This window comes from Columba livia, chromosome 3, assembly GCF_036013475.1.
Source record: "Columba livia isolate bColLiv1 breed racing homer chromosome 3, bColLiv1.pat.W.v2, whole genome shotgun sequence".
Classification (NCBI taxonomy): domain Eukaryota; kingdom Metazoa; phylum Chordata; class Aves; order Columbiformes; family Columbidae; genus Columba; species Columba livia.
In genome coordinates, this window is record NC_088604.1 from 53,834,269 (window position 1) to 53,906,357 (window position 72,089).

The window sequence follows — 72,089 nt, forward strand, 5'->3', positions numbered from 1 at the left end:
GTCTGGATTTATTAGATGGGGGAAAGGCTCTTTTAAGTTTTCTCTGTTTTATTGCATCTTTCTTGACATTAAACTCCAGTACTCAGTAAAGCCTATGCCAGATGTAAAGTCTTTCTCTAAAATACTATGCCAATTACTGACACATAATGTCGTATAAATTATTGTAAACTATTAGATAAAATGCATTGATAAAACAGGCCCATTAAATACTTGCTCCTCAATTTGAGTTCTCTTTTTAAACAAGCACATTAAAATTATGAAAGGTAACGTATTTATTACAAATAGCATATGTTTGCATAGTAAAATAACAAAATATAAACTTAACTCTCTTTATTACTGGTTGTCAAATAAATTTTCTGATAAAGACAGACTTCTAGCAACTCCTGCAGGTTTTATTACAAGATTACACGCTTTCTCTCTCATATGATTGCAAGATAAAAGACAAATGTCACAGATCTCTTCCCAAAACAACAATTTATTCTTTTCCTAAAAGTCTTATTTATATCTGTAAGCTGCAAAACTCCAACACAAACTTGTAAACCACAGCCCTGGCTTCAGTGCTTCATGATATACATCGTATATCTCCTTCTGTTAGGTAACATTAACTCGCATTATATTATCCCCTGACATAGTGTTGGTAGAGATTTCTTTTGCACACGTTGGAGAACATAGCATTATTTTCTGTCTTCTGTTCTTACTGTTAAAATGTCCACATTACTTAGTTTACAAACATTTAGACTAAATGTTCAAATATAGCATGAGATGTTATGCTTATTCACCAGCCATAGCAATCATAAAACCTTATATTCAAGTAAACCTCTATATACTTATCTCATTTGTGTCTTCAAGGTCAAAATATTTTTACACCCATTAGACAAACAAAACAAAACAGTAGGCGTCTCCAAAGCACACTTTGTTCTATTTGTAAATCCACTATTTAAAGAATCCTTAGTATAAGCAACAAATATCTTCATATAGTTAATATCAGCCAAAAGATCACTTGGGATCTCAGATGTTAGAGACAGAAACATATTTCAGCCAGTCAAAGTAGGTATAGAAACTTTTCGCTTAAATACAGAAGATTTGAAGGGTTTTTTTTAGATTTCTGACACAATCTTTCTGCATGAGCATGCACAAAATATGAATATACTGTTGGTTAAATACTTGTAGGTTCTTTTAACCTCTCAGCATTTCTACACAGCCAGGAGTTAGATCAAGGTGAATGTTAGACAAATAAAAAAAAAAAAGCAGGTAATTTCTTCGAAATTTGGGGTTTTTTTTTAATCATTAGCAAGCCATACAGCTCAGTTTCTCCACCATGCATGATTACATGGGCAGATCTGATTTTGAACAATATGTCTTATTCATGGCACTGTAATCTCTGATGTTCAGTCGAGCCAACAGTTAAGAGAATAACTTTTTAGTTTAACTGTGCTCAAAGAGTTTGCTTTAGAGCTCTATGAAAAGTGTGGAGAGAGTTAGTTGTTCTGGTGATTTTTTTGCTGTTGTTTAGGCAGTAAATTTAAGCACATATAATAGATATCATTCCTACAGCTACTGGAGTGGAAGGCATTGCAAGTAAGTAGAGGACAATGAAGCCTGATAAAAGGTGTTATAACCTTTACTCTAATCAGATTAGGAATACGTGGGAACATCTGTATGAATCACTGTTTCACATTGGTTTCCCAAATTCTTACACAATACCAAATAAGACATTAGCACATAAGAAAACTTAGGAGGAAAACATTCTTAGTGTACTATAAGCTTGAAAAACTGTAAATCCTAGGGTTTCTTACAAAAGATTTTTACAATACATGTAATGAAGGAATTTGTAGTTCAGGATAAATAAGGAAAGAGTAAAGTTGTAGGAAAAAGAAGTTGGCTCATGTAATGTAGTAAAACAAAGGGTAAAAATGGACATGACTCTTCCTCATAAAATATGAACAGCTCAGTAGTAAACAGGGAAAGACAATGCTGGCAAAGGAACAAATAGGAGAATACTGGCCATTAATAAATTAAAGTTTAAAACTGGAAATCTGTTTCCTGCTTTCTCTGTAAAAGCCCAGAGAAATGTACAAGTATGAGTTAAAAAAAATGTAACTGGCTTTAAGAAAAAAAAATAATTTACATGAAAGATTTACATTTTTGTGCTGAGGGAGACTGACTCAAGATACCAAGTATTGTGAAAAAATAGGGGACTTCATTCAGGAAAGTATATTTTTATACCCTTTGCATTTGAAATTATATTACTCTATACAAAAGTCATTGTTTCATGTTCAAATGTTTCATAGACAGAGTAGATAATTGCATTTAGTTTCACACTAGACAGATTGCTTCATCTGGTTAGAATAAAATTATGTTACTGCAAAAATTTCCTGCCTAAAATGGTCATAAAAACTCCACTTGACCATTGGGCTTACAGACGCTGAGCGATTTTTACCAGGAGAGAAGAGGGTTTGGAGCTGGGTTTTTTGTTTAAGTGCTTGTATTTGCCTGGAGCTACATAAACATCTGTGACACACACACTCAGGTGATACCTGGATTTAATTAGGACAGACAATCAGTTCCCATATCTTTTGGATTTCTGTGTCATGGCTTCTCTTTCTTCTCTAACATTTGAACTGAACATGTATCCAGGGTAATAAGACTAAAAGTGAAATCCTTTTCATTTTTGTTTTGTTATTTTGGGGGGTTTTTGAAGTTCTGCACATGACTAATTGAAAATTGTCACTGGCAGTGAAAATTAAAAAAAAAGACAGAACCACCAGACAGCAAGAAGGGAGGGAACTTCTATTGATTCTCCAAAGTTTCTGTTGTCTTCTTGAGAAAAACATGGGAAGCAGCTTGGTAAAAAGAAGCCATAAGCCTCATCCTAACTACCCAGCTTTTGCTTTGATTGCCTGCTGCATAGCAGTGATGCTGCAGGATATTACATTTGCTTAGCTGAGATTCCTGAAAATCTTTTTGGAATTCCAGGCTTACGGAACACAGTATATTTTGGGCTTTGCCCTTTCTCCTCCTTCACCTTTCAGAAGTGAAAAAGTTCCACTTGTGGAAACATATTCACTCTTACCTTTTTTCTGGAAACTATCTAAGAGTGAAAAGGAATCTTCAGTCACCAGAGAAGTAACAAAAGCATATTTGAAGTACTGGCTTGTTAAGAAGTTTACAAATCCAATCTTTTCAAAAGAAGCATTCCTTTGGGAAACAGAAAGAAACTTTCTTTAAAACGCATTCCCTTAAAGCACAATTATTTGTCACCCTCTTAAATGTGGTTAAAACATTTTCCAAAACTGTGTTTGTTGTACACTGTTTTTTTCTTAAGCATCAATAGTATGTACCACTAACATATTCTCTGAAGCCAATAAATACCAGCTGATCAGCCTTGAATCCATTGAGGAAGTTTAAAACAGCTGTGCTGCACAATGAAGTGAGAAAAGCAGCAAGAATTGGCAAGGCTAGATTTGTTCATAATGAAATGAAGTAAAGGTTCTGATTTATTTCTGTACTGGTAACCTGCAAGCTGCAACTCCAGCTATTCACTTTTATGAGTTAATAGCATACAAGAATAGTACAGCAGCCAAATTATCTCCAATTAGGACACACACACACAAACAAGTGATGTCTTTATCAAAGTTATTTGTAAAATAAGGGTTCAAATACCTTGCAAACTTAAAATATGTTAGTTAGATCCTCCTGAACGACTTGCAAACTCAGAAAACTGGAAGGAAATTAATCCCTGACAGAAATTAAAGTGTGGTTATTTCATTTAGCCTGAGAGAGAAAAGATATTAATAGCAATTGAAGACATTGCACAACAAGAATCATTTCATTCTAAGTACTGTTTTTTGAATCAACACTACTCATGGGATGTGATGTTTCAACAAACAGGTTGTAACCACCCAGTGTGCTGTTGGGTTTGCCTTCACAGGCAGACAATCTTGCCTTCAATGTCCTCAGTCAGCTGCTATGCATATTCAGTAGCCAATCTTATTTAATGGTTTATTTCTTTCGACAGTGACAATTGATAACTGTTTCTCATTTAACAACAGCTTACAGATTCAGTAAAATGTTATACTGCTGACTTGAATATTAGCTGTACATTTGGTACCTTCTTTTTCCCTGGGTTGATTTCTGTCAGGTTACATGAACAGCCTTATTTCAGAAAAGTAATGTAGAGTGAATGGCTTTTTCTTTGTTAAATTCCAGTTTCGGATCTAACTTCTGCAATTACTCTTTGAGAAGAAAGGAGTACATAACCTTATTTGATGTTCAGAGGAATAAAAGCCTACCAGATTCTTACAATTGTGGAAAGAAACAGACAAATGTTTGTCACAATTCCAGCTCGTTTCTTTGATCTTATTGAGTAAAGTTCAAGAGTCATTTCTCACACAGCTAGTGTGTATAAGAAATATAGTTCCAAGCATCGGCCAAAATGGCAAATCACCAAATTATTCTTTAATCTTCTGTGTTAACTGATTTTCTTACCAAATGTGGATTGCATAGTCTTTCCACCAAAGTAAATTATAATTAGCCTATTCGTTATTTTATGCAAACCTGAAAGTGATCTGTCTCCTAAAATGCGAATTACGTCTCATTGTTCATTTCAAGAAAGCAGCCAGGTGAAAAATGTTACTGGCTAGCACTTAACATTACTGGTTTAATATACACTATGTCCAGTTTCTCCAGGTCATGTATTGCACCACCTATTCTCCAAGTGCAAATGTATTCTTCTGTTCAGGTTGTTCTCCTGACTTTGAAATTTTTTTTATTCTCTCTTTTTACAAAAATAATGTTCCAGAAAGTATCAAGTGAAATTATGCCAAGTGTATATTATTATTCGAGCAACCCTGGACAGATATTCATGGATATGTTTCTTGGCACTTTGTGATCTCCTCCCAAAAACATTCCTATTGAGGGTCTTGGTGAAATGCCCTTAGAAAACAATGGGATGCAGGACAATACCTCAACCTTTGCCCAGAACTATTCCTGTAGAAACATCATCATAAAGAAACTTGGCTTCTGAAAGCTTTATCTCCGCCCTTCTCTGTTCACACTTGCTGTTGTTAGCTACTTTAGGCAGAATGAGTTTTCTGGAGACCAGAAATTCTTAAATATTGTTTCCTTTTACTCCCTCACATACATCCTGTAAGAATTAGGGACTCAGGCTGGCTCCCTGTGGATCGGTTCAGGAGGGCACATGTTTAGAAGCCACTGGGAAAGGAATCAGGGGAAGCAGGGCAGAACACATGAAGGTAGAAGTGATCCTATAGATGAAGCAGGGTGAGAAACACTCACCAGACAGCAATGAGGTGAAGAGCAGAGAAATCTTATGGTTATTGAGAGCCTTTTAAGATCTCAGTGCATTGGGACTTGATCACAACAACGTATCTGAACAGGATAGTTTCCTCATAGCCAGAAACAGCTTATTTGCTCCAGAACTGGAGCCACCTAGCCATAATTTTGTGCTTTATCTCTGAGCCAGACACCTCTTTCAGCTATTATTCCTCACTTCACACCCATGACCCCTGCAGCAACACTTCTTCCGAAGCTACATATCTCACTTCTCCTTTCAGAGGGAGATGACTCCCCATGTACTTACCCCTATGTAAGAATGACGACTGTCATGGGTTTAGTTTCTCAACAAAAAAAGTGAATTAAAAAATTTCCTATTAAAATTAAGAAATTTGTCTTAGCACAGTTACTGGTTTCTATTTGGAAGAAAAAAAATGGGTAAAATTCCTAACTGCTCAAAGACAATATGGGCTGCCAACATATTTTCTACTTAATCAAATATATATACACCTGATTTTTATTCTTGAGGAGGTAAACTATATATGATCCCAGATATGTATTTATCTGTCAATTATTTTTTAATTAGAAAATAGTCAGCACCTATAGGCATTACCTGGACGAGAACACTTCTTGAAAGGGTAATACCTCAGCACGCACAGGATCCAGAATCTGGCACTGTATTTCTAGTACACAGCCCAGGGAACCCAGACGGCTAGCTACAGACATAAATGACTTGCAGCTAGCAGATCCAGATTATATTAAATTCCTCACAATCTCTGGTCTAGGAAACATGGCATTGTAGGTAGAAGCAGGGGACAGGAATTTGCCAAAATACATTTTATGCATTTCCGAACTGGTGCCTGTTGCCAAGGAGATGCTCTCACATGCTGTTAAGGTTATGTAGAGATTTTGGCAGCTGTAAAAGATTGTAGCACTGAAGTTTGTTGCAAAAATCTTCAGGAACGAACTGGAGGTAAGAAAGACCTCAGGCCATTGAGCCCTTAAATCAATATCAGTGACAGTAGTAAAGAGTAATAGAAATATGCAAGTAGATTACAAAAAAAATCTCCAAAGTAAAAACATACTAAAAATTCCACTCTGGTTAGGATGGTAATGTCATTGCCAATTTTAGCCCAATGAAAATAAAAACTAATAAAGTTAAGAGCTTTCTGATTTTCTTGATGTTTTTTTAGTATATATGGTCAATAATTTCCAATGGATTAAGCTTCTAGGACAATTTGATGGTTTCTGAAGATCTCAGCACATTTCTTTGCATTCTGTTTTTGCAAATCACTAGCAGAGTAGCTAATGTAGTTCACAATGGCCTGACCTACAATAGACACTCACAGAAAATAATCAGTGAAATGCATGCTCAATTAGCTATATTTCTGCCTCTTAAGGAGTTCTTTTCGTTATTAAAGTTCTCTAATGTGACTGGTTCAAGCTGTAAACAATTCAGAATGTGTATTTCTTATTTCCAGATGGTTTACTGCAGCAAAATTGCCAGCAATCACTCTTCAAGTGATCTCCATCAACTGTTCTGGGAAAAAAAAATCGGAATTGTTAATCATTCCATACTATCATCTTGAAAAGAAAGGAAGTTCAAGCTTATGGTCTTAATAACTGTAAGTGATAGATAGCTTATCTGTTACATACCTAGACACTTGTGACATGAAGTGTTAGATCCAATAATATTTTACAGCATTTTAAGTTGCATCACATCTTATCTTTGTTATATGTTTGGGTGTATTTCCTATCTTTTTTCTTTGTCCTTCTGTTGAATTTACTATATTCAATATAGTTTACAATGGATAATTAGTAGTGCCTAAATGTTAGCAATGAGGTTAATACTAGGAGAAACAAAAGGAGAATGTATTGTATTATCTCCCTCCACTCCCATCATACATAGAAATTGGACAGCTGAGTCCTGGTGATGTTTACTGGCCTGTGTTTTTCCTTTGCAAAGTCAGTATGCAATGCAGTGTGTAAAGCTTCATTTTGGGGAACACAAAATTCATTAATATTGCCCACACAGGCAGAGCCATGGTGGGCCCTCGGCAGAGAGAGCAGGAGGTCAACTTGGGAGTTCTTCAGCTCAGAAGTAGGACCAAGCAGAGCCATCTTCCTTCTTCCTCCTCTGCTCTACTCCACACATGGGTTCCTCCTGATTTCTAGTTGAGGAGATCAGCAGGAGTCCTCTGAGCAGCAGTAGCAGGAAGAACCAGGACATGCCACAGCATCGCTTCATTGCTACTTGTTTCTGACGTGTTCGGCCTAGAGTCAGACAGGGCACAGCCAGACCATGCTGTTGCCATCAGTGCTTTCTGACACCTGGGCCTCCTGGCCCCATACGGGTGATGCCCTCAGTTGGTCCTTTCATGCACTTTCACCACGGGGCTGAGTTAGACCTTGGAATTACTGAAACAGGCAAAACCCAGTCAGCTTCAGAGGGGGTGCCCCAGTTTTACTGAGAATGTGAAAACGAGTACACGTCAAATTAACCATCTAAGAACCAGGTATCTTCCAAGTTAGCTGTTAGTGTAAGAGATAGAGATCACGAGAAGGTGATTCACTGCATATTAGGAGCATATCTACAGTGTATGGAATGAGTCACCCTCTGAAGATGGTCTTTTGCCTGTTTGACTCTCTCCTTGGACTGCAAAAAGAGCTTAGCCTAACACTAGAGGGTAGGTGCAATATTCATTCATTAAACAAATCTACCTTTGAGCAAGCAGGGTTTGCTATTGAGCAGTTCCTTTTGTGCTCCATTTAATTTTGTAGGAAATCAGTTTAAGTGAATATCTTTTTGCACTATTTCTGCTTTCATTCCCTATAGTAAAGACATGTCTAAATTGTAAAGAATTGTACATGCAGTTAACTTATTCTAATTTCCTGAGAACAAGAAATTAATTTTTTAGGAATTAAATGTTATTTTCTGTAGACTCACTTATTTTGGCCATTCATTATGCACGCCTGGGGTTTTTTTGCTGCCTCGTGACCTTTGTGACATCAGAAGACACTCTTGTGTTGTTCAGCCACATTAGCAATTCTAAAACTCATGTCTCAACTGCAGGTTCCTATTGTTCATCAGGACTTTGTATTATACATTTCTCAGTAGGAAAAAATCCACAGTCAACTCTCTTGTAGGAACAAAATGTGTGTCTTAATTTTAACTGAGACAATGCATAGCCAACTGTTCTTCAAACTGTAATTATTAGGCCTAAACAAGCATCCATTGAAGACATCTACATTGTTGATACCCTGGTGAGATCACTTGGAAAGCCAGTGGTTAGTGGTGTACAACAATATGCTAAAATACCCAGAGGAATTAGGACACTTCCTTAGTGTTGCATGTAAACTTTTCTTATTGGCTTGCCTTTTCTATGTCACTCATAATTAACTACAGCAAAAGAGGGCCCAGCAAGGAAAAGTAATTTATCTGAAAGCCTCTATTCTTTCATCAAAGTCTATGAGGGCTTATTTTGTGCTTCCAGCTGGCTAGCATTTCCTTTTTGTTTGCAGAATGATGATATGACTGTCTCAAATAATAGAAGAATTTCTAGGGAAGCTCAAAGATACTATAAATTTGCACTCATCTTTGCTGCAGCAGCTTCCAAACTGGTAAGGAGTCACTGCCCTTCCTGCCTACAAGTCAGAAGCGTGTATGATCATGGAAGTAATAACTGGATATTTCAGCAGGTTTCTCCTGTGATGAAAAAAAAAACTTAATTAGAAGCTTTGGATCTTTTTGGCAGCAATATAGTTAGCAAGTGGTATCACCCATATAATGCCACCTACACTAGTATCCTGCATTCCTTTTCCTATAGGAAAATAATTTCTTCCTTCATCTGTTGGAGACTTGTTATTTCCAGTTTTCTTGAGGACAGTTCTTAGTCTTGGGGAAGTTTCTGAACTTGTCCAGCTTCTGCACCAGGCAGAGTGATTGGCATGGTAGATATTGTCTACAAGGATCATGTATGCAATGAGTAAAATATATTAAAAGAAGCAAAAGATCTTGTAAGTGACAAGTACACATATCAAAAGCTCTTCCACAGAAATGAGCCCTGAGAGCAAGGCACTTGCCTGATTTTCCTTCAGAAGCTGGTCAAACACAGATGCCTTGCACTGGCCTGAGGAATCCACTCTCCATAAACAAATGTTACACCTATGACTGAGTCTTGGGCTTGCAGGAATCTTTATTTTACCAGTTATGTTTTGCTTTTTAAATGTTAATGTCAAGTTGCCTTTAAAAAGAGGACAAGCCCTCCCATAGGCACAAACATAAAAAGACTACATCACTTTCCTCTTAACCACACCTTCACTGGAGTGTCTACGTGTTTGGTCTGGATCTTTTCATCAGAGCCTTGTCTTCAGTGCCAAATGCCAAAGACACGTCAAGACTGAACAAAAGTCCACTGATGTCAGTAGAAATCCCTCCAGTAACTTTAGTGAGCACTGGATCCAGCTGTTACTTGGTCATCGCCAAGACGAACTGAAGACAAGCCTGCTGCCAGTAATATATTGACTTCCTAAAGGCTTGTATATTTATTAAGTAAAAAAAAAAAAAAAAAGCACACTGTATTAATCATTCTGTTTCCTAATGGTAAACAAAGAAACAAAGTTAATTTTTCAGACTGAAAGGAAAAACCCTGGAAAATAATCATTATTGCACAGCAGAGATTTTTGTTTAGAGCACAGCATTTCTGTGATTAGATTAATGCTTTGCTTTCCTCTCCTTCCAGAATGTGTGTGTTTGCCAAATGTGCAAAATACATATCCAGAGCTATTTTGAAGTTAAACAAAAAAAAGGTGTTTGTAAATCTGCAAGCAGTTCCACCTCCTGTGCCCCAAAGTCAGCCTAACCAAGGTTATTCAAACTGAATTTCAAGTGACTGTTTCTGGGATAAGACCTCCTTCTGCTAATTTTTAGCAGTTCAGTGTAATTATTTTGGCAGAAGTTATAAAACAATAAAAACAGATTTTGCATAGTGGGAAGATGACAAACACTTCTGAACTCTCACAGGACAGTGAGCACTGCTTAAGTGCTGTCTGTTCCAGAGATGAAAAATCCTCTTCTTATCTTTGGGTTTACAAAATGACGGTGTTATCTTGATTTTCTCCTCAATGAATCATTCCAGTGTTTTACAATAGGTCATTAAAGGTAAGGGGAAACTGCTTAGTGAATTGTTAGCATGTACAAAATGTTTGTTTTGCTTAAGTAACATTCCCACATAAAGGATGTTTGGAGTCACTGTTTAGCAGAAGTAAAACAACATTGGACTTTAAAAATGCCAAGACCCATAGCACAGATAAGTTAAAGCTGCAGTGCTCAGCTGTCTGTTGAATGCAGTAGCTATATTGGGCAAAGACAGGGGTCCCAACATCTGAATAATGTTCAAGAGCAATAAAATTTTTTTCCAAGTCAAAGATTTTTTTTTTTTTTTTTTAATTGTATTTGCCAACTATTTCTCATTGGGCCACCAACCAGCTATCATATCATCTTGGTTCCTCTGCTGATACAAACTGCCAGGTAATAATTCCTTTCAATTAAACCTCTTGGAGAAATGAAGAGAATGGGTGAATTATTTTAAACAAGTTTCCAGCCTGCTATTATCCAGCCTACACCACAGTACCAGTCCTCATTATTGATCCCACTTCTCATCCCAAAGCAGGCAAAAATCCTGTGTTGCAGTCTAATATCTCAAAGTGCTATTGTCTTCTCTTGAGAGATCAATATAGTAGCTTAACGTTGGCTTTAAATACACGCTTCTACCATTTCTCCACATAGGCAGAAGGTGTTGTCTTCCTAGTCCTCCCAAATAAATCATGTAAGGGATGGTTACAAGTCAGAATGCTAAATCTAAGGATGCAATGTAATGGACATCTACCTTCCACCCCTTTTATCTGCATTAGTGATACCATAGGAAAAGACACTGACAGAAGGAAGTTTCCCTCCTATCCATCACTGCAGGTTTATTTCATGCCTGCACATGTTGCCTTAGCTGTCTGCTAGACTCTGCTGTTGCCCTGAATTATATTCAGTTCTTAAACTGCCAACCCTTCCTGTCTGCTTTACTTGTACATTTCCCCTCCAAGCATTGTTTAGACTTTTTTTTCTGCTGTTTGAGACCTCAAAGCTTTTTTGACTAGTAGTTATTCAGCATTTCCAAGACTTTCTCACCTTCCCAGACTCATGCTGGGATCAGGACACTCTTTAGACATAATGTCTTGGCACCAGAATTGCATATTCACCACTCAGAGAAACACTACAAAGCAGCATATCAAGAGGCACTCTGAAGGTGGCAAAAAGTTGCCTGGATAGCCAGTAAGAATATGATAGTGCTGTCACACAGAGCAGGTGAGACCCTATGTATATGCTCTGTATTTAAGGTGAAATTGCTGGCATTTGGCAGTGCTCCCACTTAGCCTTGCAGATGCATGGTCCATCAGCCATAACATTTAGTGGTGCAGCACCACGGTAAATGCAGCTGTGAGTGTAGATGTATGTGTTTCTGCACCTCTGTGAATAGTGTGCAAATTCCTTTCCACCTTATCATCAGTGCCCCAGCTTAAAAACAGTGCGGTGCCTTCTTGTGAAAGCCTTCAGTGCCTACTTCTGATTCTGAGATCATACAAACATTCCACAATTGTGTACAAAGTTGTATTGCAGCAATTTTTGCAGAATTTGCTGTGTCTGGGCAAAGTTTTTCATAATTTCTTCTGCAGCCAGTGGTGATGTTAAGGGAATCAACCTCCTGTGTTATATCAATAACATTTCTGCCTATGGCAGTCCTCGAAAGACAGGTGGGATCTTCTGTCCGGGCATTCTGGGAACTCTAACACTCAGTTGATTCGTTCTTCATTATTAACTTCTCACTTTTTATCAGTCTATCTCTATAAGCCAGATTGCATTGGAATGAAGTCAGTCTTAAATAATAAAAACTACAGAAAATAGTACATAATTATGCACTTTGGAAAAGGTATGAAAAGAGATATTAGATATACTAATTTTTTTTACATTGTTCCTAAATTTAGAATAATATATTAATTGGATCTTAAATGTATTCAAGTGCACCAGGAAATTTAAATAGGGATCTACTCACCAGTGAGGCCACTGCCATTGTTCGTTCCTCTGAACTGCTTTATCCTTCAATAAGAGTGTTTGATCTGCATTTGCATGAGGCTTCCAGTTTATGCGCCCATCACCAGGTATGAAAATCAGAGTACTGTAAAAATATCTTGCTGGCCTTAACACTGCAGAGATGTTTTTTGAAATATTACTTGCTATTGAGTTAGAGTAAGCTGCAACATACAAATCCTAATAGCACACATCTCAGCCAAAACACTGAGTAACTCAGAGCTGATATATCATAAGTATCTTCTAAACTCAGTCAAACCTCTGATCAGCTGCTGGTGCCTTCAGAGGTCTGTTGCTCTGATCAGGACTATGGGGAACTTAAAGTGAAGGGTCACCACAGGAACCCTTTTTATTCACTTTTGCATCTAACATCAGAGTCTGGAAGCTGAATTGCACTTTCATCCTCTATCTCATAGTCATGCACCTCCCTTAGGCTTAGGTGACAGTGTTCACAAGTGCCTGGACCCATTCTTCCTTGCCTTTGTGGCTGTGAACATTCGCAGTTCCAAAAAGCTAGGCGGGGACCATATGGATATTCTAGTCTGAGCTCTTGCATAATACAGGTTGTAGAATAATTTACCTTGGTAGTTTACATCAGGTAGAGTAAGCTGTGGCAGAACTACAGCGTATTTTAGACATCTATCTCAATTTAAAGGTGTCAAATGGCTAAATGATTCACTCTGTCTTTAAGTAAGCAATTCCAAAAGTTAATTTTATTCACCTTTCAAAAACTCTGCCTTATTTCTAGCTTAAATTACTTTAGCTTCAGCTCCTAGCCACAGACCTTCCTACATTCTTACCTGATAAGGAGCCCTTCACTATCATAGACTTGTTTGGCAGGCAGGCATTTCTAGATCTCATTCAATTGAAGTCACAACTTTCTATACTCTGTTCTTCAAGCACCAACTGCAATTATTTAAAAATAGACTGATTAACGTAATATTCACATAACTGATTAAGACACAAACAATTTATTTATGTTTGTTAGCTAGCAGAACTCCAAGTATATAGAGGGGAATGAGGGAGCTCCAGAGCTATTTTAGAAATGTCCTTTCTTGCTGTCTATATCCTGATCCTGAAACAGCACTGGAGTTGTTCTGCAAACTGCTGTCTCTAAAGATTTCTGGTTATGTCCCATTCAGGATCCACAGCCATGCACAACTTGGCTTTATTTTTATTCACTCTCTTCTTAGAGATAATCCATTTTTATCCAGTGCATTTGCTTTGCTAGAATATTTAATTTATCTTTTATGAAACTGAGAGGGTCAAAAGATGAGCCCGGGTAAGAGAGCACAGATCTACTATTAAGAGCTTGGTTGCTCTAGATGTAAATCTGGACTAAACTGGCTCTCATCTTGACAACTGTTTAATGCAGTCGATCCATGAAAGAACAGCCTTCCTGATTTTCAGCTATTTATCTGTGACATGGAAAAGACAGCTGACAAGCTGAGCGTGAGGGTGTTGACTGCAGGATAAACAAATCATATCTGTCTCTAAAGCTGTGGATCTGTTTCTCATTGCAAACCATTTATCAACAAATTCTACCACAAACAAGCACTAGTTTTCAGCCAAAATCCACATCTACCTGAGTATATCTTGTCACTTATCCTGAGATATAGCACAGAGTGCTGATCAAATGTATCCACACAGGAATACATTATTCCAGCCTTACCCTATTAAACTGATTTTCTTTCCTATACTATCCATGGGTTTAGACACAACTGCGAATTTCATTAATAAAGGAAGATTTCCTGTGAGGAAGACAGAGGACTGTATTTCTGCATGTCTGGATCACTTCCTCCTGTGAACAGGCACATGTTCATTATTATAAATAATAATAAATATATATATGTATATCAGCTGTAGATAACTCTGTACTGTTATGCAAAAGACAATAAGGCATAAGACCCTCACTTCTTCTAGAAAACACCTCCCATTCTGAACATGGTTAGTCATGAACCAGGGCAGAGCGTTAATGTGTATTTCCCTCCCTGACTGCTTTGAGGCACTGTTTGGAAAAAATTATGATAAACCAGATTAAAACTGTGAAATCACATTGCCACTTTTATGTGCTGTCATTGCTTTGGTGGATGAATGGCTATGAAGATAAGTGCAGCTATAACACGTATCTCCGTTCCCTCCTCCACCCTACCACCCACACTCAAGCTCTGATTCAAATGCAGCCCGATTCCTCCGGGGCTGTCCAGGAAATTGCCACCCAGAGATTTCCTTAGTGCTCGCAGTCAACACCACTGAAGGAAGAGATAAAGATTTGTTCGGAGGGAGTGCCTTGAACTGCTCTTTTATTCAGACAGTAACAGATGCCTGAAGCCTACTTGTGACCTGTCGTCTCATCATTGTCAAACTATTCTGGCATTATACACACTCCTTCTTTGCTCAAATAGAGCAAACATGTGTCTACATATGCACATAGCATTTCTTACAGTGGAAAAAAAAAAAAAAACTGCAAAAGTCAAGGTTCATTTTAAAAGAAACTGACAAAAGCAGTACCATGTTAACACCCTTGTTAGAATTTCTGCAACTGCCTCATGAGGTCTGCAGCACGTGTCAGAGGAACCTCTCCACACTGCCTGTTACTGTAGGAGCCACTGAAGCCCTTACTTGTGATTCACTTCTCAATATATGTATAAAACTCATTAAGAAATGGCTGTTTGAAAGGCAAGCAGTTTGCCTAGGACTAGGATTGACCCTAGAATGTAGTTCTGTAATTAGTTGTTACTGTTTCTATGATTACTACAAGAAAACCTATACAAGAAAAGCTTACTTTTCCAGAGACTGTACCACAGTGTGTCCAAACACCGTAAACACAGCACAGTCATAACACTTTTAAATTATCTTCCTTTAGCAAGATATAGTTATCAGGTTGCTCAGTCATTGGCTGTATTGTACGAACAGTTAGGAAACTTGGCTAGAGACAGAAGTGATCACTTTCAAATGCAAGAAGAAAAAAGTAAGCAGAAGAACAAACCTGCAAAAACCACAAACACCAGCCTGAGGAGGAAGAGAGGAATCAAGGGTGTCGACAAGGAGACACCATGCAGGAGCCAAGGCAAAGCATACATACTTTTGAGACCTGACCTTAATTTATCATATTCCTTAGGCTGGTTCAGAGGTGAAGTTTTAGGTAGAAGACTTTGGAAAGTTGCCATGAGGCACAGAAGCTATATGCACTGGCTGTGGAGATTGTGCCAGCTATAGGGGGGAAGATGCCTCAGGGAACCTTAGCAATACCATAGCTGTGACCTCTCTGCTGAGCAACTTCTGAGCAGATAGATTTATGCTCCTGCTTCCAAAGTTAAATGAGAAACTTGGTACCTCTTAAGCTCCTCAGAGAACCAGAAACATGTTCACTTAAGAAGAGACTTTGCATCTTTTCATTCTAAAGGCAAACTAGTACACCAGGGCTCCCAGGAAAGGTAGGGAACAAGCATCACCTTCCCCTCTCCCTGCCCTTGAAGGACAGAGGTGAAATCAATAAGAATGAAGACCAAAATGTGTCTCATAGAGTAAGCTAGTATTAAGCAGTTTATTCTGCTGTTCAGATGATTATTTCCTAGTTCAGATTTTTTTTAAAAGTGGTGTTTCCCTCATTTAACTTGGATTCATTGAACATCACTCTTTGACAGCAGCTAGGACTGGATATTCAGAGATATATATTAAGGAATTCTTCTGAACTGCTGCTGAATAGTAGGGGTAACCTAATATTATAAGTGTCAGAAGGCACAAATAAGGGAACAGAAGTAGTTCAACTCCTCGACATTACTGAGAACTCATGTGCTGCTGGAGAGCCGTGAGAGGCTGCAGCAGAAGGAAGAGCAGGAGCAACAGCAGACAATGCCTTTAATCCAAGAACTCACGTCCTTGCCAGGAAGCTTTTGCAAGTCTCAGACACTGAGTGCTCTGTGCTTGCATGAGAGTCAATGCTTTTCTGTCCTACATGTGGCATCACTGAGGCAATAATCTCTTGAGCATTTGCTACTGGATTTTTGCCCTCATGTTAGGAGGGATGACCAGAACAGATGCAATGGTGATGGCTGAGGAGCACTGTCAAAGCCAATGGCTTTGAAATTCCATCCTAGCATTCACCAAAATTCAGAGTGTGGGCCTTCTGGTCCTCTGAGGATTCCCACACCTTCAAGTGTTTGCTGCATTATTATTATTTTAAAATCCTTGTCATATGTTGCTTTCTTTGTAATATGATGGGGAACTGGGTTGGAGAAGTTGTGGCAGTGAAAGTTTCTAGTATTTATCTTTTACTTTGAATCCAACTAGATTTTCTTTTCTCTCCATATTTCAATTTGAAAAAAAAAAAAAAAAAAAAGAAGGAAAACCAAACAATCAAATTAGCATCTGGCTCCTGCTACTACTGGAGAAAAGGAAGTCATGTACTTCTGGTCTTTGACTCTGGAAAGGCCCAGGAAGAAAGTGGCCCTGGATTCCTATCATGACAGTACTTACAGTAAGTCTTTTGGCTCCTGTCACAGCTGGAAAAAAAGAAAGAAAATTACATTTGTAACTGCCAAAACATTTTTAAATAAATTATTTGTCAGATCTGGAGTATGAATAATTCAACCTCTTATGACAGCGAAATTACATAGTATAAGACAGGCATTTCTTACTAATCCAGAACTCCTTAATGCATGTATTTTAATGTCTTTATTGCCAACAATTATCTATAAAAAACATCACTTCTCTTTCTTTGTGGTGCTCACATCATATACAAACTGCTCCAACTGTTCATGGTTTATAGTTTTGCTAAAAACACTTAATACAAGTTATGCAGAGATCCGATACACCAGCAAATGTACTCTGTTCTCCATGCTTAAGTATATAAAAACCACAATTATGCTTGCTAAGTGCCTAAACGTTTCAATCCTGCATAGCTGTTTTTCTGTTACTTCATACCATTCTTGAGTGGAAGGAAAATGAAACAATCTGCAAGTGTATCTGCCTAAAATAACCAAGAGATGGCAGCACTCCATTCAACCCAAAATTGACTTGTCATATAATCTATATAACTACAGTACAGCAGTTAGTACAAGTAGGAAATGCAAGTGAAACAGAGTAATCAGCTGTAGAGTAAGCCAGAGCATGCATAATTTCATTAGTTATTCTCTCTGCTTTTGGGGTGGGGGGGCTGAGAAACACAGCAGTGATGGGAAGTTCTTGATCAAATGGGGAGAACGAGGAGGTTTGTGACAACTGCCTTTCTTCCTGCTCCATTGTCTATCGGTGTCAGTAACATTCACTGAGGTCCTGACGTTGTTCCTTTGCATTTGAAATCATTAGGAAAAATATTGTCACCATGGGGAAAGGTATTAAGATAAGGCACATTGTGAACACATTCCAAAATGGATTAATCATCATTAGAAGAAAAAAAATTACCACAGAAAGTTTCACACAATCTATAGTCGGCCAAATTGCCTACAGTATTCTTTCCTTCCTCTCTTAAATGCTTGAGTAAAAGTTAACTCTCTGTAGTTCTCCTCAATCTTCATGCACTACTCCCTGTCAGTGTAAGCTACAAATTATTAGGTACTTTGTCTTGGTTTGCCAAGGTGTAAATGGTTATGCACAGAGACCTTTTTGGGTGTCAGGTTCTTTGGGAAGAGAGTCACTGTGTGGAGAACAGAATACATTTTAAATCAATCTTGAAGAAGCCATGACCTGAGGTAGGGGTACATTTTATATATTTTGTTCTCCAGAAATCTTCACATACTTTTTAAATGTCCGGGAGTTCTCTGATACTGATGATCACTGCTGGAGCCAAGCTCAAATGTTTTTTCTCGCATGACTAGCACAGCAGCATTCACAAAAGGTAAACTCTCTTTGCACTTAAATGGCTATGCTTATCTTGCATGTTCATCAGGTTGTTTCAGTCTGGTTCTTGCAGCACATTAGGGCAATTACTCTATTTGTCCTTATACTTTTTTCCATACATCTCTTCATTGGGATCTAATCAATTAACATGTAGTGAGTATCACATTACAAAATCCTGGCAGAGGTAAAGCAGCTGTCATTTGTACCAACACAGATCTGTAAAACCACTGCTACAGTCGCTGCTTATATTTGACTCAGTCGGTCTCCATGCCAGCAGAATTACAAACGCATATCTGCACCAGGGTGTTGGAGCAGGATGGGTTTCTCTCCTACAGAAAAACTGTGGAGTAGTAATCAAATCTCAGCTTTTAAACACATGAAGGATCCCACAGATGAAGGTCCTCACCTTTCCTCTACCACTTTTCCTTGCTGCCCTGTCAGAAGCACGCTTTGCAGCTTGCTCTCTCCCAACCCTGTCTTCCTGCACAGGGGGACTTTCCATCATACTTAGGCACAAGCATTAGTGGCTTCAGTTAATACTGGGAATGTTAAAGGAGACGAACGGCAGTTTCAGACAAGGCCAAAATGTAACATCTGGGATGTTGCAAAAAAGCCTGTCATTTATGTATTTTTAACACAGATTAAATAACTGATGGTCTTTTCCCATTATAGTAGGATCTGTCTCTTTATAATCCATTAATTTTACCAGGAAAACATTCCTTTCACCCCACTTCTGAGCAAAGATTTCATAGTAGAGGCCACTCTCAAGAGACCCTCCTTCAACTTGGAAGACGCTGTTTAAATAAAGCAAAATACAGCTGGCAGTACTTTGTGAGGAGCTACTTTGTGAGGAGCTACTTTGTGTGACACTGGCAGAACCTTTGATTGTCACAGGCTGTTGGGGCTCTGGTTTTCAGTGTTTTCCACAAGGCAGCCTCCAAGCAGTACTGCATGCTTCATGCCAGGTCAGAGTACTGAAGAAAAATGCCTGCTGGACTTGCCTCAGACTTCACACGTACACAGGCTCAGGGAAGTCCAGGAAGACTTTCCAGCCTTCCAAAACGTCACATGAGCCAAAGACAAGCAGAGTTGCTGTAAGAGGAAAATGCAGCCCCTCATATGCCCAGTTAGGGGAAAAAAAAAAAAGACATTTCACACAAGATGGAGGAGGCGACACCTTCAGATGAATGGAGTTAAGGTTCATAGTGCAGCTGCTTGGAGAGCACAAGTGGAACCATGCCTTGGCAGGTTGTACCACACAGTCCCCCAAGGCAGCAGCAGATGCAGGTAGGAGATGAGGTCCCCCACGCACTATTTCTTCTAATGTTAGCACTGGATCTTTTATGGGCTCCTCTGGAGTGATGGCTAGCCCTACATATTCCTCCTCCCCAGCTTTCTCTGTAATCTCCACCTTCAACCTCTAGTCCTCCTGAGCTTAACTTGCACATGACACTGTGACCTGAAGTGAAACGATATATTAGATATGCATTATCTAAAGTCCTAGTTTATTTATTTTGGAGTAGGTGGGGGAAAGAAAGGTATTTGAGGGAACCTGAAAAGTTCAAGAAAGCACTTGAGGATTAATATGCTGGTGGACAGGATAAAAGGAATTTTGCCAATGAAAACACAAGTGCAAATGAGTGCTGAGATTGGGCTGAGAGGGACTGCATGGGCAGAGAAAGCATTTGGGGAGTTGAATTAGCTCAAGGGGTCAGGAAAAAACACAGGAATGACTGGAAGCAGAGCGACGGGAAAGGAGGAGTGTGTCAGCCCACGTGTCAATGAATCGGCTGTTGGCGGCACATAAATGTTAAGGAGCAGCTTGCCATCTCTGACTATTTCTAGCTTGATTTCTAAACCAAAGAAGAAATCCAGAGCAGCACTGGATACCAGACTACACCTCTGAGCCGTCAGAGCTTTTCACTTGCACTAAGGAAAATAGATTATTGATGCTGGCAGGGACACGTACTCTAAAAACAGACAAGGAGATTGCAGCCTAATCCAAATCCAAACAGAAGCAAGTTGTCTAAAGCCAAATTCCTTTTATAGTCCTTAATTTCACTACAAAATTGCTTTCCTTTAAGTTTTAAATTGTGTAGTATCCAAGCCAATCTAGCTAACCCTTTGTTACAAAAGCAGTCTGTCTGCACAGGAGTGGACCCATTAAAAACGCAAAAGACTAATGGCTTGCAGGACTCAGGGTAAAATCTTGGCCCCACAGAAGACAGTAGGAGGTTTGCCAAGGACTTCAGTAGGGCCAGGATTTTACCTCAGGTCTTCACAAGCAGCAGCGTTGCTCATTTAGAAGCACAAAAACACCACTGTGAATTTCCTGAGGTCCAATCACCATCTCTTGCTGTTGCTTCTGACATCAGATGGCTTCATTTTGAAACCCAAAGAGAAGAGGCTGAGAAGCGAAGCTATATTCTCTCACTAAAAGCTAATTCCTTTTACGTGATCTATGTGCGATGCTTAATTCCAATGAAAAGAAGAAAACCAAAACTTGAGTGTCTTACTTTTCCCGCTTCCTTTCATTCTCCCAAACTGATCTCCTTCCTTGTGGAAATGGTATGAAAAGCCTTTGTTAGAAATAACATGGCAGAGGGCTGATGGCCCAGCCAGGGCTACACGTGACGTGATGTGGCTGGAGGAACAGCCAGGAAGCACACGGGCCTGGGGCTGCTCAGGGGGCACCCACCTGGCAGATGACCAGCCGCTAACACAGCACCATCAGCCGGACATGCTGCCGGGATGGTGTGGTAATTGAAAACAGGGAACCTTCTGCCTGCCGCCTCCCGGTGTTGGTGTTTGGGTGTGTGCAATCTTGATCAATGATGCTTCATGGGAATCTTTTAAAGTGCTTCCAGCCACATCACTGCAGTAAAGGATTTGTCAGCCTTTCCATAAACCCCAGTTTTGAAGAGTTTATAGCTCAGCTTGTTTTCATTACTTTGAGGTGAAAGTTGCCACATAAATTTTCAGACCAGAAACACTTTTTTTCGCTTGCTAATACAAAATATAATTTAAAAGAAGTTTTGTCTCCCAATTTGGAGCGCCGGTAAGAGTCATGTTGTTCCCTGACTGTTTCAGTTGTGCTACTCAGAACTTCAGCATGAAAATCTGTTAAATATAAGGATTAAAAAATAAGTGGTGAGGTCTTCTGCTGAACTTTTAAACCACTGACTAATACGTCCAAAACTGCTGAGCTATTTTTCTCACTCCCAAGAAAAGCCATACATCTGTGTCAGGAACTTCTGTGGAAGGAGAACACATGATGCTCCTCTGCCTTTTCCCCTTCTAGCAGCTGGAAATATGGTTTTGCAGTGCTTTGTTGTTTTAAGGTGCAGAATTTTGGCTCGTATAAAGCTGCTGTAGCTCCATTCACTACTAAGTACTTTGCATCTTTTCTCTGTTGAACAGTTGTTATGCTGCACCTCAGAAACAACCAAACTTCCAATAACAAACATGACTTTTCCTGTTACATGCATGAGTCACATTCCAGCTACCTGTGCTTGCAGAGCACAGTGGGAGAAGAAAACTAGGGCTATCTTCCCAAACTTAGCTGACACCAGATGCGTTGGCCTCACGCAGACAAACAAAATGTCTCTCATCACCTGAACACTAATATTTGACCTCTGTATTGGAGACAGCTTCCCGTGCTGCTAAACTGGACCCTCGCCCTGCGCAGTGAGGTGAGGATCCCACCGTTGCTACTTTCTGACCTTGCCAGCAGCAGCAGACTGCAGCTCCTGCCTCTCAGGGGAGGAGAGAGTTGCAAAAGGGGCAGTTCCTAGGTCTGCAAGCCTAATGCCACTGTTTCACAACAATAGATGTCAGCATCCAAAATTATAATTAAAAAAAAAAAAACAACAAAGAGGAATGATATACTTGTACATACCACTTCCACCTGTCTATGGTTGTAATAATTAAGATATTAATTTCCTTAATAAATATCACAAAGTTAATTTCATGTGATGTTCTTACAAAACAGGGGATAGAACATTGCAGTCTAATACATTTGGGGATTGACTCAAAAGGACCAAAAGTGCTGTCATGCAAATAACTTCGTTCACCAGATCAAGTGGTTTTATATTTGCAAGATCTCCAGCCTCTGAAAAATCTGTCTGCTTTATCCAAATGTCATATGACCATGTTACTCCCAGTGGAACTGACATATTGTGGATGCTTTCTTGATGAGAAGGTATGTTTTACTTTTTTTTACATGGCCTATGCCTAGGATAATTTCTCCTTAACCAGTGGATTGCTGCAGGTGTGAGAAAGTTTGGAAAAATCAAAGAGGGGAAAAAAACATGTATTTTTATCTAAGCAGTGCTAGCTTTATAAGTGGATGGTGAACAGACTATTGGTGGGGATTTTCTTGGATAAAAGGAAATAATAGGAAAGATTTAGGGAAGGAGAAGAGATTGGGACAGTCTTCAATGAAATTAATAAAACATACTGATTTTGCCATTAGTATAGGAAGCTGAAAGTGCATTGCCAGCTATAGAATAATATCAAGTATAGATACAGCACTTTTCAGTCTTGTTTCTTAAGGAAATGAGGCTTATATGAATTACACATTGCTGTGTGCATCAAAGTGTTTTTGTCTGTTAGTTTTCCCTTCTTCAGTCCTTTTTAATTCTCTAGGCTGAATCAGGAGAGCAACAGAGGTTTTGAAGTAATAATATTTCTGTAAGAGTCCTGAAACCTTGAAGCCCTGCAGGAAAAACAAAACTGAAAACAAACAAACAAGCAAAACAAAACAAACAAGAAACCAAACCAAACAAACACAAACAAACAAACAACCCACAAAACAAAACAAAACAAACAAAAAAAATACACGCCAAAAACAATGAACCCCCCAATCCATTAAAAGTTCCACTGGGGCAAACGATACTGTAAAAACTCAGCTGCTTTTGAACACCACCAAATCCACAAATGGTAATAGACAGAGCATGTCAACAGCTGGAAGGGTGTTACTCAAAGCCATTACTTTATTAGGCACCAGAGAACCTATTGCAAACAAAACTGCATAGACTCTCAGACTATATTGACTACAGCACTCACAGAAGAATGCATTGACAGGTAAAGGTGATGTGCATATACCCTGACTCCAAAATTTCCTACAAGCTTTCAGTCTCATGTATCTTGTAATCTTCACAGAATGCTGGCAAACAGACAGCATTGACAGAAAGCTAAACCCAAGCTAACTGAAAGATATATAGGCCCTTACCAAAAGGATTTCCTTGGCATCAATTTTGTGCTGTAGCCAATAGACCATACTCCCTTTTAATTTCTTTTAAATTGGGGCCATTTGGAAGTTATAAATTCTCCTTAGGAAGTAGATTTTCCACTAGTATTATCCTATTCAAAGACTATTTCTTGGGGCTCTCCTCTAAGCAAATCTCATGGAAAGTGAGTCACCTGTTAAAATGATGCAAGCCATTTGCAAATGCCTTACCCAGCCCTAGAGCCACAGGTAGAATGATACTATAACTTAAACAACCACGCAAATGGGACAAGAAGGCAAGCTTCTGTTTGTTTCATGCATTTCTAAGCTACCACAGGATCACACGGAAAAAAATAACAGTAAACAAATTTCTTCTTCATGGTAGAAAAATTTCTTGTTGTCTCACTTTCCTGCTCCTAACTAACAACTTTATGTCCATTCATATGTTGTTTACTGCCATCGGTCATCTTGGTGGGACACACAGTGGGCAGGAGACTGAGTCTTCTGTTTTGTTTTCTACTCTAATGAGAAAGTGTGGGATGCTGCAGGGGTCCCAGCCTGCCTGTGCAGGGCTCGTGCCTTTGTACATGTCTAAGGCCTGTCAACCACCCTGACACTCTGCCAGTGAACAGAGAAGCAGCAAAAGAAAGCCAGCTTTGCTGAATGAAAGCGGGAAGCTTGTGTAGTCCAAATGAACAGCGATTTAGACTTTTTATGTACGTAACCCTTGCCTTCTTTGTGGTGTCAAGAATAGCAAACAAAGTGCTAATGATAATGAGCACATCCATCTTGTGTCAGTTCCAGCCTCCTTAAACGCAGATCCTCAGATTAATCTAGCCCTGCGCCAAGTGCTTTGACTGGCATGTATATTAGAATTTATTTTCTCTGATGACAAATAGCCAAAGCAATGTTCCTGTCCTTGTGTAACTGATGGAAATCCCTCTGTAAGCAGCTGTCTCTCAGTATTTCCACTGAAAATACCACAGGATTCCTGCCCAGACTGAAAAATAGAAGGGTAGGAGGAAGCAAAATTCTGTCTTAGGTTTATCTCCTTGCAGCTATTTCAAAGACTTTATGGGCAATAATAGCAGGCATGCTGAGAACAAGGAAACCACTCACTTTTGAGCATTTCTCCTGCTAATGAAACTAAGAAGAAATCTTCAGGGTGCTCATGACTTCATGTCAAATCCCAAGTGCTAAATCACTGTATGTTGTTAGGCTCCCACTCATGAAAACTTAAAAAAAAAAAAAGAGGCTCTACAGCTTTTTCTGTATGGCAGCAAGCCTGGACATTTTTGTTTCAGATCCACCATAAATATTTGACTCTCAAGTCACCCACATCCATGATTCATTTTGTTAGCAGGCCAGTAGGCACACTCTGGCAGAGGACTTGCCATGTGCCAGTTATGTGGAAATACAGACACATTGAAAACTTCCTTTTTTGACCATCTACTATTCTATCTTATCGAATTGTAAACACAGGAGAGGACTTAAGGCTAGATTGTTCCTGGCCCACAAAAGCTGGAGTAAGAGCAAAGAGTTTTCTGGCTGATCAGTAAAATGTAGTCCTTGTAAAACAGCAAAAGCTCTTGGGACACCTAACACTTTGCAACATGTATTTGAAGCTGACACCACAAACACTGAAATCAGGAGGAGATGGCCTGCTCATTTTATGAGGAATTTGATTACTCCCCATGCAGGAAAAAGTGGAGAAGGAGAGGGGCAAAACCAGTGGCAGTGTTTGTCCTTTACTGGTTGCTAATATCCAGACTTTGAAGTGATGCACTGTGAAGAGTTAGGTATGCTCAGTATTAGAAAACGTGGTCACAGGGCTCCAAAGCCAACAGGGCACCAAGCACAGCATGCATCTGCCACTGCTGAAGCTGAGGAAACATAATTCAAAAGGACACATGGCCTTATCTATATTTAAGTGTCAGCACTGGAGCAACACCAGCACTGAAGAGAATGGCCAAGAGTAGCTGAAGAACTTCATTTTTCTTGACTACATTTGGTTTTGTACTTCAGCATGCCCTAGTGTGATCTAAGCCCTTTCCTGGAGCAAAGTGAGAGCAGGAATGGAAGAGAGAGATGCTGAGGAATGAGAGTTGTGTATTGTGGGAAGAGGTCAAGTGTTAAAAAAGGCAAGAGATGAAGGAGGAGAAAAACTACAGTTTACCTTGTCTGAGTGCCTGGGAGTATGTTCCTGATCAAAAAGAAGCAGCCGAATTCAGAACAAACAATGGCTTTTCACTCCAGAAAGAGCTGCTAACAAGTTTTAAGCCTGATCTTTCCACAAGGTATTTTGTATGCCAGCTGTGAAATATCACAAACACTTGTCAAATGTTTAACAATCCAGCCCTGCTGTGTTTATCCCTTTCAAACAATACTTTTTTGGGGGCCTGGTTCCGAGAAGCAATTGTACGGAGAATGCGGATAGGAGGAAAAGTAGCATGGCAGGAAGGAAAGAAATGGCTTTTAGGGAAGTTCCAAAATTTCTGTGTACTCTATTTGTCCCCTGACATACCGCTGTCACTCCCTGGCAGGTGGAATCAGCAGGAGAGAGTGCTCTCTAAGCATTGCTTAAATGAGGAAATGCTTAATTTTCCAAGCTCAGTTGTGGCAGCACAGTGCTGGGGAAGTTAATTGGTGAGTCTGAATACACCTAAGGCATGAAGAGCCTGCAATCACCCCCCAGCATTCAGATCTTAGCAAACAACCGTGTTGAGCAGGAAAAGGGAAGACAACCTACCACAGCTCCATGTCACAGACAGTATCTTTGCAAATAAATACTTCGATGCTTGGTGTTTGTTGGTTGTTGTTGTTGTTGGTTGGTTGGTTGGTTGGTTGGTTGTTGTTGTTTTCTGAGTGGCTGGTTGTACTGTTTATGGCAAATGTGATACTGTGATACAAATTTATTTGGTCTCAGTTGCACAATGAAGGAAGCATCACAATTGCTTTCTCCAGGCAATGAACCACTGTAGAGTCCTTCATTACATTTAACTTGAAATCATCATTCAGAAATGTACAGGCCATGCTATAGCTCCTCAGAGAAACTCTGCATTACTTTTGTTTTCCTTGTTTTGACAGGGTTGGCTTTTCCTCTCTCAGAACTTCCTTTTTTATCCTGATGATTCCAGTTTAGTTTATGCAGCGGAAGGTGTGAATGTGTTAGACCAAAGTTTGGGGTGATTTAAATCTCTTTGAGTTGTTTTTCACACACACTTCAGGGATGCTCCCACCAGTACATCCCTATCCTTGATGAAGCCATGTCACTGTTTAATCTCTGAGTAACAAAGGCATAGACATTTGCAGAAAGTTGTATTCACAGTAGGAGCTCATTACCCAGCTGTTGTACATTAACTCCAGTAGGCATCTAAGCCCCCAGTGGGGTGGAGGAGAGAATCGGAAGGATAAAAGTGACAAAACTTATGGGTTAAGAGAAAGACATTTTATAAGTAAGAAAAAAAAAACTCAAGTGATGCAGCGATCACTCACTACCAGCTGGCTGATGTCCAGCCAGTCCCCACTCAATGGCAGCCCTTGGCAAACTCCTCCTTCGATATGCTTCTGAGCACAATGTTAAATGGTAGGGAATGTCCCTTTGGGTTCAGCTGCCTGGACTGTGTCTCCTCCCAGTCTCTTGTCCATCACCAACCCACTTGCTGGTAGGGCAGTTTGAGAAACAGAGAAGACCTTGGCACTGTGCAAGCACTGTTTATCAATAGTTAATGTATTATCAATGCTCTTTTTGTCATAAATCAAAAATATAACACTATACAGGCTGCTATGAAGAAAATTAACTTTCCCAGCTGAGCCTAGTATACCAGCTCACAGGGAAACAGCAGCTGGTTACTGCTATGACCTACATACTCAAAGCAATGTACAATCCTCTTCACTACCAAAAGACATTAAAGAAAAAACATCCAATTATATCTGTTGGTCTAATACAAAATATGACCATTTTCTACAGATCTTAAATTCTCCCTTATGTACTTAGGCCATCAGGACCTCAGCAAAACTGTTCCTTTACTTATCATTTATGAATTGACAGGCTGGACTCATGGTCCTTGCTGCTACGCAAGCTTCGCACAGCCTTATCTGGAGGTATTTGGACTGAATAGAAACACTGTAATTTCCTTTCTTATCATGTTTGCAGTACTCTTCCATCTCTTTCCTAGCTTTAGAATCTAAGAAGATAAGGCAAGTGGTTACCAGGGCCCTTGGGCATTATCCTTAGCAGGCTGGGATTAGGAAGAAGCTAGAAATCTCTTCTGGAGCAAGTGCTGGAGGCTTCTGCTCTGTGGGGCTCTGTGTCTGGGAGGGCAGAGGGTGGGGCTGCCCCGCCCCAGCTCATTAGCTGTAAAGGTCTGGTCTGAGAGTGGGAAAGAAAAAGATATTCAGAGCCTGGCAGCAGGAAAAGGAGATGGCATAGCTCAGGAAAGCTTTCCTAAAACCCTTTTCTGGCGCAGGATGTTGCATATTTGCAAGATAGATACCAGCAACGTTCCAGCTTCCGAACAACCAGCCTCAAGAGACAGAGGGATCTGCAGAGAGAAAGGGAGAGAACCTGGAGGCACCCATGCTAGGGAAAATAGTGTATTCATACTGAGCCATGAAAGGCTCTTCATCAGTAACAGTGGAGAATAAATAGGGGTACCCACAATGCCTCTGCCTGGTGCTGGCACTGGCACAGCAGTGCTGGCAGGAGCCACCATCACCAGCACTGGTGGATGTTTGCTCTGTAATAGGCAGCTCCTTGCCCTCTGTGAGGCCAGATGCCGTTTCTGAACACTGAATTACATCATTGCTGTGAGGGAAAACTGTAATCCTTCATTTCATGGCATGCAATCTCAGGCAAGCCTTCCACAAGGAAAAGCTGCCAGAGAGGGACACGGGGCTTGGACGGCCCCATTTCCCAGTAATGTCCTCTTTTTGAGTAAAATGTTTGAGACCAGAAAATTTGGTATGGAAGAATGAGAAGGGGTAAACTGAAGATCAAAGTGCTATATGCAGCTTTGTGTAAGTTAGTAATGTCAGATGACTCATGGAAAACTTAATAATCACCTCACTTCAGTTTCAAAACAATGTAAAAATGTTTTTAGTACCATGTCTTCACTTGCTTCCTTCGCCCCTGCCCCAAGACTTTTACAAAGACCCTGCCTGATGGCGGAATACAGCCTGCTGCAGGCTACAGTTTCTCTGTGCCAAAACTCGGGGCCAGAAGGTCTCAGGCAAACACCAATTTGAAGTTAATACAACACACCCCACTAAGAATCCCTTCAGACAGATCAGTTTGTTCTTTTTGTATTAGGCTACAGGTAAGTCTGGAGACAGGATTAACTTTTCTTTTTTTAATCCAATTTTTTTGAGTGCAGACATTCACTGCATGCAGCCAAAACTCACAGAAAATCAGTCATAAATTTGTGTGCCCATCACTACATACTTGTACCACGTCCATTACAGAGAAGAATTGGTCCTGACAAGGTTGTCCAAGTATTACCATACTAGAGAGAAGAATCAGGAAAGCCAAACCATTTGACTGACCGATTTGAGTGGAGTAATTTCTGTTCTATACAGGCAATAAAGATCAGCAGGTACTTAATCTTTGTTTTAACTGGAAAGAGACTTAAGTCTTAGTTGGACTTCATTAACTAACCCTCATCCAGGATTTGGAGTCAGCTTCAAATGATTCAGAGGAAAGAGGAGAGCAGAGGAGAGGGAAGTAAAAGAACACAAAAGCCCCTACATCTCCCCATAACATCTTTGCAACCTCACATGTTTACACACCAGAAGATGCATCTGATCTCAGTTCCATTTTTCACGTAATTTTATTTGGAGATGGCAGAAAAACTTCAGCCAGGTCATCTGATTTGCTGAGTTTATACCAAATCTGCCAAACTCTTTTAAGTGAAATTTAAGTGAAATTCATTTATTCTGACAATCTCAAAACAAGTGTTCCTATGTTAACTTTCTAGATGACATTTCATCTGAAACTCTGTATTTATTTAATTAAAAAATAAAGACCTAAAAACCATGTAAAAGGAAATATTCTGCGAGACCTGACTTTCTTTAAAAATTTGGCTCAGTGCAAAAAAAACATATATAAGCAAAAATTGGTGTTTGGATCCACAAAACCAAAATGGTTTTTTCCGATCCCTTTGTGTTATAAGGTTATGATTTCTTAAAATGTTCAGAGCTGAACTCATGGTTTTGCACTACAGAAAGGGAGGAGACTCTGCTGCCCCTGGCACCCATCTGCTCTGTTCAGCCCCACTTTCCCTTCTCCCCAGCAGCCAGCTCTTGCACTTATCTGCCTGCCGAGAAAGCTCATTCAACTCATTAAAAAAAAAAAAAAAAAGAAAAACGGAATAAAAACAGTTGCCTCACCTTCCCAAATAAAAACAAGATTTTTTTTTAATTATTATTTTTTTTTGCCAGGGGCTATATTGGCTCCTCTGCTGGCCAGGGGGATGCCAGGGTCGGCTGCAGGGTGGCTGGCTGGTGGCTGAGGAAAGGCAGGAGTGGGGAGGCAGATGTGGGAAGGAGGTGCAGAGAGCAAGGCTTCCCCCTTTTGGCAGCAGCAAGCTGTTAGTTCAGCTCACAGTTGCAACTGTTCATCCAAACCCTACGCGAACTGATAAAACAGTTTTTCAAGCAGTTCTACCTTTCCCTGTCAGATGAAACTTTCTGTCTTTTATCTTTGCATCTGTACCAAAAGAATTCAAATTCAGATTCAGATTAGGTAAGTTAGTGTTTCACTCTTAAAGTGTAATTTTGTACCCATATCTTTTACGTTTCTTTATACCTCTAAAAAGGGGTCGTTCTGAACAACAGTAATGTTGGCTGTACATAGTCTGCATTACTAAACACAAAATAATGTGAAAGTTCAGCTAAGTACATCTTTAAAACATTTTCTGAAGAGTTTCTGAAAGACACCAAAGGTATATTTACATTTGATCCTTTTTATAAAGGCAAATATACATCTATAGATAGACTATATGTATGCAGGCACTCAGGGTGATATGGGCAGCTACACACTAGTAGATAATCTCTCTGTTTCTGGCCTGACCTTTTCCAATAATCTGTATGTTAAAGCAGGAAGGAGACTAATTGCTGCAAACCAGAAGCCGTAGTAATTACTCTAATTCAGAAGTTACAAACCTTCGGAGAAGGGAAGCGCAGGAACAGAATCATGTTTAAAGGCAGTCCAGTTTGCTTTGTTCTTCAACATAGCCCCATTCATAATACTGTGGAATTTATGAGTCTACTGAAAGTGAGGTCTCATAATGTGCACAGCATGTTGCCAGTTAACTTGAATGAGCTTCTCCTCTGCTTTCTGTCTGATTGCTATAATACTGTGCTTGAAAAGGGGCCCTTCCCTCTAAAACATATGTGTTATGACGGAGTACAAAACCAGGCCATAACCTGTCCAGATAGGTCCGTGCAGTGTACCTAAACATCAGTCTTCAAAAATGTGATCTGGTGCCCCTTGAAGTAAGCTGGAGTGATGAATTTTTGCAGGGCTCTGGATGCAGGCCTGTGACGGCACGTCTCTTTGTACGCCTTCCAGTGCTTCCTGCTTCAGTTCAAGAGAGAAATGCGAGCTTGCTTGTGGGACTGCAGTGCTTTGATGTCCGCTTCCAGATGGAACCAGAAGCGCCAAGGCATGTAGGGAGAACAAAACCAAACTTTTACAATGTGCAGGAAAGATGCCTAAGAATAATCAAAGCATGTTCTTATATGCTGGCCACTGTTTTTGTGACAGCATTGTAACTTTAAACAAAAAAGCTATAAAGCACAGGAGGGAAAATAAGGATTACAGATATATATATATATATATATGTATATATTTTAATCTTTCTGATGCTTAGCACTCTCAAAGACATAGACAAGGCCGCTTGTGACCTCAGTGTTATAAGATTTGACACTAAAAAGTCCAACCACAAACAATGAAGCTATTACTCCTATGATTCATCTGACCCTCCGGAAGAAAAACAGTACCCTGTTCCTATAGCTGCAACACTTACTGTATTTAATTATGAATTGACATGCAGTACTGGAATAGCCAACATGTTTTATATGCAGATGAGCTCCATAGCACTAGCATATTGAAAGCACTCCACGTTAAAAGTTATTTTAAAAATCGTACATGTTGATCTTTATTTCAGCTACACTGAAAGCTGTAGAGTTTTGTATACTATTTTCAATTGATTTCTCAATATTAACTCCAATTATAGGATCTTGTATTAATTCACATTTATAAGTGCATAAAACTCTAGCTTGAGAAATGTATGTGTTCTCAATATCTTCTAATCATACTCTACCCATAAGTACTGAAATGATTCTTCCTGTAATTAGAGCTATACGAACCTTTTCTGACATAGTGGCACTAACATTTTGAACTTCTTATGCAAATGATCTAACATTTTATCTGAAACTGACAGATAAGCTAAAGAAAAAAAAATATAAGAAAAAAAAGATTGGTGCTTGGCAGTTATGAAATGGGGTTTTTCGATCTTCCTTAGGTCACCAAGGACGAATTCCAGTCCTCCCTGTGGTATAAATCCTATGATTGCTTAATAACTTATATGACATATACTTGTCTCAGTTTTCAGAGAAGATACACAGATGCTGTTTCATCTGAGAAGTCTTGCCTTGCTCTCAGCATGAGCTTAGCCCTGAGAGGGTTGGGACAGATCTTCGAGGCTCAGCATGGACAGGAGCTTCTGACTTGGGAACTACAAGCATCATGGCCAGCTGCTGCTGCTGCTTCCCGCTGTGTCCTGAGCACAGAGTTGTAGCTAGGTCAGCCTCGTCTTTTTTATAGGACCCAACAATTTCTCCCTGGAGCTTTCTCTTCTTCAGACTGAACAACCTCAACTGTCTCAGAATTTCCTCGTAGGAGAGGTGCAACATTTCCCACTCAGTTCTAGCTGCTGGAGCTGCTAGCAAGATATCCCACTCAAGATCTCCAGTAGGTGGTTCTGATTCCCAGGACCTTACTCCATTTGGTATACTTAATCTTTCCTCTCTTTCATGCAAGCAAAATTCACCCTCAGCAGAGGAAAAGTGCATAGCCAAGGTGTGACTTAAATCCCAATTAGACTCAGACTCTGCTCCGCATAACTGTAGGAGAATTTCAGATATGTATATTTCTCTGATGTCTATGTCTTAGTTTCAGACGATAAATGAAGGATGTTGGGGAAGATTTTACTTTTGCCCTGCCCTATTTTGACATGGTAAGGTAATTTGAGTGGAGCTACTTGTTCTGTGAGCAGTCATTTTTTTCCCATGTTCAAGTTACCTTAGTTACAGCTGAAGTAGATGAATACACAATGTATGAGAATTATACACGTGGACAGTTAAAAAAATGTTATAAATCAACCTCTGAGAAACCAAGCAAAAACAAGATAAATGTGCAGCAATGCTAAAACATGCACGTATGTGTGATACATCAGAAAAACTGAAACATCATTAGTGTCCTTTAACTAAGGCATTTAACTTAATAAGGCAAAGCGTTTGTGGTATTATGTGAGATCCATGTAATATACAAGAAGCCTAAAGCAATATCAATTCAAAAATTGAAAACCTTTCACTATAATTTATTTCTTTCCTCTGAGTAGATAAAACAGACCATACTGTTAAAATTAAAAAATCTGACCATAATTATCTTAAACATGTTACTTATTAATAAGTGAGGCTCTCTGTGGATATTGTCTCTGTAAATGCTCTTTTCAGATCTGGAAGGAAACTCTGCATTCCAGCTCCCTGCAGCCCTTCTTGGGAGGCATGATCTTTTACTTGTCCTAGCAAGCTGGATGGTATTTACCCATTCCAGTTATTCCAGCTAGTTTGTACCACCCTTGATGAGCTGCAAAGACTGTGAGAAAGAATACAAAGCAGCATGGATATGCAAGGCACAGGAGTAAGCCGATAGTGGTTTCATCTGCTTATGCATAGACTTATCTAGGAGAGCTTTCACTCCTCCCCATGGGCATCTGCCAGAACTCAGACCTGATATGGGGGTTTTCAGCACACAGAATCAAACTAGTCCAAAGGGCTCTGCAGGAATAATTGCACTGCTGTATCTTTCATGTTTGTGGAAGCAAAAAGGCCAGATGAAGTCAACTTCTGATTCATCTGACTGCCAAGAGCTCTTGAAGCCTCGCCCTTTTGCTCACACAATTCTGGCTAGTGATTCATTACATTTAACACTATTAACGCTCATAAACACATTTTGGGAATGCTGACAACTTTCTTCTGGAATGGTGGTTTGTCAACAATCTCCTTCCCATTCCCTGCACCAGCAATGATGCAATCAGGGTAGGACCAGTCAGTGTCACATGCTGGAAACCCAATGTGCATTGCAAATTATAAAGTCCGTAGCTGGGTGAGGAACAGTTCTGCCCCACCTTGTGCACCCTCAGGAGCTTCCCTCTTTTGCTCTATGAAAATCAGCTAGCAGTGAGAACCCTTTTTTCCTGTAGGTTAGCTTTTGGTGAGCTAAGATCAAAAAGAAATTTAAAAAAAAAAATAGTAATAATTTTTCCCTTCACAGAAAAGCTTGTGGTTAGCCAGGTTTTGTCCTTAAGACTGAAGACCTGAGTGTTAGGTGTAGAAGCTGAAAGAACTCCACTGTGGTATGTTCAGTGCTAGCTATTGGCAGGAATAAATACAAGGATGTCTTCAAATCTATCAGGAGTTCCCAAAGATGTTGGTTCAATACCCAAAGTTGTTTGAACAACTAATTTCTGATTATTTCAGATAGAGTTAAGTACCTAAGAAACTTTAGGGTGAAAAGTCTGTAGAACTGAATGAGGAAGCTCTTTCAGCCTTGCCTAGAGGTGCACTCCACTTCCCAACTGTGCTCTTGGTATCTTCCTCCTCCTGGTTCATGGAATGTAAATCCTCCCTAATGCCTTCTCCAGGCAGACAGTGACACTCCATGCAATCTGTATGCAATCAGACTATCCAGCGTGCACAAAGATGAAAGACTTTTTGGGTAGTTCTCTGTGAATGGAAGGAAACGAGACTGAAAGCCTCTAATCACCTTTAGTTTTCCATCCCTATGTCAGTCAGGCACAACACACTGTGGCTCACAGGTTTCTTAGCATATATTCACTGTTCGCATACCCACAGCAATTCGTTTTGCATTAAGTTGTAACTGAATAACTTTGTCAAGAAAATTGAAACTCACTTTTCTTACTAGAACTACAGGAATAAGTGTGGTTTTGTTTGGTTTTTTTTTTCAATACTGAAGCATTCAGGAGAGTCCAAATTATGCTAACAACAGAGTAACTTTCCAGTACCTTATGGAAGAGAAAATGTTATGTCTTTACAGAAACAAAGACAAAACAGCAGAGCAGCTGTTTCATACATAAAGGCTCTACGAACTAGGTCAGGGCCACTGAATGACCATGACAAATTATATTTAGTGAAGCAGTACCTTCAAAGTGAAATTTTGGAACTATAAATGAGAATTTGAATTAGGATATTTCAGAGCAGCTTAGTTGTCTTATTTTTTAAAGGTGCCTAAGTATATTTGCTTTTGAAAATATATGTGTTCAATGGTTTATAAATCAAGTGAGTTTTGGGCTACACAGATCTTTTAGCTTCTAAACATGTTGGTCATGTTTACATCTAAATTAAATAATATGGTTTTCAGAGGTAGAAGCACAGTGCAATTGACCAATTTAATTAATTTAAAATTTAATTACTTCAAAATTCATTAAATCCTATGAATACAAAATTGAATAAAGAAAAGTGGACATAGGTTTTAAGCTAAAGCAGTTATATTTGGAAACGTTGATGTAATGGTAAGCTACTCCAGTTGTTAAAACATGGATCAAAAGAATGAAAAGCCACAGATTTGATCCTGTACATAAACCTCCTACAAATTTCAGAGATTAATTTGGTTACCTAATTGCAAATAATAGGCTCTTCAGGTCTGTTTTTCAAAACTTGGAAGGGAGAGGAGACACCCATTTGTCTCTAAGGTGCAAATAGGTAGTAACAGAGGGTTTTTTTAATTTAAATCAAGAGAAATTAAGTATCTAATGTCCTTTCTGTTCATAACTGCATAGAAAATCTCAGTAAACATTAGTCATTTGGGTATTGTTGTTTACTTCCTTGGAGACAACATCAGAACCTAAGGTACAATTGAAATCAAAGGCAAAACCTTCATCAGCTTCCAGGAAAAACAGTTAAAGTGTACAGTGAGGTAATGGGTTTTTTTATTTAAAAATAAAATAAAATCCTCAAAAAAGTAGCAAACTAGGAACTTTGGAGACTTCTGTCTTTCTACTCATTTAATGATTCAATTAATTCAAGTGCATTTTAGTTTTGAAGAAGAGTGGTAATTGAGTAATTGCTAAAAAGAGAACAACAATAAACAACAAGTACAGGGAACTTAATCTGAAAGAAGGATTCTGGTGCAAGAATTACTGCTGGAATTATCGTGGGTTCACAGTAGGGGGGCCGTTAATTTATTTCTGTCCGTGACAGAATAGGAAGAAGTGTAGTGATGGAATTTTCTGATGAAATCTGCTGAGGATATTAATTTGGGAAACACCACGGACACAAACAGGAAGAACTTGTGGATATGATGTTGCAGCAGAACAAAGTTTGGCAGAGTGAATTGTGGGAGCCACCACCACGTAACTGAGGAGCTCATCAACCGGAAACATGTAGCGAGATGAAAAGATCTGTGTCTACAGGTTGATGGCAGGATGACAATGAACTTGCAGAGTGATACATCCATAATAAAAGAGATGTGATATTAAGACATACAAGGGCATTGCTTTGCACACTTCTCTTGTAAGCTACTGGTATGGTGTGAAATACAGCATTCAGTTCTGTGTTCAAGATCGATGAGCTTGAACTAATACATCAGCATAGTGAAGGGGTAATCAAAGACTGCTGAAAATAAAAGAAGTGATTAAAAGAGTTTTGTTAGGTCTAGCAAATCTATGGCCTGGACAGAATACGACATTTCTCAATAGACAGTATTGAGAGAAAAACAAGACGTGAATAAATTTATGATGGAGATTAGAAGATTTACTACACTTGCAAGACTAGGCTTTTGGAACAACTTTTTTTAAGATCAGTCATTATAAATTTGTGCAAGGATTACATGACAGAGTCACAAGTAACAATAAGGGATGGGCCCCATTGACACAGTATGTTCCTATCCTGGGAATCTGTGTTGCTCAGTTTTGAAAACATGATTACAGCAACTGCTGAAGGAGGAAAAAAAAAAAAACACACACACACACACACAAAATGCACCATTGCAATAAGGGTGAAATTCACTGAGTTGTCTACAACTGTCCTCTAGCAAAGGCAATTTTTATTCTTCAAAATAGGAACATTTCCTTCAGATTGTACAAAAGAATTTGTATGAATAGTATTTTGATAATAATTTCAGGGAAGGCATATAGATTAGCACAAATTTTGAAAATTATTTAGGTTTCAACACAGCACCACCTATTGGAATAAAAATAGTAGCAGTGATTCTGAAACTGCAAACACAGCTGCAGTCAACTATGATTAATTTATAGACTTAGAGTTTGGAGAGCTCTGTAACCTGCTCTGCCTTGCATGCTAACCCTGATAATATAAATTTGATGGCAAATATTCTAATTTTTTTTATTCTATCGGAAAGAAAGATTTTACTACAGCGTAGGTGAGGTAAAGATTTGCTTTGAGCCATTAGACATAACTTGGCACAAAGTGAATATATTTACACAGCATTAAAGCAGATAAGAATATATTTCCTGGTTAAGAGAGCATTGTGCATGAGAATTTAAATGAGCTGAAGATAGATACAGATAAGTGATAAAAAGTAGATGCCTGGCCTATCATTAGAGAACATATCAGCTACTTTAAAATACACTCTGCTTAGATTAATCAGAACATTACTGCCATTTCAAATGAGGTGTGCAGATGTAACACTGGAATAGCACAGGCTTTTCTTGTTAATGAGGAGATTATAATATTTTGCAGTTCAGAGTTTCAGGTGAGCAGGGAGCGCACGCATTGAACAATATCCAGAAAGCAAGATGGGACATGTGTGGTTCAAAGGCACATTCTCAGGGATTTTTCTCCCTCAAATCCCCTCCGTCCTCCATCCAGGAGGAAAAAGAGAAGTCCTGCAACTTTTTATTCCCAGGATTTCTGATCACAGATGTAGAAAGCAAGGTACAGTGAAAAATTGCTGGTTTGTGTGGTGATTACACTGACAAGGCTTTGAAACGCCATTGCTGCCTCCTCTCAGTCTCCCATGGCTGCTCTTCAACAGAGGGGAAAAAAAGGTGATGGCAGGGGGTAGAACAATGCACTGTCACATCTACTCCCTCAAGATCACTGTTCACAGAACTAGTCTTGCCAGGCAAACACAGTCCAGTGCCACCAACTCCCCTTCCTCCACAGTGCATCGCAGTGGGTGAGTCGACTTTGGATAGGATTAGTCCCCCTCAGCATTAGCCACCTCACAGTTGTCCCATGTTGCTTGGAGCTTAGGATGGCTCTGGAAGCACTGGGACAAGAGTGGTGTCTCCAGGAGGAGGTTGATGATGTTCCAGAAGGTGTTTACAGAAAATTAGAGGAACTGTCATTGAGATGCATTTGCCTCTTTCTTGGGCTAACCTGAAGTTACCTGGAAAACGTGTTACTCATAATTGTTACTCTGAAGACACTTAGACTTTTTTTTTTTTTCCCTTTATTTTTCTATTTTTCTTTTTTTTTTTTTTTTCCAAGTGTGATACATCCACTGCTGTACACGTAAAAACTTACAGGCACCGCACTCCCATTTAGGAACCACACCCATATCAGGAAAGTCTGTTCTTATTTTAAAAGTCATGAACATGAAATACTCTTCAAAAATCAAAGCAGCACTCTTATGTTTCAGGACTGTTGTTGTACTATAGACAAGGTGTATAAAGTTATGATTCACAGTAACTAGATGATACCAGTGCATGATTTATAATGCATTTTTACTCAATATTTTGTTTAATACTTGAATTTGTCATTTTAAAGTCTTGTACTTTATTTACAGAGTCAAAAACCCACAAAGGTCTACATTCTATAAATGTTTTGTTCTTATTTAGTTGTTTGAAATCTTCCCTTGCTCTGTGTTCTCACCCCCAGATAGAGTTTATACAACCAAAGGGAGCTCAAACGTGATTTTCTTAAAGAGACAGGAGCCAAGTACAAAGCTAATAACAACATTCAAGGTTTCAGAGCGTGAGGTTCAAAGATATCTTATTTTAGATATCTTGCTTATCAACTTCTCATAGTTTCCTGCAGAATATGAGTTGAAAAGAGAAAGCTGGAGATACTTTCAAAATAAAAAAAGTTATAACCTCTCAGGGGGAAGGTCTGTCCTCTTTTTAAAATCCTTCAAAAATTTCTTTATACCTACAAATTTATGATTCTTTCTCCCTTTTCCACCCTGCAAACAGCAATATGTTGCCAAATAGCCACAAAAGATGTTTCAAGGAAAGCGTTTTATTGACTATGATTCTTTCATGGTGTACAATGACTACAGAAAAGCATTTGCTCACTTGAGTTTCCTTGTATAAGCAAATAAAAGAAAAAGTAAGCATGGAAAATATGTTTTCATGTGCAAATAATAAGCATAATCACAATTTTATTATATTTTCATTGGTTAGCCGTGACTTAGACTAGTTTTTCAAACTTTCTTTCATTGCATCTCCAAGCATTTCCATGTTCTTCTGCATATCTCAAGATTAATGTCTTGCCTATATTAGTGCATTTGTACTAACTCAGACTCAAAATGAACCTTCTCCCTCATTTTATACCTTTTCCAAAATAACTTAAACAAATATTCCCCAGAAATCGTTACTTTGCCATTTGCTGTAGTATATGCATGTAAACTGAAACTGTATGTCTGTCTTCATTTTTGTGGTTAGTGATTTCAGCAGGAGATACAGATTGAGTTTCAGCCCGCTTTTCTGGAAAGACACATAGCTTATGCTACAGTATGTGTGACAAATGTAACAAGATTGCTACATCTCTATAGACCATACAGTTGTTGCTGCGTGCTGATCCAATGAAGTTATAAAAAAAAATGAATAACATCTAGGGTCTCCTGAAAATCTTCTGCTGCAATGTGAGAGCACGACATGCTGTTAACTGTGAACTGGTTGAATAAAAAAGACATCTGCATGCTTGCACCCAGGCATCTGATGACTGAATCTTTTATCCTCCTGCTCTGAAGAACTGCCACGTGTTTTGAGGTATTTTTACAGTAATTTGGATTCTTTGAGTCATTACACTCAGAAATACCTTTCCAATTCTGTTTTCCCTTACTAACCAAAAAAAATCCCATGCTTTTGACCCCTGATTTCTATCTGCAGTGTTTTGAACCTAACCCCATGAGTTCGTGCAAAGTCACACAACTAGAATAATGCCCAACTTTCAAATGGGCTGAGTATCTGCCACTCCTACAGCACTGATATTTGTGAGTACTCACGAATTTTTGCAAATTGGGCCATTTACAGTGAAAACGGCAGGCAGTCTGAGTTAAAAAACTGGCACAGGTTGTTCCTTTGAAAGACCCAACAAACCCACTAACCATTTCTGAATTCCAGTCATTGGACTTTCTAGGGGAGAAGGGGTAGGAGAGGAAGCAAATGGTTAAATGGTTGATTTTCCAGCTGCAACAACCTTTCCTCACATCAGCAATGAAATCCTAACTATGAGATTTTTTTCTGTGTTATTGAGTCATAGCACTGGTAGTGTTGCTTAAAGCCTTTTCCAGAGCTCTAAACAATCACTGCAGCTTTAGGGTTATTAACTTTATTTCTGAGCTCCCAATCGTTTTTGAAATGTTTTCACTGAAATCATGTTCAATTCTGACCTTACTGTATTTACAGAGAAGCATGTATGTAGCATTAGAACAGTTGCCCAAAGACACTGTGGAGTCTCCATCCTCTGAGGTGCTCACCACTTCGCTGGTCAAGGCCCTGAGCAAGCCAGTGCAGCTCCTAACCTGACCCTGCTCTGAGTGAGGGCTGGGACCAGATGCCCTCCAGACAGCCCCTGCAGACAGAATAGATTATTCGATGATTCTGTTGTTCACTGTCATGGTAGCAAACTTAGTGCAGGTGCTTCCTTTTTCTGCCATGTATTTAATATTTTTCTCATTAAGGTATTACCAAATCCTGGTGTAATGAGATTTCAATGTTTTTAGTATTTTCACTAGGTACAGGAAATAGAGGGGCTCATTTGTTAAGAAGCAAGTAATATCATCCCTAATTAACTTTGTATACTATTTACCTGCTAATTTGGTTTAAGTGTTTTATAATACAAACAAAATATGAATTAAAATAATAAAGTACTGAACAGAGCTATTTATACCCCTCCTCAGATCTGACAGCATAGGTACCAGTTCTCATAAGAATTTTGTGTTGGATGAATTAACCGTTGACACTGTGTAGCTTTTACTATAGAGAGTAACTGCCAAAGTTAATTTCTAGGCCCAAAGTTTTTTAGCTGGAATATAGTCTGATAGGGACTGAAATCTTCTGGGTAGTCCAGTGAACAAGACATGGGAGTCAAAGGTTTTGGTTCATTAATATCTCTGTCACTGAATAATCTCATTCTTAAACAAGGCTGGGGCCTAATTCAAAGTTTATTATAACAAGGAGGAAGCTTTACATTTGTTTCAGTGGACTTTGTCCCGGCACCCACAATGTGGGTCCTGTGGCTTAGACTTGAGATCAGGAAATACTGGTGAGATCTCATCTCAGTTCTGATTGTGACTTTTTCTAACCTTGTGCAAGAAAAAATGCCCAGCTTTCATCTTTAAGATAATACTGGGGGCTAGATGCAGCCTCAGTGCAGATGGGGAATAGGGTTTCATAGAAGAACAGCCCCCCCCACCAACACACCGTGCATTACGTGCTGCAAAGGATGGTCCAAATTGGATGGGGAGGGAGGGAGAGTCCTTTCCCCCCAGGTAAGTTTTCTTATGAAATACCAATTTGCCTCAAAGGGCTCTCATAAACATTGTTCACTGACATCATTGTTGCTGTAGTAATTGCTGTTAATTATAATATTATTGTAATAATGCTTGCAAAAAGGCTTTCTAATTCAGGGAAATGGGGAAATGGTGCTCAGCTCCTACCTGTAGGTGCAGGATTACCTCTTATTTGTTAGCTGCATTCAAACACCTTCATTATGTTAAACTCTTAGAGACTGATAACTCCACCTGTCTTGCTGACAGGGAGGCATTTGTGCTTTTCTTTGGGGCGGGTTGTTTTTGGTTGTTGCTTTCGTAAGAACGTGGTGTTAATAAAATTCACCCTGTAGGTCAGGAAGTCCTCCTGCAGGCAGATGGAATTTAAAGATTATCCAGAAACACTATCCAAAACTGTCTGTATCTGGCAGTGATGTTGTTCGTAGTGGGAGAAGATCCTGTTTATATTTTCCTTGTTGCAAGGGCATAAATTATGGGACGCATATGAACCAAACCTCAATTTCTGTGCACCTTTTGCTGTAGGTCAATGTTGATAAATGCATAAAGCATCTGCTTAGTGTTTGCAAATTAAACACCTGCTTTTTTGCAGTACAAACTAATATCTAGTCCCAAAAAAGCTTGTGAGGTCCAACAAAGCTGTGCAGGCTGTTACTGTATTCTTTGCAAGATGCGCAAACCATAACATAATTAAAGAAAATTCCTACAAATGCAGACTGCATTTTCCTGTTTCAGTTGGATTCCTATGTTCAAGTAATTAGCTGAACCTTTGAAATGAAAACTTTGCTATCATCACTTTAATTTTTGCAAGTCTTGTATCAGCTTGTATGAGGCATGTATCTTCACTTAGAAATAACTGGAATAACTGTACATTAAAAAAAAATCAGTTTTACAAACAAGTAAATAGATAATGTACTGTGGATATACCATAGGAATGTCAAGCTGACATATCTGCTTTTTCATTTACAGGAAATAGTTCCAAGTCACTGTTTATGTTAGCAAATCCTTTCCAGCACTGAGATGGCTACTAGCTTTTCATATAAGACACTGTTTGGCTTGGAAAGGTGGTTTGGCCTCACAATTGCCAGAGATACTCGAAAAGCCAAGAAGAATGTTTCTCCAAACTTTGAAGGAAAATGGTTAAAGTAGTGTTTGAGTATCCTCGGTTAGGTTAGCTGGACATTTTACAAAATCTCACAGAGCATCTATTTGCAGCATTCTGTGCTTAAATACATTCTCCAGACTGTCCTTAAATCAACAGATAGTGTTGCAAAAGGATTTTAAGCCTTTTCTTCAGAGTGAAACCAGCCATGAACATTCTGGCACGTTCCTAAATTTGTTCCATTGTATTCTTTGTGTAACTGTAAGTCTAGTTTTAACAGGTGTTGCTAAAGCTTGTGCTGTTTTATGAGGAACATTTTGGTCAACCCACTGAAAACTCGTGACTCACCAAGAGTCTGTCAATCTTTTATTATATCGTGCTGTGTGATGGAATGGAAACTAATGTCCTTATCGGTGAGTACATCCTGCGAACATATAGCAAAACAAAATGAAAAAGCTCATTTGATTTGAGAATCCAAAGTAAAATTTCCTTAGCTTATTATGACTTTATTCCAGGCAATGCAACAAAAATGTGTCATGATCCCAGCTGCACCAGGACTTCATTAATAAATGGCTGTAACTGTTTGATGGTGCACGCAAGGGTCTTGGTTTTGTTCCCACAGAATTCAATGGGAGTTTCGCTACTGACTACAACAAAATATCTTGTCCTTGAGTGAACTTAATAAATGTGTCATTTCCGTGAATAGCATACACTGTGTTTTATTAAGACTTTTGGTTTATTAATATTTGATTATAGGTCTCTTAAAAATTACGTGTTTGACATTGGGATACATTTTCTCCCCTGAACTGTGTTCTTTGTTCAGCCACAGTAATAGGAAATAGGACAGATTAAGGACAACTAAGAATTTATCAGCCAAAGAAGATTCCTCAGCTGGTGTAAGAGAAAAATAGCTAACTCATACATCTTGCAGACACAACACCCAGGACAAGATGGTACATAGCCAAGTCCAGGAGGTTCCACTGATTTTTAGCTTTTAATGCTTCGAGAAGCATTACCAGGCAGTAGGGAGCAGTGCTTCAGTGTCTGTACATCTCAGAGTCAGCACAGAAGCAAGAGAAAGCAGAAAGCTGTGAAGTTATCTGTCTTGGGCTGAGTTGTTGGCTCCTGAGTTTGACCGCCAATATATCAATACATCAGTTCTTCACGGTATTAACAACAAATGCCTTTTGAATTAATCCCTTCAATACTTTAAACAGCCATGTGTATCTGACTTCTCAGGAAATATCCCCTGGTTTTCTGTGCCACATGAGTGAGGGCACTCTCTGATCCTTTCCTGACGAACCACAGGAAAGCTTGTCTGTCACTGGCACACAGATAGAATGCACTTGAGGACTGGAACTACTCACATGTTTTAACCTGAGTGTTGAAGTAAAAAAGGAAGGAATGCCAATATCTCATATTGTTTCACTGAAGATCTTAGAGACAGAGCCATAAGCTGTAGTCCCTATGTGACATGTTCCTCATCAGCACCTGCTTCCACTCAACACCTTTTAGTTCCTGAGAGCTTTCCCCTGGCTCATCACACAGCAGCAGTGCTCTCTCTCCCCATGACTTACAGCTCATTCCAGTCCCTCTTATTCCTAGTAAATGCCGTGACGATGGCTCTGAGCAGCAGGAGGAAGCTGTTCAGAGTGGGAAGGTGATGAAGAGCAGCAGCTGACAGCACTAGCAGTGTGGGAACAAGCACAGGCTCCTGCGCCACTCCTCATATTCCCCTGGTGCATAGCCCTGCTCACGGGTCTCCTGAGAGCTCTGCTGTTCCCTGGTGCTTTGATACGACCTCAGCATCAGCCCACTGACTGAGGCGGAACTTTCTTCTTTCTCTTCTTACTCTTTTGTTACTATGAGGAAACTTTCTGTATTCTCAGGAAAATGTGTTTCCCGCTTAGGAAAGAGCATGGTTACAGGTCAACCGCTCCGATATGGCCACTGTGATTTAGGAAAGCAAAGAGAAAAATATTGGCTCCTGAAGCACTGATCCACCTTCCTGACACATTCCAAGGGACTCCCCAGGCAGCCCCTGCAACAGTATCCTTGTATCCAGCATTTTCAGGGCAAGGCAACATGCTCTGACCGGTTCAAAACTTGTCAGCTGTCAATATAACTTACAGTATTTAGTGGAGAACTGCAACAGATCAAATTAAAAATAAATGTGTTATGAGGTGCAGAATTACTCCACTACAAACCTGATCTGCTTCAACTGCATTGCCTGTGCAGCACAACCAGTTCTTTGGCCTCTGCTTTACTCTCCCATTACAGAAGCCTCCTCACACTCATGAACATGTGCTTCTAATCAGAAAATGCTCAAGCAAAGACCACCTGCCTACAAAGGATACTTTTTTCCCCCAGTCCCAGTGGGGTTCTTACAGACAGGTTTTAGTATACAGAAAAAAAATGAGCAGAGTGAAAAGCTGAAAGGACAGCTTTCTTTTAATGAAAGCCTACAGTGTTACCCGAGATGTTTGTAACAAAGCTATGAGAGAAGACATTCCTTAATTATTATTCCTGCTGAAGATATTGTGAATAAATAAGTTCACGGGAGAAAGAAGTAATAGGAAACTTGTCCTTCGCTTTGGTGTTTGAGTTTACTTTGGCTTGTCTAACCACTTTTTAAGGAAAAAATGTCTGAATGTACTCAAACAGGGATATAAAAGTTCCTTATACCTCCTGATTTCCAAATGAGAGTTTTCTGAGCCATCGCTAAACAGTGGGCAGTTCAAAAATCAATGCTGTTGTTTCTAGAGCTCTTTAAACATAAACCACAGAGACTTAGACAAGGAAGGCAAACATCTTTGTGGATTATTATATTAACATCAGGTCAGCCAGATGTTAAAAGCCTCTAAACTGGGGAACTGGAAGAGATGGAGTCACAGTTCCTTGTATTTGAGGCTTGATACAAAATGGACTTGGTTTGATGTTTTCTGTTGACTTGAGTGGACACTGGGTCAATCTGATCTGCTTTAGTACTTTCAATTTCTCAGTCATGCCTTTAAGAATAATGTGAATGTGGCACAAGAGTGATGGAGGCTTTACTTAGCTGGACTATCAGTATAAAAAGAAAAAAAAAAAAGTTGGAGGCCACTTAGATCCAGCAAAGACTTGGCACCATAAGTTTAATAGCAATAAATAAATCCACCAAGCAAAGATGTCATAGTCTGTAGAAAAGAAACTTCAGCAATTTAGTGACGGTCAGAATCAATGACACAATAGTAAGTGTCTATACCAATGTTAATCAACACCTAAGTAGGTGAGTACACGGGAAAAATAAGCCCTTTTTTCAGAGTGGTTCTCACTAGCTGCAGGTTTTTTTATTCCAACAACAACAGAAATTGGGGCTGAAGATTTCTCCAAGTCCAAAAGGAACCTCAGGATCTCATTATCCAGAAACAAGAGAGGCCTCTGCAGCCTGAGTCTGTGCTAGGCAGCTGCAGACAAGTCTTGGGAAATGGGCGATGTGCCATGGAGCGGCCAGCTCGAGACCACCTGCTGCTGCTGCCAGGAGCAGCTTGGAAGCTGACAGCTTCGTATCCTCCAGCTGCCACGCACATCCTGCGTGTGTCCAGAGGTGGCTGTGGGTCATGTACCCCAGCCAAATGAATGTAGGAGGAGGGCGAGTCGTGACATTGTGGTCAGACCGCCAGCAATAGGAGGGGGTGGATGCAAAGTAGTGGCTCATTCTCACACATACACAACATGCACACACATATACAAATAAGAGCCAAATTGCTTTCTAACAGCTCTGCTGTGTAGCAGATATGAAATTCATGACTTAGGAAAGCATCCCCGTCTATATGTGCAGAATTTCACTGTTTTTGCAATAATGTTACCTTATGCTTTTCTTGCCCATGGGAAGTCTGTTAAAAGCTCAAGGCTTAGGGACACAAAATAAAAAAAGGAAGTTGAGCAGAACCATGAAAGCAACAAGTTCTAGTATTCAGTTGTCTCTTTAATGAAGAGAAAAAAGACTAAACTAAGGAAAAAAAACAGTTAGATCTTTAAAAATCTTTAAAGGCATAGATCATTATTCATCTTCAAAACTGATGTCTATTCTACATCCCTCTTTTCTCAAAAGTTAAGCACTTTTGTTCTTCTGGGAAGCTTCTTATCCATTACTAGCTTCTTAATTCCTTTCTGCTACACTTGCAGGCCTGAATTCGATGGGATAACAACAGAAAAGCTCCAAAACCAACAATCATCCTACTCCAGTGACTCTCGCATCTTTCTGTCCAACAGCTCTGAGGAGATGGGATTTCAGCAGACTCTTGGGGTTTCATGTGAGGCATGCAGTGACCATCACAGTCTTCAAGCATTTCTGATCTAGCTCTTGCACCTGCAGGAAAAGACAAGCAAGTCATGTTTATAGACACACATTCAAATGTGCGTGCTTCCTAATCCCCCGCACAGTATGGATGAGTAGATCAAGCAATACTTCGTAAATGGAACATGACCTGTACTTAATTATGTGCAAAATCTTAAGTGGCTTAAAGGTTTGTTTAGGACCACAAGGACTTGCTGTTTGTTCAGGCCTTATCAGAGAAAACCAGATCTCTCAATTCAAAAAAACATGGCTGGAAACATAAGGGTGACTGTCTATTCACAATACTTCGCGTTGGACCTGGCCACTTCATTTCAAACATGGATGGAGAGAAGAATGCCTACAGAATAAACAAGGCAAAAGGAAGAGATGGAAAATGTCTGTGCTCAAAATACTCTGAGTAGCCCAGATAACACCATTTTGAGAACTTAAATTCATCCAGCCACTTTTTATTTACATCACTGTTGTATACTTCTAAATAACTAAGTTTGCATTTGATTTAGGATGATAGCTAACATCTGCTCCTAGGACTGGATATGTTGGTATAAACAAGGCCTTGAAGTCCAGTTCTCTGTCTTTGGTATGATATTAGCAGCTTTGGGTTTTGCAGTGCTTAGTGGAATCACAGTGCCCTAATGTTCCTCCACTCTGGCTGAATTAAGTACAAAGGGTTGTTTATTTTCTCATCTTCTGCATTTCAGAAAAATTTCAGCCAGATCTCCTAACCTCCAATTAGATGTATCTTTTATGTCTTCTTCACAGGCTCTAATAGGTGGTCAGCTACAGCTGGGCAACAATGGTGAAAGCAAATAGATTTAAACTCAAGATTTGGTATTCTTGAGCAAACTTGTATATAGTTGATACCTGTCTCTGCTTTTCATCAAAAGCGATGGTGATCTCTCAACGTCCATTTCTGACCATGCAGTACCATCTCTGTTCAGCCAGTAAATATAGACCCAAGCCAAAGTCTTACGCAGGGCAATGCTTCTGATAATGTTACCAGGATTTTATTTCTTCCTTGCTAGATTATACTATATACCCACTCCCAGCATTTCATCTGGTCCTTTGCTACTAAATCTCTCAAATTTGTTCCATTTAGAATGTTTTCAAATTATTTACCCTAATCCAGGAGATAACATGATCTTCCCTCAGAAACAGGTGCCATCTTCAACATTTCTTCAGGAAACCCTCCTTATTTGGAAAGTCTTTATTGGCATCTTCCTCAGGTATTCACAAATAACATAGGCACTCCAAATTCCCATACTGTTTTGGTAACAGCAGTTGTTGATGGCACTCTAGCAAATGTTTTGAAGGCTTTGGTCAAAGCTCAATGCTACAGCCAGACAGCCGTGATGGCTGGCACTGACTTTCACGACCAAAACCCACAAGTGGTTTGTGATCTGTCCAAATGGTAGAGAGACTTCCCATGCAATTATTGAGGCACTTTCAAGTCCAAAGATAACAGTTAGACTTTCTGTCTCCAACTGGTGGTAATTCTATCCTGCCAGTTGATTATTCCTCAGTGGCTGTCACATTATGGGTCAGAACTATCTCTTCTCTCACATTACAGACAAATTGCTGCTAAAAAAAATAACCAGTATGGAGGGCCTGGGAAGCTCTAAAACACGTGGTTCTCTTCTCAGTACCATGTCTCTTGTTCTTAGCAAGCAACGCAAATGATTTGAAACTGCTACAGCACAGGGAGAAAAAAGTGGTGATAAAATTAAGTGAATGCACACATATTTTTAGACATTATGATTGGGAAATCTGAATCCTTTCACTGTTCATCCTATGACTTCTGCAAGATGGACTCCCCCTTTGCCTCTTCTGCTACCATCCCAGTCCATATTTGTAGTTTAATCGTGTAGGTTTTTTTCTTACAGGAGACATCAGTGCTTATGTGTTTGAAGTACACTGCTTGGCTTATCAGTATTACCTCTGCATGAGGTGAATGTATAAGCAGCACTTGCTAAATCACATTTCTAGAAAATTTTGGAAGATGATTACAGTTCATTTCACAACTTACTACATCAATATAAACAAAATGTTTTGAATGTCTAAAACATCTCATTCTTACAATCATCTTTCAACTAAGTCCTCTGTCTGTACACATAATAGTATTATCTAACATGGAGACATTAGTCAATAGCTTTTATGTAGCCTCTTCAGATGTGAATACTTTTGTCTCAGTTAATGATAAAGGAGGTTCATTCAGAATATTACAATGGTGAAATTATATTGGCCTATCAACTAGACTCTCTAATTTAAGCTCAGGTTTTTCTCTGAGGATGTTAAGAGCCCATTTTGTAGTCATATGTTTTGGCCTAGATATAAAATTTGATCTATGCAACTCATTAACCATTTTCAACAACATCATTATGTGCATCTTCAAAGTCCGATAGAATCTTATTTGAAGGTTTACTCTAGTTTCAATTGCATTTCCTACAGACAACCTTCTACCCAATAAATTTATATTGGTCCCTTGGACACAAGGATCAGATAAGACTCTGGTCTTTTCATTCCTTAGATATTTATTTTGTTATACATTTTAGGTTTTATGGTTTAGCATGTATTTTGTTTAGCTTCTTTGTCAGTACTACACTTGTGACCAAGATCAGTCCTGCTATGCATGGCTGATATACATACTCCATATATACTGATGCATAAATGTGTAACTGAAGTCTGTTTTCACATCTTGGGTATCTAATTATTCATCTGTGTCACTAGTTGGCAAGATTCTACTTTCTTTCCTTTCAGACATATATGTCTTTCCCCAGGATAAGAAAGTTCTTTACTCTTTCCTTTTCCTACCCTCTTTAGGATTCTACCTCACTGATTTGAAGACATGACTGATGGACTGCTTTGCATTTTCTGGCTTCATGCCTAATCTTGATGCATTTCTGACACGATGTCACTTAAAATATACACACTCACCTGAAGTAAGCTAGCTCTTCCAGAGCAGAAAAATCCTTTGTGAGCTTGAGACTCTTTCAGCTTGCTTTTCATTCTGTTTACTAAGACAGTTTGGTTTTCCCTCTGTCCTAAGCACAAGTCTTACAATATTCTTCACTGCTGATTCCATTGCTAATACCAATTCCATTACCTTAGGCCATGTTAAGTTCACTTTTGCCATAAATTTGAAAGCTGTCATTATTCATACAAAGCGATCTGTACCATAGTGTATCCTTTAAGACATTTCCAGAAAAGCAGTATGTAAGCTTTGTTGCATACACAACTATAGATTCCCTTTGCATCCCAATACAAGTCTGAAATGTGACTCATTTTCCAATAATTTCATATAAGTGGTATGTAGCTTTCTTTTAAGAGTTTTGCAGATCTTCCAAAGGCTTTCTCATAGATTCTGAAACTGTAAGAAACTCTAAGTTGACAGAGACTGTGCTGCTAAATAACTCAGAGGGAACAATTTTCTACCCCTGTCTACTATCTCCACCATAAGAAACCGGGGGCTACATCTTAAAATAAAATTATAATATTCACTGGTTGCACTGAGGCCCTTAATTTGTCTTAAATTTTAATTATTTGCAAGTGTTCTTTGTCAGCAACGTCGTTAACTATCTACCAGAATATTGCAAGCTGGAAACAGCTGCCTAACTTAACTATGGCATGACTGGAATGGGAGTGGGGGGAAAAGACTACCGCTTAATGACAGGGAGTAAGAGATGGATGGAGTGTTATGTTCTGGGGTAACCACATGCTGACTGTAAGCTTGTTGTTTTTTTTCTTTTCTAAATGAAGCATATCTCTTTGAGTTTGCCTGTCTTTTAATTTTACCACCATACTCTGCACTTCCTAGGGCTTTTAGGCATAGCTTTTTATTTTTCAAATGTAGTTTGCATACATTAGGGTCACTTTTCTTTATGTGCAGAAATATTGCAGATGTCATAAAAGAATATCAGATTCAGATTTCATATCTTCCTCCTTCCGAATTCTAAAGTGAGGCTCCTTGTGAGGCAGATGACTCGCTTATAAGAAAAAGAAACTTGCACAGTAGTCTTCCATCTCAATTTGGATTAAACCATCTCTCCATAGATTATGAATGCTATAGTTTCAAAAATTAAATTAATAAGAAGCATTCACATAGGAGTTCTGTCTCACATTCTCATTTGTGCCTAAAGATTTTTTTATGTGTTTCAAATCCAAAACATGTATTTGCAGGTAACAGTAAAAAATTGAATAGTAATATATAGCCATCTTTGTGTGCGTCTGAAGATGGATGTCCACTGCTGTGTGGGAATTGGACCAGTAGCCAGCTGACAATACTTTATTGCTTCTTCGTTAGTCTTTCTCTCAAGGTCAAAGACCCCAGAAAAGAGGAAATTACCTGTAGAGTTGTTTAAACATTTCTCTACCATCACATCTTTCATTCAGATTTGCATGCAACGAGGAGGACAGTGATGTTACATGAATATCTGTGGGCTAACGACACATACAAATCTGATGTTTATTAACAGCAATGCACCAAGAACATACTGCCTCAAAACGGAATTGATGATTCTGGTTAATCACCTGCCTTCACTAATCAACACATTTCCAGCCTCAGTCCCAAAGCATGACTTCAACAGGATATCCACCTATGAGTTGAATTCTGGGACTTAAAAAATTCGCCTTACCTCTTTAGGACTTGAACATCTCCTCTTTGTCCAGCTGGGAGCATCTCAGTCCTGCAAGGCCAGATATGTTACATATTCATCCTCCTTCTCTTGTGCAATGTCAAGCCAAGCCAAGTCACAACAATGTGGCATGGTATCTGCACGAATACCACGTGAAGGGGCAGTACTCATTTTTAGGAAGGAGGGCTCCAGCCAGACTGGCAGTAAGGCAATTAGTGAGGTAGTATAAAGATCCTTAGAGAAATATGAAGTGGAACAGATACATTTGTGCAGATTTGGGAAAAGTGTGACATAAAACAGACAGGGTGAGGGATAAATTTTCTCAAGCTTAGTTTTAAAATATTTGGAAGAATGGGAAAAAAGAACAGAGCCTAGACAATGTGGATTAATTGTGTGGCCAGGCAGAGAACAGGGCATATATGGCAGGGGGCAATAAGACATGCAAGAAAGTACTCTAGAAGGACTAAGAATTGGTGATACAAGAAGATATTTGTCAAGCAGACAGCTGCACATTCTGTTGCAGACAGCTACATGTTCTGTTGCAGCCACCTGCAAGTGAGGTATTCCCATACCTGACTCTTTTTTTGAACCTAGTCTTTTCTCAAGACTGCCTAGCCAGGAGGTATAGTTATTCAGCCAGGAAACAGAAATAATATAACTTAATTACCCCACACCCTTATATTATTATTATTTGCCAAAGTGATCAACATTTTGAATGAAAATAGAACATGTAAAATCATCAGCAAATAAAATTATATTTTGTTTAAAAATATTTACAGTTTGATGATGGGCACCACAAAAGACTGATTTGTTCAGTTAAATATTTTCTTACTAATCAAAATAGTCATCAACAGAAAGCCTATTCTGACCAGTTGGAAGTGTATGGGATATTTACATTTCCCTTCTTCTGTTGCATAATAGTTAAAGGAAATTAAACCCTCTCCTTTTGACATTCAAAAAAAGAACCAAACACATGATTTCTGTTTATTAACATACCGTATGCTACACATAAATAATCAGCAAAATCTCCAAAATTCTGCAAGTCTTTCTGTGCAAAACAGTATAAAATTGTGTATCTTTCAAGTCTTTCTGACTTGAAGTCAGAATTATTTTTGTTTAATGATATAAACAGACTTAGAAGACACTTAGCTTGAATACCAGTTCATTATATATGTTGTTAGGACCAGATTATGACTTAAAAATATTTAGGTAATTTTTATATTCTTAGGTATATTTATGAAATTGTTATACAAAACATGGCCATTATTTTCCCCTCAGAAGTTCTTACAACATTTCTCCTTGGTCTTTTGTTTAGAAGCCAAAAATCTTTCAGGTTTACCATTTGGCATTTGAAAAATAGTTTAAACAATGTGGATATAATCTGTTACCTAGGCCTATCAGACAAATTGCCAGGTAGTGTAAGAAGGCAGATGTCCCTTTTTTTGCTTAACTTTTATCTTCAGTAAACCTTTTATGTTGATTCTAAAGTAATATGGCAGTGTCACAAATGACCACCTTACAGTCTGAATCACAGCAAATGTTCCGTAACAAATAATTTGGCAGCCAAATCCCACCTCTTTTCATGTTGGTGAATTTTGTGTTAATAGGAAATGTTTATCATTCTAATCAAACAGGAAAATTGTTTTGCAATATTCTGTAGTTTATTCAAGAGCATCTGGTTTCATTATCCAAGACTGGAAAACTGAACTGCTTTGATTGGATGCATTAGTCACAAGACATGGGTAAGAATGCTTCCACTTGGCCAGTATTCCTCCCTATTAGTTTAAAATGTGGTCTTTCAGTAAACATTCCTGAGAAAAGCTCCCCAACTAGTAATGGCCACATGAGGCCAGCATTTAAAGTCACAGAGTAGCATATTTCAGAGATGACTCCACCAGGAACTCTATTCAACTAATTCCTTCTTCTTTTCATTGATACACTGCAGATGGGAAAGAAATGGCACGCAGACCGTGGACCACTGCATGTTTCACCTCTGCAGGGTAATAAGTCTTCTCTGAACATTAAGGACACTGTAAGGTCCAGGTTTTTCTGCCACTGAGAACCAGTAACAAGGTTGAACTCAGGGTAATTAGCCCAGTCACAAGGCTTCCTTTCCCTGTTAAATCCCCAGTTTTCACTGAGGCCAACCACGTTTGGATTCTCCCTCTTAGAGCATGGCAGTAAGGTATCTCCAGGATTCCCACAGTTAGGCCTCCAAGGAAATGGCTTGTGGGCTTCTGGTCTGTCTGTGTAGGCTTATCTGTGCTACAGGAACACAGTCAACAGTAAACTTGAGGTGGGCTTGCTATTGATGGACTGGCAGTGTGCCAGGTCTGTACATGTGGATGCTTTCGAAAGGGACTGAAGGACTATTGCCACCTGGTTGCCACAGAGCCTGCAGATACAGCATGGACTGCTGAGGAAGGGTTACACAGGTTTTGCCTCACAGATTTTTAGTGAGACTAGGCTTTAGGGTGACCCTAAGTTTATGTGCAATTGCTGGTGTAGACAGAGAGAACGTGGTATAAAGATGACCCAACATGCTGAAGGATCTCGCCTGCTATGGATTTGTTTTTTTCCCACAATTACTGTGGTCTTAAATCTTAATGAAAAAAAGTTAAAAGTATTTTAAAGCAGACATTGAAGAGACCTGTTTTTTAAATTCAGTTAAGAACCTGTCTGTATCTAGCAAAGACAAAAAAAATATTGCTGGTATTTCACACCAATTTTACCCTTTGGGATTTTCTGTTTATTTTGTTTCTTTGGCTAAACATTTGGAGTAAAAATGAAGATGAAAATCTTGGAAGGAACTTTTAAAAACAAGAAACATACTCCACCCTTATTACAACATTATTCTTGTTTAGCCAAACATTTTTCCTTTAACAAATGATCTGATATGGACACACATATGGAAAAGGCATAAAAGACCTACATCAGTCACATCTTTTTAGAGGAAAAAAAAAGAATTAGGAGGGTTGAACTATGCGAATGAATGACAGAAGGCAGAGAATATAAAATAAATATAGGGAAGTAATATACTTTTTGTGAAAGAAGAAAACAAAACAAAACAAAACACACAACAAACAAACAAACAAACACCAAAAAAAACAACACCAAAACCACCTAATATCTTGCATAATAGACCCTTGAGCCCATGAAGACCTTAAATTGAATTAAAAATCACATGGGCTTTGTAGTGGCTTCCCTTTGTGAGGGAGAAAGCATATGAAGCAACCGGGGGGGGGAGGTTGGGGGAGGGGAGGTGTCAGAAGAGAGTAAATAGGTAAATAGCTCCAGGAAAAAAAAAAATATTCACATGGGTAAACATTTTAAAAGTAAAAGTCACAGTAACCTACACCTTAACCTCCTGAGATGCTTAAGTGAGAGGAAGATGTAAATAGAAACTTGCGATCATTTCAGGAAGCTATCAAAGATGTGGCCTTTCCCTGTGTTTACAGCTAGATTTTATTGCTGGAATGTTGTGCTGTTCACTCAAGGTTAGTGATCGGTGCTTCAAGTCTCTTCCTCAGAGCGCGACTGCTTGCTGCAGTGGCCCTTTGGGGCAGCGGTGTTTTCAACGGAAAGTCGTTGTATATATCACCAGTCCCCTGAAGTCTATGTAATTGCCTTTGCTGACCTACAGACAGAGGCATTCAGAGCACACTCTCTCCAAGAATTTCCAAAAGGACTTAAAACAGGGACTGTTACATTTCCTGACATCCTCTATATCTCTCAATACAATTTTCTTCAAAGCCTGATTTGACATAATTTAAGCCCTAGGAAAAAAAAATGTTGTATGGTTTACATTCATTTTTTTCTCATTACACTAAAAATTGATTATTGATCACTAAGCCCTGTTAAAGGAAACCCACTGAATCAGAGTTATTTTCAAAGGTTCCTTTGGCTACTATGTGCAGCCACCACCTGTGCAGCAGAGTTCTCTTACGCAGCCCAGGGAATGTCAATATCTCCCAGAGCAGCATGTTAAAAACTCACTTTGAAGTAAGCCCTGATTTGAGTGCAGGGGCTTGCAACAAATGACCTCCAGAAATCATTTCCAATCTAAATGTTTCTATGATTCTACAATACTGTGAGTCACAATATTGACACAGCAGTGGAGGGTGGGAAGGGGGCAGAGAAAGCCTATTTATCACCAAAATAAATTTAATCACTCCAAGAACATAGATGCTCAAACATTACAAGTTCATTTCTGTAGGAAATCTAGAAACTGCCACTTAAAGATGTTTATAGCAGAGTCACATTTCTTTTTTTGGAAAAAAAAATCACTAAAAACATTACTGCAGAATTTTCCTTACTACTTTTTGCATTTTTCAAGTCAGGAATGGTTCACTTTTCTCTCCCTTAACTCGAATTTAAGAGTCACCATAACAAATTTCATCGTTGTACAGACAGCTAACCATAAGCAGGCATATAATGGAAGATGGTTTACTGTACTTTTTGTTTTGTTTCTGTATGAGAATGAGTGAATATGTCACATCCAAAGGAGGTCTTAGACCAGTTGTAAGCAGAGCTATGATGTTGAGAGAATGCCAGTTTGTCACCAAAGTTATAGTATTTGTATTTGTACCACATTAATGACCTATGAACAAGGTTGGAAACCACTGCTTTAGTTGGTCAACACTATTATTCAAAACACTTCTTGTCAGAAGCTAAAGCTTCTTCTCACTTGGCAAAGGAAGTTAATGCTTCATAAAGCTGAGTAACCATGTCTGAAATCTTAGCGATTGCTGTACAATATGGTGTACAGTATGCTTCTTCCACGCTCAGGATCAGAGCATCCCCACACTAAGGAAGTCAAGGAAGGGAGCCAGGAGGCCTGTGTGGTTGAATAGGGATCTGTTGGGTATGCTCAAGCAGAAGAGGAGAGTTTACAGGTCATGGAAGCAGGGGCTGGCCACTTGGGAAGAATATAAGGCTGCTGTTAGAGGATGTAGGAAGGCAGCTAGGATAGCCAAGGCCTCCTTAGAATTACAGCTGGCGAGAGGGGTCAAGGACAGCAAAAAGAACTTTTTCAAATACATAGCAGATAAAACTAATACCAGAGGCAATGTAGGCCCACTGATGAATGGGGTGGGTGCCCTGGTGACAGAAGATACAGAGAAGGCAGAATTACTGAATGCCTTCTTTGTCTACTCTGCCGGAGGCTGTCCTGGGGAGCCCTGTACCCCTGAGACCCCGGATGAAGCCAGGTCAATGGAGGAGTTTGCTTTGGTCGATGAGGACTGGGTTAGGGAGCAATTAAATAGTCTGGATATCCATAAATCCATGGGTCCAGATGGGATGCATCCGCGGGTGCTGAGGGAGCTGGCTGAAGTCACTGCTGGACTGCTCTTCATCATCTTTGCCAAGTCTTGGGAAATGGGGGAGGTGCCCGAGGACTGGAGGAAAGCAAATGTCACTCCAGTCTTAAAAAAGGGCAAGAAGGAGGACCTGGGTAATTATAGACCGGTCAGCCTCACCTCTGTCCTTGGGAAAGTAATGGAACAGCTTATCCTTGGTGCCATCTCAAGGCATATCAAGGATAAGAGGGTTATTAGGGGCAGTCAGCATGGCTTTACCAAGGGTAAGTCATGCTTGACCAACCTCATAGCCTTTTATGAGAATGTAACAAGGTGGATGGATGATGGCAGAGCAGTGGATGTGGTCTACCTTGACTTCAGTAAAGCCTTTGACACAGTCTCCCACAGCATCCTCACAGCTAAGTTGATGAGGTGTGGTCTAGACAATAGAGTAGTGAGGTGGGTTGCAAACTGGCTTAAGGAGAGAAGCCAGAGAGTGGCAGTCAATGGTGCGGAGACTAGTTGGAGGCCAGTATCTAGTGGAGTGCCTCAGGGGTCAGTACTGGGGCCAATATTATTCAATATATTCATTAACGATTTGGACGAGGGAATAGAGTGTACTATCAGCAAGTTTGCTGATGACACTAAGCTGGGAGGGGTGGCTGACATGCCAGAAGGCTGTGCTGCCATCCAGCAGGACCCGGACAGGCTGGAGAGTTGGGCGGGGGATAACCTAATGAAATTTAACAAGGGAAAGTGTAGAGTCCTGCATCTGGGAAGGAACAACCCCAGGTTCCAGTATAGGTTGGGAAATTACATATTAGAGAGCAGTGTAGGGGAAAGGGACCTGGGGGTCCTGGTGGACAACAGGATGACCATGAGCCAGCACTGTGCCCTTGTGGCCAGGAAGGCCAATGGCATCCTGGGGTGTATTACAAGGGGGATGGTTAGTAGATCGAGAGAGGTCCTCCTTTCCCTCTACTCCGCCCTGGTGAGACCACATCTGGAATATTGTGTCCAGTTCTGGGCCCCTCAGTTCAAGAAGGACAGGGAACTGCTGGAGAGGGCCCAGCATAGGGCAACGAAGATGATTAAGGGAGTGGAGCACCTGCCTTATGAAGAAAGGCTGAGGGAGCTGGGTCTCTTTAGTTTGGAGAAGAGGAGACTAAGGGGGGACCTTATTAATCTTTATAAATATATAAAGGGTGAGTGCCATGAGGATGGAGCCAGGCTCTTCTCAGTGGCAAACAATGATAGGACAAGGGGTAATGGGATCAAGCTGGAACACAAGAGGTTCCGCTTAAATTTGAGAAAAAACTTCTTCTCAGTGAGGGTGCCAGAGCACTGGAACAGGCTGCCCAGGGAGGTTGTGGAGTCTCCTTCTCTGGAGACATTCACAACCCGCCTGGACATGTTCCTGTGCAACCTCACCTAGGCGCTCCTGCTCCAGCAGGGGGATTGGACTAGATGATCTTTTGAGGTCCCTTCCAATCCCAAACATACTGTGATACTGTGATACTGTGATACTGTGTCTACAAACAGTAGAAACACAGACACAGGGTGAGAAGTAAATCATTATTAATTTTATACATCAACAGTGGGCAACATCCCGTTCACTTAAATCTAAAACAACTATTGCAGCTTTCTGCTTTAAGAGGTTGCACCTGGCAGGCACTTCAGGCTGCAAGAAAAACCTTTAATTGTGTCATATGACTCCAGTTTTCCAGCCTCAGCTGGCTTTTTCAAGCCTCTTCCCCAAATTAGATCATCATTTCAAGCTGCCAGAAAGAGTTTCTCCTTGCCCTATTCAAGCTAGTCTCTACGCTCTCCCAAATATATATGGTGTCTAAATACACGCTTATTTGTCATGTTAGGGTAAGTACATGACATTTGTGCAGAAGTCTAGAATAATACCATTGTATTCCTTTAGGTACAGTCCAGATCATATACTTATCTCTAGGAATTGATAATACAACATTCTTAGCAGTTTACTGCTAAATCTTCAGAACTCCATGACAAACCTCAACATCATCTTCCTCTAAAATAAGAAAATCAACAGATTTTAGCTAACAGGGCAAGCAGAGAAGGGCCAAATAAAATGCTGGGGCAAACAAATTCTCCTTTTAAATGTTCATTGATGCAGAGAACTGTCACCAAAATACAGGTAGAGTTTCCCTGGTGTTTTTCTGCTTTCTTCTGCTATCAAGAAATAGCAAAACCAAACACATACCTGGTTTCTGAGGTGTCCTAAAATGACAGAGAAGATCTGAAGTGGTGCCACTCTAGAGACACCACAGGTGAAAACATTTCCAAATCCATCTCTCAGTCATCTTAATTCAACCAGGAATTCAGATGTTCCAAGCATTAGACAGGGCTACATAAATCTTAAATAACAGAATATCAGTCTCTTACGAGCTCTCTGCTTTCAAGGTGTTGCTGCACGGATCTGTTCAGTTTGAGCCCATTTTTGTATACATTTTCTACAGCTTTTATAAAAAATACCTACTTAGCTGGGCATTTCCTTAATTTTATTATGTATTTCTCCCTCCAAGTGTCAGTTAATCAACATCAGTGTCAGTTCAAATGTATCCTTTCATTTCCCAGACGTTGCTTTAGTAACTTCAGAATACTTTAAAAAATAATGCATCTGGGTTTGAGGGGTAGAGGTCTTCATTACTGATTATTTTGGAGGAGAAAACTTAATTCAGCTCAGCTCTTTATGGGCCATTGTCACTGTCCAGCAACATCACGGTGATAATGAATCTTGTCTGTCATATAGCCATACAATCCTTACCAGTTTCTGCTGTATTGTTATACAGATGTACATGACAGACAAAATGAATTTACTGATTTGGCTGAAATCTTTCCCAAAGGTAGCTGTGTCTGCTGGTCTATGGCACTTAGACAACTTGGCTTAGGAGGGGAAAAGGAGGTCCCATCAAAAATTCAATTATCTTCTGCCTACTTCTCTGGCCAGAATTTTTGGGTTCTCAAGTCTCTGACTTATGAGGCTGCAAGACAATGTATTCCACAAAAATCTCCTGCGTTTCCAGTATCTAATGACCCCAAGACCAATGGAATGACATACAGTCCTTTATTCCCCAAATCTCAGAATTTCTAAATTGTTGCTTTTCACCCCATACTGGGATCAAGACGAGTCTCAAAATAGCAAAAATTCTCCATAACACAGAACGATTGTTTCCACTTGATTTCCAGCAAAATACCAGCTTCCCAGAACTATATTGGTTTGGGTTCCTTTGTCCAACATGATGCTTATCCAATTTGAATCCTAAAAATGTTCATCCCTGTTGTTCTTCAAGACAGTGCTTTTTTTCTGCTGAAATGTGGAAGTAAAAGCATGAGTGAATTTACCTAAATTACATTTCACTGCCACTTGGAAGCCATCCAAACAGTGAAACAGTCAGTGCAAATTCATTCTCAGAGTAACAGTTTTGTCCTCCATGTTTGTCTATATCTGCATAAGCTCAAAATGAATATAAATGTGTGCAAGAAGGGATTAATATTCTCATGCACCAAAGGTTTTCCAAGGTTGAGTAATTGATAAATAAGCCTGTCATGATCTTTGCCATTTTGATATTACGATACCCAAAACACATAACTGTATCTCCACATACTGTTATTTTTAAAAGGCTCCATTAATAATTTAGCTCTTTTTTTCTACTGTTTTTTCTTTCCTTTTACGGAGTCTAGCTATCAGAAAAACTAGATTTGTTTTTTTTTTCTTGCAATACAAAAAAGTCTTGCCAAAAAAATTTTCACCAAACCAGATCTGTGAGCCTGGTGGCAGAGCTGGTAACATGTTCAGATTGCTTATAGATTTTCTTGAAGCCACATCACTTCCAGTTCCCCTTATCTATGTGTCCTCTCTTGGCCACATGAAATCTTCTTATGTGGAATTCTTACTGCTGCTCACTTCTGCCATCAACCTAACCTATCTTTTCTTAGAGAGGGGATATAGCTCTGGCTTTTAACATTTCTATGCCAGCTTGTGGTGAACTTCTCTTTGTTTGTACCTTCAAAATTCAGTTATTTCCTCATTTTTCCCTTCTTTCTAAAAGGCTCCAGTTAATACTGGACACAGAAAACTTTACTGGCACTGATCATCATGTATGTAGACCCTTGCAGATTCACACACAAATGTCCCATGGGTACCTGCCTTGCACTCTGTAGAGTATTTCTATACCTTCTGATATCTTTACCACTACCCTAAATGAAATATCCCTTTCTAGTTGGATTGCTTGAAATCAGCTTCAAGATCAAACATGACATCGTGGTAAAAACCTGTTAATTCTGTAAAGATAGAGAAAGAAAATGTAAGACATAATACCTGCTGCCTTTCTTTCCTTCTTGGACATGTTTTTACGTGTACTCTTGATGAGGAGGAATAGCTGCTAAAGACAGGGAGCGGCCCCTAAAAGGGGCCCTAGAAGATGAGCTTAGCTCCCAGATGCCTTTATTGGAGCACACTTAAACTGTTTATATCCTACCAGTCTGAGCAAACATCCCTTGCTTCACAGAGTTCTGGGACAGCATTGTCTGCCTTTCTGATTCACAAAGTTACATCCATAAGTAGGAAATCACGGCTTCAGCCTTCTAGTAAATCATGCCTTCTTATGAAAGAAATTTTTATTTGTATATAAAGAACACGTGCAATTTATTTTTTTAATAAGGCAAGTCTCCCAAGAGAATTTGGCAAGGAACTGTTGTTCTAATACTTTGGCTGTCTTTGCAAAGATGATTGTCTTGATAATTTAAAATGTCATAGGATGTTTGCAGGAACAATAGACCAGATTCCTGAGCTGGTGTAAGTTGGCACAACTTCACAAACATCAAAGAAGCCATGCCAGTTTACACTAGCTCATCAATGTTCACAGATTAAATGGATGTTTTGTGGTTTACTACATGTCAGAAAACTTGCAGTGCAACTCCATCCCTCATAAGCTATGCCATAAAACTATTTGATTTTTAACACATCAGTAAAAACAAACATTTTCATCAAAATACTGACCTCAAACAGTTCTTTAACATCATAGTTGAAAACCACATCCTTAATACTTCAGAGAATGAGGGTGCAAAAAAGACTAACGACTGGCTACCTTGAAGTACAGGCTAGATTTGTTCCAAACAGATGTGAACACCAAATGAAAATGCAATACTTTTCCACACCTTGATCATGAGAATGTATCATTAAAACTATTCTCTGTAAATTTTAACAGAAGTTTTATTCTGAAGCAGCTCCCTCTCCACTGATATTAAAGCATTCCCTTAAGATTCATGTATTTGGTTTTAGAGTAAATACTCCATCATTCTTTTCTAAGAACATTAATTTGCAACAGAAATATTTTTAATTGTTCCAAAGTTTTGCTTGAATACCTTTTTGGCTCAAAGAAAATCATCAGCTTTTAAAAATTATATGTGTGTATGCCCATACACTCAATACAATATCTATATATCTATGTATTTTTAAATAAAAATGACCTAATGAAGAACTATGAAGAGTGAGCTTTTCTGCATTAATTATACATAAAATGAATTATATTTTTATAGAAACATAAACACAAAGTCATAGAATCATTTTGGTTGGAAAAGACCATTAAGATCATCAAGTCCAACCACTAACCTTACACTGTCAATTCTACCTCTAAACCATGTCTTTAAGGACTTAATCTCTGAGTCTTTTAAACACCTCCAGGGATGGTGACTCAACCATTTCCCTGGGCAGCCTGTTCCAATGCCTGACAACCCTTTCTGTGAAGAAATTTTTCCTAATATCCAGTCTAAACCTCCTCTGGTGCAACTTGAGGCCATTTCCTCTCATCCTATCACTTGCTACTCAGGAGAAGAAACCAACACCCACCTCGCTACAAGTAGTTGTAGACAGCAATAAGGTCTCTGCTCAGCCTTCTTTTCTCCAGACTAAACAGCCCTAGTTCCCTCAGCTGGTCCTCATAAGACTTGTGCTCCAAGCCCCTCACCAGCTTCATTGCCCTTCTCTGAACTCTTTCCAGAACCTAAATGTCTCTCCTGTACTGCGTGGCCCAAAACTGAACACAGTGTTCAAGGTGCAGCCTCACCAGTGCCAAGTACAGGGAGACAATCAATCCCCTGGTCCTGCTGGCCGCACTATTTCTGATGCAAGACAGGATGGTGTTGGCCTTCTTGGCCACCTGGGCACACGGCTTGCTCATACTGAGCCAGCTGTCAACCAACACCACCAGGTCCACTCTAACAGCACTTAGAAAAAAAATAAACAACTTTCATCAAAAGATCAAAAATCCCTTAACATCTGTGAGCCTCAAAACACTCTTCTGAGACAATTGCATATGATTAGACAGATTGATGGATCATTCAGCCATATTCAATAATTGACTTATATTCAGCCACACTAGGAATAGAACCAGGAACAAACATTTCATATCATTTCCAATCACAAAGAGGACTGGTGAGTAGGACAGGAAGGACACCATGGGAGGTGCCAGGAAAACAAGGTCATGACTTCAAAGAGAGGGCACAGCAGTTCTATTCAAGTCCCCAGAACAGGAAAGAGCAGGGTCTGTCCCCACAGCAAGCCAGCTTCTCACAGCCTAGAGGTGTGTTTGCCCAGAAGCATGCCTTCTTCTTCTGAGAACCTCCTGTCTTCCAAATTCTCAAAAAAATCTTGAAGTTCACTTTGTTTATATTTTCCCCCATCTGGCTTTACATGCCAGATGTTATGACTGCCACTCCTTTCTCACTTTTCTTTCCACACTTTGACTGGTGACTGATAACTGCTGAAGATCCCCTGTAGGCCACTTGCAGTTAGCTGAGCTGGAAGGCCTACCTGGGCTTTTTGGTTTGTTGGGTTTCTTGGGTTTTTGTTGTTGTTGTTGTTGTTTGATTGTTTGTTTTGTTTTTTGTGTTTGTTTGGTTGGTTTGGTTTTTTGGTGTTTTTTTTTTGTTTGTTTTGGTTGTGTTTTGTTTGTTTTTTGCAGAAACAAAACCCTGGCTCCTGCTATAGCAGGGATTTAAGAAACATGAGTTGCACATGCCAAAAATCCATCTGTCTCAAACGTTAAGGCCAGAAAAGTAGATATATCTGGTGAAATATGGGGCACAGTGACCCAAATCTAGAATCCTGGATCACCTTAACCATTATCTTTAGCAGTCCCTTTCCATCATTGCTAGATGGAGTAAGATAAGGGTGCTATTAAATCTTTGTTTCCTTCAACATATTTATTATAATAGAAAGTTGTGCAGAAGTTGCTTTTCTATTAATCCATCATATGTTGGCTTTCACAAATGTTTCAAAACCTGCCAACAGAAAAGAAACTGCTACTATGTAGGGCTATAGTAGACTCTGTAATATACTAGTCAAAAGACTTTCCAAGTGTACATTTTCATTAACCCTGACATAAGCAAAGAAAGGAAAATTTGTTCTTCATCCCTTTTCCTGTCTGCAAGAAGTAGAAAATCACACCCATAAATTTACAGCAGAATGGAAGTCACGCTCCATAGCTGTAGTTACAGTGCTCTCTAAAATCAATAGAAATTGAGCTGATAAAGTACTTGCAAAAAACACCAGTCTGCTTGGCACTAAAGACAAGGTTAAAAATTGAAGTAGTCCTCTGGAATAGCCCACCCCAAGAGACAACAGGTAGTAATGTGGATAAGAGCCTACAGAACAAGCACTGGGCAAAGACCCAGGGTCTGCCACAACTCAGTGAACAGTGTAGATGACACTTTTTGATGTGGGTCAGGCGGAAGCAGGTAGTTATTTTTCTTTCTTAAAGCTATTGCCCCAAAAAATGTGCCAAAGAACTGTCAAAGCTAGTAGCTCTAGCAACAGGCTTTAGTAGAAAATGATCATTCTAGCAGTCAGTAATACAAAAAGTCTGTATACCAAAGTTTTATTTATAATTACCATGAAAAATAGTCTGACATGGCAATTTATGCCACTACAAATACTATTTTTCCTTATAAATGTTTCTTTCTTATGTTTTGCTTAAAAATACATTTGCAGTGAAAGAAAAGGGCAAGAAAGCTCTTGACTTCCAGTTCAATAAGTGGTTCCTAATAGACTAATGAATGAGGACAATAAAAATCTGGGCCTTTATTCACAGCAACTCCAGCTGAAATGCATCTGCCAAGTCTGATACATGCATACTGTGCAGAGGTCTCAAAGTACAGGTATTATTAAAAGAAGTATTTCTCTTGTTGGAATATATGAAATCATTTGAATCAATTATATTCAGGAAGACTTTGCAATAATTTAACATATTTGAAGCAGTATTCACGCTGTCCCTTCTTCTCTTGGAGGAAAGTAATTGTGTTTAACGGAGGAAAAACTCTGAAATACCCAGAATGATGGTGATTTAGGGTTTCACAGTAAAGGCAAACACTCCTGTGAAACCTGAAGGACAAAATAATGCATGAACACTGAGAATATATTCCAGAAATATCATTCAGTTTCATCATGGACTTGGAAGAGGTGTCCTGTCAGTGGATCCCTGTTCAACACAAAATACTTTGCAGAGTGGACTTAAATACTGGGATAGCTATCTTTCTTTTAGACAGATTTTATTTCATTTTAGCTAGCAAATGCAGTAGGGAAATGTCCTATTTGTACACGGTAACAGTAACTCCAGGATGATCACTTTAACAGCTCCTTTCTGAGAAAGTTTGTATCAGATTTAAGAAAAGAGGAGCCACTCTAATCTGTTGTTAATCCAAACCACAGGCAACAGTAATCTGAGGTCCTAAACTGGTCATGCATTGTTATAAGACTGTAAACAGAGCAGCTACCCAGAGAGGAGGGAAGACCTGGGAGAAGTACGTGATGTTTCTGTATCATGTGCCAACTCATCAGCTGTTGTAAATCTGTTAAAACCAAAGAGCTGGTTCACAGTTTACTCCTGATGAGCATCTGACTCCGCATATTGTACCCTTTCACAAACTGAAACAAAACTGTTACAGTTCTCTTTCTGTTAAAAGTTTCTCTCAGGGAACAATAATATCAAAACCTATTATTTACATTCCAGAAAAAAATTCTATAACAGAACTGAAAACAACTCAGTAGTTTAAACAATTAAAGGATCTGTAATGTTTTCTGGAAAGTAAAAGATGTCATTAGTTCAGTGCAATGAAACTCCTCACAATGATTAGGATTAAATTAATCTGATTTTTAATGGAATGTTAGCTACTTTTTTGAAGGAACTGTTGTTTTATTCTCTCATTTTCATCCACCATGGTGTCACTTCAGGACAAAGACAAGTTTATGTAGATCCCTTAACTCTTCATTTCATACTGTGAAATGCTTTGATTTTATTATTTTTTTTTTTAAACACATACTTACCTCTGAATTTCCTGGAATTTTGATGATTGTGAACAATTAAAAGATCCTGTTAATGAAGTCTCCCTCCAGGGTACTGATGCACACCTTCCAATGTTAGGCCTTTTTTATTTTTTGCCCTTAAGAATATTTAGTAATATTTGTTTAAAATTGCATCAGTTGCGGACTACAGCCTAATATGCTTCATGTGACAATGTGATTTATAATAATAGGGTTAATAAGTGGCATGATCACTCTGTCTTAATGGGTTTTTTATGATGGAGAGGACACAAATTTACTTTTGAATTACCCAATTTGTTTCTTGTCTTCTATAAGGTCATCCTTTTTTTAATGCTGTGCAGAACTCATGTAATGTGGGTGTCTGGTGACTTCATTACTGTTAGCATCTGAGCATTCATTATCCCATCAGCTTTCCTATTAGCTGTGCACACACCTACAAAACATAGCTATTTTAACTGTGATGGGCCATTAAAGGTTTGAATGGTTGGTCATGTTCCCAGGATTATTGAAATCAATAGAACCAGCTATTCAGCTTAATGGGATAACTAACACCATTAAGATCAGTGGCATATGAGCCAATACTATTGTTCTCAAGCACATGTTTCCAGATAGGAGCATCTAACAATTTAGAAACAGGACTGCCAGTATGCCTTTAACGAGAATATTCTGTAAATCTATGTAGTATTATTTCATTTATTGGAAAGCAGTGACTTTTTTTTTTGTCTTTTCTGCAAACATTTCAGCTTTCTCCTGTGAAACAAATCTGCTTTCTTAAAATCACAGCACCATGTACTACTCCAAGCATTGTTTTATTTAAACATCATTCAGGCCTTGACAATACCAGGCCTCCCCTTTCAAAATTCTGGTTTGTTACAAAGGCAATGTAGCAGAAATACTTGTTCTGGAGAGTTCTGGTACTGTACCACAGCAGTCACCTTTTCTATTTGTTACTCTTTTCTTAACCAGCATTTTTAAAACCATCTTTTTATGTCTCGATTTGAACTTTATGAAAGTTCCTAGTGTTACAGGGAGAATTATACTGATTTAGACTTAATCATGGCCTATAAAGGCTGTGATTCTACCATTCTTGGCCATTCTTGTATATGCAAAAAATAAATTATTTTGACTGTTCACAAAAAGCATGCTTTACACAGTCATGTTCCATAGCTCCTGATCTGCACCGCTGACATCTTCTGTTTTGCTCCTGAATATCCAGTCTCATTTTACTATCTCACAAGCCGTCACTTTTCATAATTACAGCTGTGTTAATCTTTGTGTGTTTACCTTATTATCAGTGTACAGCTTAATGCATTCGTCCTACAGTTTGGCTGTCTATCAGTGGAGAACTATCCCACCAGAGTCCTGTCTTTTACAAACTGCTTTCCAGCACCTTGCAGAATTACAGTTTTTCAATTTAAACTCTTGTTGCATTGTATACTGAAAGGCATTTTATTAGTTGTTCTTACCAACATTGACAAGAGGACTCAAATATTGTAGGTTAGCACAGTCAAATTTTCTCTCACCTGGGACTTATGATGGTTCCTAAAGCAATATTTAAAGATATTATGAAGTAAAACATATAGAATCACTAGTGTAAGACATTTGCACTTAGGACCTTGCAAAAACTTTCATCAGTTAATACTCATTTATCTTGAAATAATGAATCATCCCTTAGTGACTTAGCAATTCCATCACTTTTCTATTAGGTGTGTGGCTTATAAGGGTGTTGCTAGCCTAGGAAAAAGCAGTCAGAGCTTTATTTGTGTCTATGGGTCTACTGTTATCCAGGCTCCAACAGTATTTACAGAATCACAGAATGTTATGGATTGAAAGGGACGTCAAAAGATCATCTAGTCCAATCCCCCTGCCAGAGCAGGAACACCTGGATGAAGTTACACAGGAAGGTGTCCAGGTGGGTTTTGAATGTCTCAGAGACCGTGACTCCACAACCTCCCCGGGGCAGCCTGTTCCAGTTTTTAGGAGAAAGTATTATGAAAAAAATAAAATAAAATAAAATAAAATAAAATAAAATAAAATAAAATAAAATAAAATAAAATAAAATAAAATAAAATAAATAAACAGTCCCATAAGAAATCATTTGGTTTTTCCTAAGTTCAGAAACAAAGTCTGTAAAAAAATTAACCTCTGGAACCATCTGTGGGTCAGGCAGGTTTCAAAATTCCCCACTCTGGTTGAAGGTTTCATTCCTCAGATCTCAGCATGGACACAGGCAGGCCCAAACTTTTGTCAGGGTCTAGGCTTTCCTCTTCTGTGTGATGCTCTTCACTTGACCAGGCTTATGTAATCTCCAGGACATTAAAATAAAACTTGCTCATGGTATCTAGGGAAGGCAGAGGACTAGCCTGTATTTTAGAGATACCTTTCAACGTGTATCTGCACAGGTCTTTCAGGACTGGAATGATGCGGGCCTGTCATCCAGGCAACCTGTAATGCCCAGCTGATCAAATCACACTAATTGATTGCTGTTAACTTTAGAAAATAAAATGCTTTCTTTTGCTGAATAGTTCCTAACCTTTGCAAAATAAGAATTGTGAACATAGCACGCTTACTTTCCTCCTGCTGAGTAATTTTTCTCTTTATTGGTATTAGCTTTCAAATGACAGTACTAAAAAGCTATAATGATCTGTACTGAAGACGCTTAGCAAAGGGCTCATTAACAGCTGAGATGAGCTGTGAAAGAAACACATAAAATGCCAAGCTAATTTTAAAAATCACGTTACACTGGGGAATAGGCAATTAAACAATAACACTTATATAGCACAGGAAGGTCTGAAAATGAACATAGCAGAGCAACAGATACTGCTGTCATTAGGAATCCAGCTCAGCTTCCTTAGTGTGTAACAGGAATCAAAGTCCCGGAAATGTAAGAAAAGATACATATATATTCAGCATGAAAACACAGTAATGAAGACCCATGCTTCAGGCTTACCATATAGAATGTGTAAGAGGGCACCCTATCTTACAATAGACAAAATGGGATTCCAGCCTGTATTCCCCAATGACAGGCCATCTAAACAGATGTGTAACAGTAGAGCAGCGATGGCTGTGAGCTGTCATAATATTACTTGCCAGCTCTGTGGGGAAACCTGTGACAGGGTGGAGGAGACCAGCAAGCACACAGTCTTGAGCTGAGCTCATGAAATGAATTCTGGCTTAGGAACCTTGTATGTGCTCAGATTCTGAACACCTACTTGAGGCAGACCTAATGTAAGTACCCATGTTCCCTCTACAAACAATGGAGACCTCTAGATGGGTGACCCTGTTCCTGCTGAAGTTTTGATAAACAGGTCAGGCAAAATGGATGCCACACCATGGGTTTTTCGCTTGCACTCCTTGGACTATCCATCCTAAATCTTTAATTATCTTCCAAAAGAATGAGAATTGTCACAGAAAGACTGTGAATGACAGAATCACTGAAAAGAGAGACAGAATTTTTGATACTTAGTCCTTGCAATTTGGCCATTAGCTCACATTCTGCACCCAAGTGACCTTTCTGTTTGTGTTTATAATAGTTTGTCATGGGAATTTCTTAATCATAATGAAATCTCTGTAGTTCAGAGTGCTTCTGTCTTTTATTTCCCTACTGAATTGCTCATATGAGTGAATTGTCTTACAGATGTTCTGAAGAAGTATTTGAACAGTCAGAAAATCTTTTGAAAATTCAGTTAAAGACTTTCAAAAATGAGGCTCAGGTTCCTGAAGTTTCACCAAAAGTTTGGATGCCAGTCACAGGTTCCTGTTGTTTTTTTAGGCCTTATTCACTTAAAGGTAATGATTATGGGGTACTGTGCAGCTACTGAAAAATTAGAATGTACATAATTGGTCTTCTTGTCAACAAAAGATAATTCATATGCTGCTGAAATATTAAAAAGTGTGCAATCATGCTTCCCTGTGATTTCATGAGTAATAAAGTTTGGAAAAATACAGTAAGAATATTGAAGTTTTCATAGCTTGTTGACTTGTTCCCTATTTGTTTGAAGGTTGTTTGGGGTTTTATTTCTAATGTTTCTTTGCTCAGGAGAAGCAACTACTTGGAAGGACAGCGGGTCTTTTGGGTTACTTTGTTTGATTTTGTTTTTTTCTTTTCAATTTCCATTTGAGAAAGCAGTAATTAAAACATAAATCCACCATTTAACTGCTCAGTCCATAGGTCATGCCTGCACTTTCAGGGAAACTTTGTCATTCTCGAGCTCCCTTTGGTATCAAGGGGCTGAAATGTAATGTTTAAGTTGAGATAATTTTCTAAAGTCACTTGAGAAAAAGTAATGGATTATATGACATGATACTGTAGCCATCAATAGAAATTTCCACTGAATATGACAGAGAAGGCAGAAGACATCAGATAATGAACACAGGATGACAGAAGAAAAGTCCACCAAAAGAAATCGTTTTTCAAAGCAGAGTAGAAATAGGAGCATGGATGTGGACCACTGAGGATAACAAGGGAGTTCACCTCATAAGTTATTTCTAGTCATAGATCCCATACAGCTGGAGAACAATCAAGTAGTTATGGCAGTTCTTATGTACATTTCTATTCACACCCCAGAAACCTGCAGTCACTTAATACAATAATGGTGGTGGAGCGGGGAAAAGAACATTATTGCTACTAAAAAAAGAAGCCAGGTCTCTGAAGACATGTTCCTTTTTTAGTTCAAGGATGGATTGGACACTTTTGGAAAGCAAATATTCTAAAACAAGGAAAACAATAATGATATGTCAGCTGCTCTAAGAAAAATTATTCTGACAAAAAAATGTTGCAGTCATGGAAAATAGTCTTGAAACCAGATTTTGTTGTTAGATTTATTAAGGGTTTCGGGTTTTTTCACTTATTTCTTTGATGGCGATGTGGAAACTCAAATCCAGCATTCAAACTGTAAAAATGACATACAAAAATAAATATTGGTGCTGCTGAAGGAAGATATTCTTGAAATAGTTGTATGACTCATGCAGACAAAAGCTCATCTTGAGCCCATTCTTAAGCATTTGCAACACATGGGATACATTTGAGATTTCTTCATAAAGTACCACCAGCATGTTAAAGTGCACTCCAAGTTTGAGCCAGCCCCATAAGCTTTTGTTTTTATGAGCTTCCTGCCAGTTAAAATAATATGTTCTACCACACACACACATATTTGCATCTATACAATCCAACGTATATGAAACTGGGTTTATATGTTGAAGTATGGTTTTTCCTAAATTCTTTTAGTATTTTAATGCACACTTCTAAAGTTATAAATATTGGAATGAAGGTACCCTGGTGGCATATAAATTTTCTTCATCAATTAGATGTCTACCTTCATAGAAAAAAAAAAGAAAAAGAAAAAAAAGTACAGTATTCTCTTTGAGGTACCACATGGCCATTCACAAGTTGTGTCTCATTTTCTGGCTCTACCATTGGCGTCATGTATAACACTTGGCAGAATATTGAATCCTTTTGTTTTGTAAAATGGGAATAAGACTTTACTGTAACAGAAGGAATATCCAAAGGAATGAGACAAGACCACATATTTAAACAAAGTATGAAGGCAGCTTGTGGCTTTATACAGTAGCATCTCTCTGCCTCAGTGCTGCTGACACGTCTTCCTATCCATCAGAGGAACATTTTTTTGCAGCCCTCTCCTCACTCTAAAACCCTGCTCCAGTTGGTGAGAGTGAGACAAAAGACCATTAGGGCTCTGTGTTCCTTGGGTTTTATCTGGCTTACCTACTTAGATTAGAAGATGCTGGCCACCACGACCACCTTCTTAGACACTACCTTCTGTGAGAAGTAGGCATATACATTTCTTTATGGCTCTAAGTCTTTATGGTATGAGCATAGCCTCACCATATGTCTGCATGCTGCATA